General features: G+C 37.5%; 1 protein-coding gene and 1 long non-coding RNA gene across 3 annotated transcripts; one reads left to right on the forward strand and one right to left on the reverse strand.

Moving 5' to 3' along the window:
- Nucleotides 1–16,904: 16,904 nt before the first annotated feature.
- LOC121140868 lies at nt 16,905–42,101 on the reverse strand. Of its 2 annotated transcripts, none has more exons than XR_005877815.1 (5): nt 41,995–42,101; nt 40,664–40,727; nt 28,081–28,328; nt 22,995–23,065; nt 16,905–17,006 (listed from the first exon to the last, which is right to left on the reverse strand). It is a non-coding gene; the product is annotated as an uncharacterized LOC121140868 (long non-coding RNA). The 2 variants fall into 2 exon arrangements; XR_005877816.1 differs by lacking the exon at nt 41,995–42,101 and adding an exon at nt 41,862–41,963.
- On the forward strand, nt 24,245–32,130 carry Csn3 (casein kappa). Its single transcript, XM_040747354.1, has 6 exons — nt 24,245–24,360; nt 26,555–26,616; nt 27,041–27,070; nt 28,615–28,647; nt 29,652–30,138; nt 31,964–32,130. The coding sequence occupies exons 2-5, from the start codon at nt 26,560–26,562 to the stop codon at nt 30,102–30,104; spliced, it is 573 nt and encodes a 190-aa protein (XP_040603288.1). The 5' UTR covers nt 24,245–24,360; nt 26,555–26,559; the 3' UTR covers nt 30,105–30,138; nt 31,964–32,130.
- Nucleotides 42,102–66,145: the final 24,044 nt, after the last annotated feature.

Below are 66,145 nucleotides of genomic sequence, written 5' to 3' on the forward strand. Positions count from 1 at the left end.
TTTGGTTTTTATCTGCTGGCTTCAATGGTTAGATTGTCTGCTTTAAACATTATATTCCTTATTTCTTTCACATATCTCTGCAGAGTTTTGTTTATCTAGTAACCATCCACTGACTTTATAAGTAATGAAACATAGTTTTCAAGCTTCCTAATGCCAAAACTCTTAAATACAGTTACTTATGACCCCCTAACCTAAAATTATTTTCATTGCTACTTCATAACTGTAATTTTCTTACAGTTATTAACCACAATATAAATATCTGATATACAGGACATCTGATATGTGACCCCTGTGAAGGTGTCATTCAACCCCCAAAGGGGTCATGACCCGCATGTTGAGAACAAATGCTCTAGAGTATCACTCTGTGCTGATCTGATAGATTGCAGGTGTGGTATTTATTAGCAGTTATTTCTTTGATGAGGGATGAGATCTACATTCATTTGTAGGTCTAAAGTAAGCAATTTAGAGTGTGGTTAGCACACTGTTTAAGAAAGTGACAATAGTAGGTTCCCCTCTAAAATCCATGGCCCCACTACCTATGAATAATTGGCTAGGTTTATAGCACCAGGCATGATTCCTGTCCTGATAAGTGGGCCTTGAGTTCAATTAGACAGCAATTGGTTACCACCAGGATATGAGGGCCACTAATTCACCTTCAGGGATACTTTGCCATGGTGGTCATTGTTGTGGTTCATAGATATCACAGCTGGATAGTACTATTGATCATTTTCCCATTAGCAGCTTGCGTATCACCTTCTGGTACTACAAGAGCTCCTTCTTAGGGAGTAGGCTTTTGTGTCAGGTACTGCTCAAATACTCCTGTGTGGTCTCTTTAGCAATGGAGATTTATTTTCAACTTCTGGGAGGCAATCAGGGCTATACCAAAAAGATATGTCATTTTTTTTAATCTAACTCCCCTGACCAAGAATTTGAAAGAAAACAGTTTCTCAAACCTAGTACTGGGGGTTTTGCTGGCTTATCTAGGGCTCTTGGAGAGAGTGCTACCATCCCAAGTGGTATGATTTCATATATATGTGTGTATGTATGTGTGTGTATTTGTGTGCAGACTTACATGTAGTGTGTGCAATTTTAGATAAATATAAAATGAAGGTTCCCTATGTCTTTTCCAAGAATTTTTAGTGTTTCTTATCCCTCATCTCATTCTCCTTCTTAATTGACCTTCCTTCAGTGTTTCTCCCTCAGTATCACCTGTATCATGCTATTCTACTCAATAGAGTTCACATCTCCTCTCCCCAGTGCCTTTTCTCTCCCATTTTGCATATATTTACATCAGAATAGTTGGATCTAGGAACCACAGATGAGAGAGCACATAAGGTATTTGTCTGAATCTAGCTAACCTCACTTAATGTCATATTTTCTAGTTCCATTCATTTACTTGCAAAAATACTGATTTCATTTTCCAGACAGTTGAATAATGGTCTATGGTGCATATGTACCACATTTTCATTGTCCAGTCATCAGTTGAAGGGCATTTAGGTTGTTTCCATTCCTTAGTTATTGTGAAAAAGCTCAAATGAACATGGCTGAGCAAGTATTTCTAGAGTAGGATATTCAGTCCTTTGGGAAAACACCAAGGAGTGGTATAGCTGGGTCATATGGTAGATTTACTTTTAACTTTTTGATAATTCTCTACACCAATTTCCAGTTTGCAAGCCTTTCCCCCATATTCCCTCCAGCATTTGCTGTCTGTTGTATTATTGAAGTTCTTTCTGACTGGAGTAGGGTAGATTCTTTTCGTCTTTCAAGTTGTTGCTTACTTGTCTATGTATTCATTTTAGTCTTACCCCTTAGTTCTAATGCAAAACTAAATCCTATCAACATGGTCTTAAATTTGTCAGGTTGCTGATCTGCTGTGTCAATACACGGTGTCTACCAAATGCTCCGGATTAGGTCTCTTAAGTTCTAAGTCTCTCACTAAACCAGAGTTTCCATAGAAATCTCTGACAGTACTTCAACTCTCCAGCTCCAGCTTCCTCTGGGCTCCTAAACCCTGCCTTACTCATACATACGTCAGGATAAACCAAGGATTTAAGTGCATTACACACACCTTGACTCTCACCTCAGACTCTCCCTCACTTACAGAAGTTTCTATAGGGCAGCAGCCTGGAATTTCCACATCTGATGTCTCAGGCTGCTGTGACTGTGACTTCTTCCTAGAGGCTGATTTGTCCCTATCCCTAAACACGAGTAATCCCAATAAATTAAAAGCCAAGCAGTGTAGAACTACCCTTTTTTAAAGTGTTCATTTCTTTGAGTTTTGCCATCACTGATCATTATCTCCTCTCCCAGTAAGAGACTACACACTGTGTAGTCTAGGTTGCTTGTACCTCACTCTGTAGTGTAGGATGGCTTCAGACAGCCAGTAATCCTCCTGCTTCACTGATTGAATGCTTTAATTGTGTGTACAAGCCATCATGCTCAGCTACTATTTTATTTCAAGAATGTGCCACTATCAGAAGAACCATGCTCACATTCCAAATTTTTTCTCATATGCATTTCCTACATTCACTTCACTATCACTTTTTATCCGCAGGTCACCCTTAGGAGAACATATTAGATGTGACCTGTGATGCCATGATCATTCAAAAATGGAAACCAACTATGTCCTACCTGTGCACGAAAACATCTAGTCCCTTCTAGTTGGCCTCTGTTTACTTTTCAGAATTCTTTAGTACGCTCAGAAGGCCCAGGGTTACTTGGTCCTGGTGAAACCTCTGCTTTGCACCCTGACCTTTCCACTCCAGCTGCAAAATTTCTGTGCTCTGTGAATTATGCTATGTGCCACTGATTGCAGCAGCTTCCTGTCAAGAATACTGTTCTTCAGCATTTTCTTTCTGTTTTTTACCTTAACAACTGAAGATATAATCAGTACATATTAATTATAAACAATGTGCTTCATTATATTCTCATCCATGTATATATTTTAATATTTTTATTTTTAATTAAAATATAATTACACATTTTTCCTTTACCTTTCCTCCAAAATGACTTGCATAAGTCTCTGAGACAATGAGGATCAGGGTGTGGAAATGGCCGCAAGTGTAAGCCCAGTTCCTCTGGGGTATTACACTGACAAGCACCTCTGCTGCTACTTCCAGCATCATCCAACCCACAAAGTCCAGTGATCCTGTGACATTCTCACAGTATCCAGGTCCCTCTCTCCTTCCCTCCCCTTCTCCCATGCCCTCCCACCAACCCCTCCCCAATATCCCCTCATTTCCCCAGGGAGGGTGAGGCCCTCCATGGGGGTGTCCATAGTCTGTCATTTCATCCAGGGCAGGGTCTAGACCCTCCCCCTAACCAAGTTTCCATAGTTTTACATTTTTAGCACAGAGGTGAAGCCACCTATACAGTCTGTTGTGACTCTAAAAATGAATCTCTTCAATCAGTAGGTTCCACTTTCTCTAAAAGGTGTATACCTTCACTTAGTGATAAAACAGTGTTTTCCATACTAGGTCTGTGAAGCAAACTTGTTTCTAATTTAAATTTAAAAATAAAAAATGAAAAGCATAAGACATTAGCAAATAACAAGACTTACAGTTAGAGGCAGTAGTAATTGCTGTCATCCTTATGTCTCTTCATGTTATGTTTATCTGCACAAGTAGTGAAAGGCTCTGGGAAGTGTTGCACCACCATTAGCATCATGCACATAACTGAAACAGACCGCATAAACACGGGCAAAGAAACTGAAGCCTGACAATGCACAGTTAGCTACCCATGACCACCCAACAGCATGGCTGGAGAACTTTGCCACCATAACAGAGAATCAACCAACTTAATGGCTCAGCATTAAATCTTCACCAATTGCCAGACGTTTGAGACCAGGATTAGCAGCCCCTAGAAGGGAAAAAGCCTGTTTTTAAATTGTTGATGTGTGTATGTATGGGTATGCATTTTTAAATATATAAACAAAACCTACTTAGTTCATTTGATTATACTTACATGTGTATGATTTCAGGACTGACCACTTGGATTTTAATCATATTTGTCTATCATAACTCTGTTTTTTTCTTTTTTCCTCCTGTTTTCCTTATATTAAAATAGATTCATTAAATATAGATCTTTTCCAGCAAATATATTCTAGTTATGGTTTCCTCTTCTTGAGTTCCTCCAAGATCCACCCCACTTTCCTTCCATTCAAATCCACAATCTTTCTATCACTTCAAACGCCAAAACTAATAATAAGATAAAACAAAGACAAATTTTTGGAATAGGACAAAGCAAACAGGAGAAAAAGCCCAAGGGGGGGGGGGAAACATGTAGACACAAAGACGCACACATTCACACACAGAAATCCTATAAAATCACAAAACCATATGCCATAATATATGTGCAAAAGACCCATGTGGTGAACTCACTAAATAAATAATAAATGTAATTTAAAAAAGTACTAAACGCCATGACACTAAGTGCTTGCCTACTTAGAGGTGCCTTAGCAATTTAGGTCTTTCCCTTTGTGCTTCTCCAGAGTGCTTGCTCTTCTTCCCTCACTTCACGGTGTGGCCTCTCCTTGTCCACATGGCTGTGAGCTCCATGGAGGCAAAGACAATGTTTGCCCTAAATGCTTGTACACCGACCGTCCTGCACAGTTCCTAGCATATCATTAACAACGACTCTTTAACGAGTTTAATAAACACCCAGACCTAGGCTATCTACTAATTCTCCCAAGCAATAAAACATGAACATATACTCTGTTTCATATTAAATTTTATCTAAAATTTTACACATTTCATATGTCAAATAAAAAAATGTGAAAAGTGACAATTTGCCTTCTAAAGTGTCCCATTATGATAAAAATTTATTTTCTTAAAATTTACTGTATTAGACGAAATGTATCTATTATATTTTAAACCCATTTAAAACACTTAAAGTGGAAAGACTGTCTTTAGAATATATTAATATTTTGATCAAATAAATCTGAATGTAACCTTTTAATCTGAAGTAGTTTTAGAAGAACAGATTTGAGTTTCAGAAAGCTTATTATGATTCATTTGGTAGATGATTTCTTAATTCATTTCTTCTTCCTTGTATTATGGCTAGGAATTGCCTAATCTTGACCTCAAGTTACAAAGCTTACTATAATTATAATCTTATAACCTTAATTCTCTAAGCCAAGTTTTTTCTAAAGTCAGGGTATTTTATATTTTATCCCATAGGGCTCTTAAGAATGTATGTGATTGTGAATGAGTGACTATATAATACACTTGTCACTTATAATATTTTATATTGGTCAGTACTTTGTAAGCAAGCATTTAATAAAGTCATCTTAAATATTGTGAGGCTAGCATTTTCTATTTATGAAGAAAACAATAAATTTACTATAATCAAAAGGTTTGTTAAATGTAAAAACGTCTTATGTTTTACAAAGATTTATTTTTATTATTTTTAATTATTTTATTTGTGAATTCTGTGTATGGATATGGGCACATGTGTGCAGGTGCTCTTGCAACCAAAGACATTAGATACCATGACGCTTGAGTAATGGGCACTTGCGAGCCACTTCACATGAATGCCACGACACAAACCTGGGTCCTCTGCAACAACAGTCCATGATCTTCACCACTGAGCCATCTTTCCAAGCCCCAGATGTTGGACTTTTATTTTAACCTCTTATACAATAGAGATGTTCACACAAGTGCCAAAAAGTCCAATTAATGAACTCAATAGGATTCATTAAGGACATATTTGGTTCCAGTGTCAGCCAGGCCCATTCTATTGAGCAATGGTATGAGTACAGGTTGGTCTGGAAGTGGCTCTGACTCTTGCTATATTAAACTCAAATGTAAGAATTCTGCAACATCTTTCTTTACAATTGATTGTAGGCCAAGTATCCAAGGAATGGGTAAATTCACTCACCAACTAGAGCATTAACACACAATTAGTGTGTGTGTCACACTGAATTCACTTATAAGTCAATGTGACTTTAAAGAGAACTCAGGTATGAATTTGTATCCATTCTCTTCAAAAACAGGCAACATACTTTTGTTCTCTTGTTAAGGAAATAAAAGAAATCTTGTTATTGACACGTGTGAGAGGTTAGGTTATTTCTTGGAGGTTTCCAATTCACACAAGATGATGATAATTGTCTAAAATGTATCATTTTTTCCAAGTTCCAAATTCTAAAGACCACAAGATATAGTATAATAAATAATTTCTGTTCTCTTACTGAAATAAGAACCAGTGTGTCTTCCGTGAAGGCCTACCTACCACACTTTGGTTTTCAATGTGAGTTTCCCTAGCACTAATTCTAACCCTCTAATGATTAAAGGGGTTTTACTTACTTGACTGCTAGAATGTAACAATGACTTTTCCTTCTTTGCCACTCAGCATAAGCATTATAGTTGAATCATTTAATTCCATTGGCTATGAAAAAGTGCCTTCAGCATGTAGTCTCCCAGTTGCTTCATATATATCTGCAGAAATGGGTGTACTTAATATTTAAAGTTAGACCTTTGTGAGTATTTTACTGTTAACATATTAATTCTTGCCTCTAACATCTACATCCTCCAGAAAACTTATGGCCTCTTATGTTTGGCAATTTACTCACCTTGCTACATATGAATCCTCTGAAGAATGCTTTCAAGAAAAAATAAAACACACACACATACACACACACTCCACTTCATACTCTAGCGTGTGGGAGTTGTTAAAAAGGCCATGGAGGCCCGCAGAACAATACTAGCTCTTGCCATTCCTCTTGGGTATCCATCAGAACTAACTGATAAAACACAATTGCTGAAGATACTACTATCTTGAATGAAGAAACGGGTGAAGCTGAAACTTAGCTAAAAGCTTGTGAGCTACAGTAATGATCTTCGGGCAAGATGTGTACACTGGTGTAACCAACCACTTTATGATTAGATTTTAGCCCTTCTCCAAAGGACAGAGGTGTACTTAAAACTAGACCTGTTAAACCTAGACCAGTGCCCCTGGATGGGGAGGTAATAGGCACTCAGAGGTAACCTACTAGTATTATTTTGCCAAATAGACACATTGCCAAACTACATTATAAATATCATGTTTTTATCTGTAGATAGTGCTACTCTCAGCATTATTCAGAGAGGTTTCTTATCACACCAGACAGGAGTTAACACAAACACCTATAACTGGTCAAAGAGAGAAGAAACAGTGCTTGTGAAGTGATGGGCCCTAAATGGGACATCTATACACAGCATCCAGGGCTCAGAGAGCATGATGGAAAGAGGCGAAGAAAGAATGTAAGAACCAAATGATGGAGAGTTGTGTAGTAAAAAGATATTGTTTAGATAAGACATAGCCACTCATTAACTCACTGCAGCTGGTGTTACTACACAGACAAGAGAGTCTGGGCCTATTAACATTTCACCGAGGATGGGAAAGAGACACATGAAGCCCCACCACACCCTGAGGAACTACTGGCAATTATTCATGACTGAGGGAACTGATATCATTTTCTTCAATGGGATAGATACTGACACATTTCCCATGTCTCTGATAAATTGCCTGTAAGCAACTCTAAACTAAGTGAGCCACACAAAATTTTGCATTAGCTAACTGCTCCAAGTCACGGGACCTGACCCTCAAGCGTGTTACTCCATTGGAGAAAACTGATCTTCGCTTGATAGCAGTAGGTACAGATGGTAAATAATTTCTTGGTCGGCATGGGACTTTGCATCTACCTCCTCTTCCCTCCATGCTGGTATTTTTTCTCATTTGAACTTGAGCAACTCTTAATCACACTGTCACAGACTTGGTGAGTTTCTATGTGTGTTTTCCTGGAGTCATCCATCACATCAGATTCTTACAATCTTGCCAAATAGTTTGATTTGGTGTAGTCCTCTTTGTCTTGTTAGTTTTTATTTGCCTGTTTTGATTTTATTTATGTTTTTAGAACAACAGAGAAAGAGCATGAATTCTGGTAGTTAGGGAGGTAGGTAGAATCTAGCAGGGGTTTGGTGTAGTCCTCTTTGTCTTGTTAGTTTTTATTTGCCTGTTTTGATTTTATTTATGTTTTTAGAACAATAGAGAAAGAGCACGGATTCTGGTAGTTGGGGAGGTAGGTAGAATCTAGCAGGGGTTTGGTGTAGTCCTCTTTGTCTTGTTAGTTTTTATTTGCCTTTTTTGATTTTATTTATGTTTTTAGAACAATAGAGAAAGAGCACGGATTCTGGTAGTTGGGGAGGTAGGTAGAATCTAGCAGGGGTTTGGTGTAGTCCTCTTTGTCTTGTTAGTTTTTATTTGCCTGTTTTGATTTTATTTATGTTTTTAGAACAATAGAGAAAGAGCACGGATTCTGGTAGTTGGGGAGGTAGGTAGAATCTAGCAGGGGTTTGGTGTAGTCCTCTTTGTCTTGTTAGTTTTTATTTGCCTGTTTTGATTTTATTTATGTTTTTAGAACAATAGAGAAAGAGCACGGATTCTGGTAGTTGGGGAGGTAGGTAGAATCTAGCAGGGGTTTGGTGTAGTCCTCTTTGTCTTGTTAGTTTTTATTTGCCTGTTTTGATTTTATTTATGTTTTTAGAACAATAGAGAAAGAGCACGGATTCTGGTAGTTGGGGAGGTAGGTAGAATCTAGCAGGGGTTTGGTGTAGTCCTCTTTGTCTTGTTAGTTTTTATTTGCCTGTTTTGATTTTATTTATGTTTTTAGAACAATAGAGAAAGAGCACGGATTCTGGTAGTTGGGGAGGTAGGTAGAATCTAGCAGGGGTTTGGTGTAGTCCTCTTTGTCTTGTTAGTTTTTATTTGCCTGTTTTGATTTTATTTATGTTTTTAGAACAATAGAGAAAGAGCACGGATTCTGGTAGTTGGGGAGGTAGGTAGAATCTAGCAGGGGTTTGGTGTAGTCCTCTTTGTCTTGTTAGTTTTTATTTGCCTGTTTTGATTTTATTTATGTTTTTAGAACAATAGAGAAAGAGCACGGATTCTGGTAGTTGGGGAGGTAGGTAGAATCTAACAGGGGTTTGGTGTAGTCCTCCTTGTCTTGTTAGTTTTTATTTGCCTGTTTTGATTTTATTTATGTTTTTAGAACAATAGAGAAAGAGCACGGATTCTGGTAGTTAGGGAGGTAGGTAGAATCTAGCAGGAGTTTGGTGTAGTCCTCTTTGTCTTGTTAGTTTTTATTTGCCTGTTTTGATTTTATTTATGTTTTTAGAACAATAGAGAAAGAGCACGGATTCTGGTAGTTGGGGAGGTAGGTAGAATCTAGCAGGGGTTTGGTGTAGTCCTCTTTGTCTTGTTAGTTTTTATTTGCCTGTTTTGATTTTATTTATGTTTTTAGAACAATAGAGAAAGAGCACGGATTCTGGTAGTTGGGGAGGTAGGTAGAATCTAGCAGGGGTTTGGTGTAGTCCTCTTTGTCTTGTTAGCTTTTATTTGCCTGTTTTGATTTTATTTATGTTTTTAGAACAATAGAGAAAGAGCACGGATTCTGGTAGTTGGGGAGGGAGGTAGAATCTAGCAGGGGTTTGGTGTAGTCCTCTTTGTCTTGTTAGTTTTTATTTGCCTGTTTTGATTTTATTTATGTTTTTAGAACAATAGAGAAAGAGCACGGATTCTGGTAGTTGGGGAGGTAGGTAGAATCTAGCAGGAGTTTGGTGTAGTCCTCTTTGTCTTGTTAGTTTTTATTTGCCTGTTTTGATTTTATTTATGTTTTTAGAACAATAGAGAAAGAGCACGGATTCTGGTAGTTGGGGAGGGAGGTAGAATCTAGCAGGGGTTTGGTGTAGTCCTCTTTGTCTTGTTAGTTTTTATTTGCCTGTTTTGATTTTATTTATGTTTTTAGAACAATAGAGAAAGAGCACGGATTCTGGTAGTTGGGGAGGTAGGTAGAATCTAGCAGGGGTTTGGCAAAGGCAAAGAATGTGATGCAATACATTATATGAAAAGGATTTAATGGTAAAAGAATAAAGGTGCCCATGTGACAAAAAAAGAAGACATAAAACTAGGAAAAGGACTTGTTAAGAAGATGAATTTCAGTGTAAGAGAAGGGATGAAAGCAAATGACAGGGGTGAAATGACTAAAAGTCATTACATGCATAAACTATAAAATAATTAAAAATTAAAAATGTGTTGATCTGCGATTTTTTTGCTTGCATAGATGGATGGTTGGTCAGGAGCACCAGTGGGTTTGAAAAGAAAAATACCAAGTTCACGTTGATAAGGTTGTCTCTGAAATAATGATCAAACACCACAATGATTTATGTAGTAGGATTAAAAAGAGCCTGTGTACCAATAGAGTCCAGATAAACTGTGGCCTAAGACTGCTCAAAATGAAAATCAATATGTGGTGGTATATTGTATCCAGCAGATCACCAGTTCAGTACTCTTTAAACCAATGAAAGAAAGTTAAATGTTGTTACAGATAAATAAACTTTAATATAAAATGCTGCTTACAGATGGGTCTGGGAACCAACTATAGCAGTCAACACAATCTTGTCAGAATTCTAGTTACGGTGTATTAATTTAGCCACTAACCCTCTCAACTCTTCAGGTTCTTGGCCCTCAAAATGGGAAGATTTGATAATAAGTTTTGATCTTGGAGTTTGTTGATTCAGAGATCAAATGGAAAAGTAGACACGAAACACTTATGTCTATAGGGCAATAAGCCTCAAATCCATGAGAGAAAAAATTTAAAGGAAAACCACAAAAGGAATTATTCTGCAATCACTCAGCCATAGTTTTCATGAAACTGCTAATGTTAGTTACTTCTCAGTTTCTATGGATTTTAGTAGTTGACGAGTCAGCTGAATAATAACTGATCCCAGGGAGATTCTTTCCAGCCACAGACTTCTCCATTCCATTGTACTCTGAGTGTATAAAAGACATGTAACATTGAAGGTCCAGTCAACACCACCTCCTATAACAGCACCAGGGAGAAGGAACTGAGCAGAGAGTTTAAGGTAAGAAGGTCTGAACTAGCACTGTAAGCTATGACCATATACCTCTTCTAGGAAACATGTTATATATTCATATTAATTTTTGCAAACCATGAATTATAAACAATCAGAATTGAAACTGTTCAAACTATCATGAGACACTTGCTTGAATTTATAAATAGTAAGTGGGCAATGATTTGGTGTGTTTCTGTTTGTAAATGTTTCTTTAAAAGTAAAAACCACTGTTTTTTATAGTAAGGATCTACATTAAGAATTACCATAAAGGAATCTTGGCAAGGTTGGGACACAGATGCAGAGAAGGTGAATAAGATCAGGTCAGGTTCTTGCTTTTAAATTTTATGCACCAAGTCATCAAAGATTTCAGGAATTCTGTGGGTACAAAGAATTACCACTTTTGACTTTGCCAGGTATGGTAGTGCAAGCCTTTAGTCCTAGAACTTAGGAGGCAGAGGCAGGTGGATGGTTCTGGAGTTTGAGGCCAACTTGATCTACTCAGGGACTCTGGAATAGGCAGAGCTACATAGTTAGATCCTGTGTTGACAAAAATGAATTACAACCTTGTTAGTAGCCTCCTGTTTAATCTTTAAACTATCATCATATTTATTCTCATTCTGTAATATATCATGTTGATTTTAACATAAAATTATTTAAATTATATTTCCTATTGAACTTTGAATGAAATTTATGGTGAAGAAACTAGAATCTGATTCATTCATAACATAAGACTTCTCAACATGGCAATATACTGCTACAGCTTGAGAAATAGAAAAAAGTCATTGGTAATTATGGTGTGTAGTGATTACAAAAGATGATCTGAAGGAGTCTGTGATGTGGCTTATCTCTCTGTTTAATGAAATTTTAAATAATCATTGAAACAATCCCATTATATAAAACCCTCTTCAATTCTATTCTCTTCAAAACTATTTCCCCATTTTGTTTCTTCTATATGGTCTCAACATTTTACAACTTTGTATAGTATATACCACATGTTGCTTTATACCATAAGACATAATTATCTGTCAATTGCTTTTACAATAAAGCTCAGGCTTTATTGTTACATCCTTGAGAGTGCCCAGCACCAGGCTTATCAAAAGAAGGTAAAAGTTTATATGTAGGCATATACACTTTCCTGCCCACCAGTTCCCAAATAACTGACATGGAAACTCGATACTAATTATAAATGATCAGCAAATAGCTCAGGTTTGTTATATTTTTAATAATTTAGAAACAATCTTATTTTACATATCAATTCCAGTTCCCTTTCCCTCCCATCCTTCCATGCCCCCCCCCGCCTACCCCCCATCTCATCCTCCTTCCACTTCCCAGGAAAGGTGAGGCCTCCAAAGTCTGTCACATCATTTGGGGGTGGGCTTGGACTTTTACAATTTAATTAGCCCATACTTATTATCTCTGCTTTGCCATGCGAATTGGTATCTTTTCTCAGTACAGCATGCCCATCTTGCTTCTCTGTGTCTGCTGGCGACTCCCAATTCCACCCTTCTCCTCCCAGCATTCTCAATTTGGCTCTCCCATGTAAACTTGCCCTGTTCAGCTATTGGTCAGTCAACTTGTCTATAAAACCAATCATATATTCACTTGGTTAAGGTCAGGGAGCTGGTAGTTACATGCTGTGTACCAGAACTGTATCTTGTGAATTTCTGTTAAAATTCAGTCTTTCTTCTGGTGTCTAGGATATTCTAAAGATGAAAGCCCTCCTCGTGTTCTCTGTCATCCTGGCAGTAACAGTCTGTCTCCCAGTGAGTACTCATTTAATCTCTACAGAGTATTTATGAATATTTGTTATGATTCCTGATGCCTGATATTATTAGTCTCTCTACACACTTTAGTTTATAAAGACACTGAAAACCTGACCTGTAGCACTGTATTTCAGAAAATCTCACATGCTCTTCGGTGCACAATTATATTCCGTGTAGTTTGTGTTTAGTAAATGTAGATATTAAAAAAATATATACTAAGAATTAGGAGAATCTCTCAGTGCTATAGCACTTACCTGATAGTTGTCTTTGGTGTGATAAAAATCATAACCAAAAGCAACCTGGGGAGGAAGGGATTCTTTGCAGCTTACAACTCTTAGGGCATAATCTCCCACTAAGGGAGGTCAGAGTAGGAGCTAAAGACAGGAGCAGGAGGCTAGCACTGAAGCTGAGGCCGGGGAGAAGTGCTTCTTACCGATTTGCTCCTCCTGATTTACTCCTCATGCTTTCTCATCTCACTTAGGATCACCTGCTCAGGGGGAGTACTGCACATAGTAGTCTGGGCCCTTCCATCAATAACTAAAAAAGACAATGCCCCTAGACTTGCCCAAAGAAATCTGATGGAGACATTCTCAGTTGAGGTCCTTCTTCCCAGATAACTTTGTATTATCTGAAAAGAGGGACCTCAATTGAGAATATGTGTGACGCTGACAAAAACCAACCTAGACACTAGCTAGCTATGAGAAGCCAAAGGGTTGATTGGTGATCCTCAGTACCACAAAAAGTAAAGGCAATAATGATGCATGGTAATGTTTTTCCAGAACTTGGTGTGTACTTCATCCAGATACCCAAGGCCTATGTAGTAATGAATAGCATGAAACAGTATTAGACAATAGCTGAATTATTGCTCATGTGTTTTCTAAGCACAAGTTAAATTAATTTCACTGTTGGCCCTTTAGGTGCCCCAGGACCAGGAACGAGAAAAACGAAGTGTGAGTTGCTTTTCCTTCACATGTCAGGTTTCTGTATGAGACAGTCACAACTGTGGGTAAACACATTAAGTTATCCAAATCTCTCAGCCTATGCAGAAATTCTCAAAAGTCTTCAGGTATTAGCATGAGGCAGATGTATAGAATTTTATTTTTGTAGGGATACCTGAATTCAGTCTAAATTAATTGATTAATATCTTCTCATGTAACATGACACACAGAATTGGTTGTGAATCACTCTGTGGCAAAGAGGACCCAGAGCCCAATTACCTAAAACTCCACACTAGGCTCCACCTCTTAAAGGTACCAACTTCCATTAGCATCAAGATAAAGATCAAGACTTTTTTTTTTCATTTTACATTTAACCATAATTCTACCTCCCACCCCTCCTCCCACCCCTCATTGCCACCCATCTTACCCCCCCTTTCACTCCTCCCAATGGGTAAGGGTCTCCATGAGGAGTTATCAAAGTCAGGCACATTAAGTTGGGGCAGAACCAAGCCCCTACCCCATGCATTAAGGCTGAGCATGGCATCCTAGGGAATGGGCTCCAACAAACCAGCTCATGCACCAGGAATAGATCCTGGTCCTACTGCCACAAGCCCCTCAGATAGTTCAAGCTTCACAACTGTCTCCCATATACAGGGGGCCTTGTTCAGTCCTGTGGAGGCTCCACAGCTGTCAGTCTACAGTTAATGAGTTTCCATGAGCTTGGTTCAGCTGTCTCTGTAGATATCCCCATCATGATCATGACCTCCCTTGCTCATATATGTCCTCCTCCCTCTCTTTGACTGGATTCCTGGAACTTAGCCTAGTGTTTGGCTGTGGATCTCTGCATCTGCTTCAATCAATATCTGGATGAAGACTCTATGATGACAGTTGGGGTATTCACCAATCTGATTACAGGGGAAGGCCAGTTCGGACACCCTCCCTGCTATTGCTAGGAATCTTAGCTGGGGTCATCCTTGTGGATTTTGGGGGAACTTCTCTAGCACCAGGTTTCTCCCTAACCTTATAGTAGCTCTCTCTATGAAGATATCTCTTTCATTCCTCTCCCACTCTGTCCCTCCCGCCCTTGACCATCTCATTCCCTCCTGTTCTCATCCTCCTTCTCCTTCCCTTTGCTGCCTCCTCTCCCCCAGTTTGCCTAGGAGAACTCATCTAACTATCCATCCCAGGGTGATTCATGTGTCCCTGTTAGGATTCTCCTTGTTAAGACCTAATCTTTAACAGATGATCCTCCTAAGAACATTTGATGTCCCATTCCAGATAGTAGTAGGCCAGCCGTGAAGACCAAAATAGGGAAAAATTCAGGGAAACATTATTTTGGTATAAACAGACAAGCAAAAACATTCAAGAAAAAAATTTTAAAGATGCAAAAAGTATATGTATATATGTGTTTGTATGTATATTTATATAACATATATATGTTATATATATATATATATGAAATCTTGTTAACTGAATAGCATGACCCAAAGGGGGTTAGAAATAAAGAATTTGCTTTAATTTGCATGACTTAAGGATTAACCTGGGAATGAAGAAATGACCGATATATATATATATATATATAAATTGATATGAAGTAGGTGATGTGCTCCGATGCATATATCCCAGCAGCAGTCTAGAAACTCAGCACTCTATCATATACATCAAGAACAAAGAGGACATGGTTAGCTAATGTCAGCAGGAGGTTTCTGTGTGGGAACACTCTTGGGTTACAGTCATTCAAGAGAAGGAAGCTCTGCTTGGTAATTTTCTGCACACACTGGTTTCCACTAACCATATGCATTTAATAGGTGGGCTATGGGAAGGCCTAGCAATTCTTCTGAGCCTGACCCTGATTTGCCATTCCCATGAGTCTGAGATATTGGGGTCCTTGACATGACCATAATATAGGATAAAATGAGGGGAAGAGATCCAGAAGGAGAGATGGTTTCCAACATGTGATTTGATGAATGTTCATTTGAGGCAAATATATATATATATATATGTATATATGTATATATATGTGTGTGTGTGTGTGTGTGTGTGTGTGTGTGTGCGCGCGCGCAGGCACCTTCACCTCCCATCATTGTCTTACAATTATTAGAATAATTTACATTGAATCTAAGATTTGGGGATACAGTTATCTCTAATTTTCTAAAAGGAGATAATCAAGTTCTGATAATTCTACAAATAAAAACTATAAGTAATTTAGGCTCTTAAGCTTTCTCCTTAATAAGGAAAACCCACTTGGAAAAGAGCTGCATCAAGCAAGGCCTTTCTTTTTATCAACAGGCCAGTGACAGCGATGAATCATTTTCAGTGATTTATTGTCCCCCAAACTTTTATCCATTTGGCATATCCCGACCATTCCGAAATCAAGGCAATCCACGGGACTTTCCTCCTGTCAATGCCTTCTCTCACTACGCAACTCCGTCTCCTGATTCAAAATATATGAGAGAAAGGTCTAATTTCTAAGATGAAAAAAGTGGTGAGTATTAGTAATACAGTCACTTTGGTTGTTCTACTTTCTATTTGTGGGTGTGAATACATCACTTCATGAAAACAGATATTACACTCTTCCCAGCTATTAGGATCCCATATATTTCAGCACTTTTCTCAGGTAGATATCACTGGTACCAATAATAGAGATACATATTATGACCCCTTAAGATCCAATAACAGCAATTTATTAAGTCCTCATTTGTTTTGACACAATAAGACAAGCCCGTTATCTTATTTTTGTTTGAACATTTTCTATTAATACAAACAATTTTTCACTTGGGACTGAAGCAAAGGACTAGAGAAAGCAAAATCTTAATATAAAGCTCAGACTGGATGAACTTACAGTCTGCATCCCTAGAGGAAGGTTCATCCTACTCCTTAGAAAAATAACAAGGTTTTTAATGCTAAACCACAAAACATTATTCCATGTATAACATTAAAAATGAAACCCACAGTCTTCCACTTAAAATAGATATACTGTCATCTCAACATACCAGAATCGAAATGGTGAGTCTGCAAGTCCTAGATGAATTGGAAAAGTATAGGTTATACTGAAGACTAAACACAGGCCCATAAGATTATTTTAGAGTTCCAAAAGCTTCTCATTGTATAATGTATGTACATATATATATATATGTATATATATATTATAATGTATGTATCTAATGCATGTGTATACACACTTATGGAAAGGCATTTCCTACTCAGCATTCATGGACTGAATGTTTTCCAACTCTTGAACTATATACATTACGCTATATACAGATACGCTAAAAATACAATGTGTAAGTATATGTAAATGTATTTTACAAGTTCCGCAGAGAATGACACATTTGGATTAATAATTATATATATACCATTTATTTCAGGCTACTTTGAAATTGGATGTGAGCCACTTCCTTGAAGGATCAATGTTCCTGTTAAAAGAGAAAAATAAACGCAATTGAAATAGCATATGCTATGGTCTATTTAGGAGTCTTTTTACTAAGTGCAAAAGGGGACTGTATACGTCTCTAACACTTTTACATGACTTTTTAAATTTTCATTTTAATTTGTTACATTAATAAAATGTAACATTTTACTAATTTTTGAGAACTTTATACATGTATGCAATGTATTTTGATCATAGCCATCCTCAACACACTCCTCCTCACTTCTCCCAGATCCCCATCTCCTTCTCATTTTTTAATAACCCACCAAGTTCAATTTGTGTTGTTCATAAACTCTTGGGTATATTACCATCCACTAGAGCCAGACCTTTAAGAAACATTGACTCTCTTTCTCCCAGACACCATCGCCTGTCCATAACATTTTAGTGTGGAGGGAAGACTTTGTGAGCCCCTGCCACTTCATGCTGGAATACTGAGTGACTTGATATTGTACAGGTCTTATGCAGGCAACCAGAGCTGCAATGAGCTCGTGAGTGCAGCAGTCCTGTCAGGTAGAGAAGAAACTGATGGTTCCGGGTTTTCTCAACCTCTGACTCTTGCAATCTTTCTACCATCTCTCCCACTATTTCCACAGAGCCTTGGGTAAGGAATATGATATAGAAGTCCATTTGGGGTTGAGCACTACACAGACACTTATCCTTAGAATTTTGACCAATTTTGAGTTTCTGTACTAACCACCATTCATAACACAAAGAAACTTCTCCAACAAGGTCTGAAAGCTGCAATAACTTATATCTGGGGAAAGAGACATGAATATAAAAAACAGTTTGATACTCTGTTCACTTGTCAAAATAATGTATATATTAAAACAAAATGAAACATGAAACTTAAAATATTTTAATATACACTTGTGTGTATTTGTACCCAGGCAAGTGTCTATGCATGTACACATATACATGTGTAGAAGTCAAGTTCAACCTCAAATGTTGTTCCTTGATGTACCATCCACCTTACTTTTGGACACATGACTTCTCATTGGCCTGGTGCTTGCTAGTTAAACTAGGATGGCTATCCAATAAACCCCATGAATCCATGTGCCTCTACCCTCCCAACATTGAGATTACAAGCACAGGCCACCATGCCTGTTTTGTTTTGTTTTATGTTAGCTCTGGTTATCAAACCCAATGTTCATTAGCTTACATGGTATTTTCTATTGCTATGAAGAAACATCGTGACCATGACAACTTATAAGAGAAAAAGTATTTGATTGGGGGCTTGCTCACGCTTTCAGGACGTGAGTCCATGACCATCCTAGCAGGGAGTGTGGCAGCAGGCATGCAGGTCTGGTGCTGGAAAAGTAGCTAGGAAGTTACATCTAAGTCACAAGCACAGGGCAGAAAGAGAGCAAACTGGGAACAGTATAGACTTTTAAATCTCAAAGACTACCCCCAGTGACACAGATCCACTAACAAGGCCACACTTCCTAATCCTTTCCAAGCAGTTACACCAACTGCAGAATGAGTATTCAAATATATAAAATATGGAGGTCATTTTCTGTCAAAACATAACACATGGAAAGCACTTTGCCTCACAAAGTTGTCTACCAGCCCTTAATATGCAACATACAATCATTACACACTTTTGCCAGTGGACCTGTCAGAGGAGCAGCAGATGGCAATTGAAGTCCAGGGTCAACTCCCAGGAGGTGAGGCCCAATGGATAAATCTCAGACAGGCAAGGTTCTGAGACCACAGATCCCAGAAAGGCCTTTTGCTTCTGCTGTGCATTTGTATGTTTCCTGCTGTCATCTTGCTCTGGTATCTGGCATGGTGTGAATGGGCATAGGGAGATTCTTACTGCCCTTCATGTAATGTGATTATCTCATGGAAATATTTCTTTTTACTGGGCATTTTTTCTGTGGATTATAATGAAGATGATTTACCCATAAGCTGTACTGTTTTGAACTAATGAATTTTTATGGATGCATTTTTAAAATTAATTTTATTTAAATTAAAAACAATCTTATTCTGCATAGAAATTCAAGCTCCCTCTCCCTTCTGTCCTCCCATTACCCCACATTGCCCCATCCCACCTCCCCATCCACTTCTCAAGGAGGGTATAATGATTTTATACAACAATAGTGTTGTATGATTGAATAGGTTGATGATTGAAAATAAGTACAAGGAGTGTCACACAGCTAGGGCCTGAGTTTCACTTAAGGAGCTGCATGGACTGTAGTTTAGGTTAATGACTAATGAAAACAACTGAGACTCTCTGAAGAGGGAGCCATTGAACTGAATTTAGGGAATAAAATTGAGACAGACCTAGAGCAGGAGCAAAGACACACTAGTGAGTTCCAGAAAACAAAACGACATCCAAGCTACTACAAAGAGAGGAAGAGTAACAAAGGGAACTGGGATAAAAATCACTCAGAACCCAGCAGTTATAGGTAAGGTGTGTGTGTGTAGTGGGGGAGCATTCTAAAGTATCACAGAAAGACACTGAAAGATTGCAAACAAGAAAGGTCTCAGATATGTTATATTCAAAACTGCTTTTACATAAATTTGTGAAGAATTACTGAAGGATGATAGTGTAAGTGTAGAAGAGATGGGGTACCACTGGGCTTGTCTAGGCATAAAACACAAGTGGTTGGAACAAAGGGGGAAAGGTGATATTAGAACACAGTTGTAGATCCGGAAGCTGTCACTATTTGAGGCTTAAAGTTCTTCTAATGGAGAGAAGTGTCAAAATTGAAAACCCTGGATTTTACTCTCAAGTCACTTGGGAATATCAAAGTACAGTTTAGTGAAGCAGAAAAGACATCATAAAAGACTAGCTTAGTAGTTAGAAGTGAATGAAGATGACACTACTTTGTTCCTGCAGCCTGGAGTCTATTTCACATCAATGGGGATATTATATGTATATATTATATGTATTTATAGATGCTCGACATCTGACCAGGAGACCAATCAAGTAAGCAGCACTGATAGTAGTTAAGGTAAGAGGAAGCCAGGCGTTGGTGGTGCATGCCTTTAATCCCAGCACTCAGGAGGCAGAGGCAGGTGGATCTCTGTGAGTTCCAGGACAGCCTGGTCTACAGAGCGAGTTCCAGGACAGCCTCCAAAACAATACAAAGAACAGGAAAGCCTCCAAAACAATACAGAGAAACCCTGTCTCAAGAAACCAAAAAAAAAAAAAGAAAAAAGAAAAAGATAAGAGGAAAGAAGGGAGTTAACCAAAATGTCACAAAGGTCAGGGAAAGAAAAAATAGAGCAAGGGTGGGCTCAGAAAGACTCTGTGAAATCTTTCATAAAGTCGAGGAAAATAAAAGAAACTAAGAGAAAATTTGAGAACACCTGGCGATTTATAAGGGAAAGTTGGAATAAAGCATCACAGCAAAAGAAAAACACGGAGTGCCAAGGTGCTAGGAGCTGTGTCAGAAGATCTGGTAACTAGTGTCAGATTTGAATGTACCGTGATCACTGATGTGTGCATTTGAAGTCATTAAAAGAATGGACAGCTATTGAAGTAAGGCCTTGACCATATTAGAAAAGTAATGCATTGTAGAAATTAAAACTTGTCTTACCCCTTCCTTTTTGTCTGTGCCTTTTTGATGACTCCAGAGATCTAGAGCTCTGATCACTAAAGCATCAACTCAGAAGTACATTAACACCAAGGTAACGATCACACTCACTGAACTCCAAGAGACATGAAGTGTGGATTCCTTTAAACCAGGACTGGTAAAAACAAGATGCCACTACAGTGGAGTGTCTGCTCACAGTCTCTAAGACTCTCCTTAGACCAGTGGTTCTCAACCTTCCTAATGCTGACACCTTCCAGTTTCTCATGTTGTAGTGACCACCAACCATAAAAGTATTTCCATTACTATTTCATAACTGTAAATCTACTACTGTTATGAATCATAATGTAAATATCTGATATGTGACCCCTGTCATCCAACCCCCAAAAGGGTCATGACCCACATGTTGAGAACCATTTCTCTATATATTCTCTATAGTCAGATAGTCATTCTATTCTATCCCTTAGTGTCTTCTTTTAATAAGAACTATGTGTGTGCTAACTGTGTAAGAGAATCAACTGCAAGAGAGAAAATTTTATCTTGTACTTCAGTCTTAGAAATTCAATTTCCATGAGAATCTTACCCTTATTTTTTATGATACAATGAAAGTCTCCGAAGCATAAAAATTTTTATACTAAAATGCGAGCCATTCAGATGTAATAAGAATAGAGCCCGGTGGCAGTGGTGGCACACACCTTGAATCCCAGAACTCAGGAGGCAGAAGCAGGCAGATCTCTGTGAGTTCGAGACCAGCCTGGTTTAAAGAGCTAGTCCAAGGACAGCCTCCAAAGCCACAGAGAAATCCTGCCTCGAAAAACCAAAAATAAATAAATAAATAATGTGCAATAGAAATCTGAAAGAGTCCTTTATACTGCAACTGTTGCCTGACACATCGTACTTGGAGAACACAATAGTTTTTAAGATCATTGCTGAGAAGTCAGATTAAAAACAGGAAGTAAAACTACATTCATATGAACATGAATAAAGAAAGAATAATTACAGTAGATATTAAAAGTAAAAAGAAAAGACTAGCTGGGAGCTCAGTGACTCTGAACTGACAGCAGGGAAACCTGCACAGGACAAACTAGGCCCTCTGAATGTGGGTGACAGTTGTTGGCTTGGGAAGTCTGTGGGGTTACTGCAGTGGGACCAGGATTTTTCCCTAGTGCTTGAGGTGGTTATTTGAAGTCCATTCTCTTTGGAAAGATACCTTTCTGAGCCTAGAAAGGAGGGGGTCTGTTGGGCCAGCCTCAAAGAGATGTGTTTGGCTTCCTTGACTCCCCATGGACTCCCCACTCTGAGGAGTGGATAGAGGGAAGATGGGGAGAGTAGGAGCAGAGAGGGAATGGCAAATGGGATTGGTATGTAAAATGAGAAAAGATTGTTTTACAATAAAAATAAAGTGATAAAAAAGAAAACACTAGTAAAGTATTCCAACAAGAGTGCCTGTGAGTAAATAGTTATCTTTCCACTTATTTCAAATTGTTTTTTACTCGAAATATGATCCTCATAGCAGCCTCCTACCCAGGCCCACTGAGTGAACAATTGGATATTCATTATCAGTACCCAGACAGAAGAATGTTAAACGTGGACTAAGAAGCCTCATGGCTATCTTCTCATAATACAAGTTGGTTTTGTATTCCAAATTGGATATCACATGACCAAGAGTGGTGAATTTGTTTCAAACTAATAAATATCTATAATTGGGGACTTACTCAGGAATGTGTAACTGTCCTTGGAGTATTACAGGTGTGAAAGTTTTATATTCTTTTTACTTTTCTTTGCAAAACACTAGAACATCTCTATACATACACATTTGAGTTTATTTAATTCAACTCAAAACCCAGTAGAGATCACTCAAAGTTCCTCAGACCCAGATTGCCTTTGACAGGAATGTCCAATGCCTGAATGCCAATAGCATTTAAAGAAATGTTAGACTTGCACTCCAGAACAGTAGAAGTGACTGGTTTACTCAGTTAACATTTTGTACAAATGCCTGAAACATAACCTGAATAATGCATGTGGATCAGAATATAAGGCCCAGGTTTTCAAGGCCCTTCCTTGGGTGGATTAGCATTTGAAGCTGGTGGTTAATCCACTGCACAAAAGCTCTTCTGTAGAGGTTTTCTTGACACTAAGTCCCCTATTGAAGTGATAATTTTCAAAAAATGTCTGAATCTTTGGTATTTTTGAACCAAATACCAAAACAGCTTAAAACTAATATTATTCTTAATTTATGGCTGAGAAATGACAGAGTAGAATAAGACACCTTCAGAATTTGAGGATTGACAGAATTTGAGACCATAAACATCCACTTTAATCACTCGTCCCTTGATATCCAAAATAAACAGTACATAGACAGCCTGGTAGTATTTCACAGACAACACCCTGAATAACAGAAATCAACTTCTAAGAAATAGAATGTCCAGACTTACTGTGTACAGGCTGCACAAGTATTCTAGGGATCAGAACAATGCTTCCAACTTTCTAGGTCATATGATAGTTCCTTGAAACAGACAGAAATACGTGAAAATTCTACAATGCTGATATTATTTCTTGTTTCCTTTCTGGCAATTCTTCATTGATTCTGGCAAAAGACCTTCATCTGATGAGGTCTTCAGAAAGTGAAGTCACTATTAGCATTACTACCAAAAAAACACAGAAAAAGCAAAATATCCTTTCCTGGATTATTTAGGCAAAATACTTGTCTACCTACATTTTACCAAAATAGTAACAACATTGGCAGCTTTACATCCCAAGCTCCAAATTAGAATGATCTGTCTTTAGAACAGAATGATTATTCCCAGCACGTTAAAAGTCCATAAAACAAGGCTTTTCACATAAAATAATGAATCCAGCAGTGTGCTTCAGGGTTTGAGCCATGAGTATTGTGAGAAATACATGCTGAACCCAAAATGCAAATGATCAGCCTGCATAGTGATAAAAATGTCTTATGCATGAATTTATTCTACAAAAGGCAGCATAGTTAAGATTCTTAATTTTTTATTTTTAAAAGTAAAGAGCTGTAAAATTGGAAGCAAAATAACCAATATGAACCATACTAAATAAAAAGACACTTGAAATCAAAGTTCTCCAAGTAAAACCACTTAAAATGTGAAAAATAATGGTGGCTATTTTAGCAAAAGCTTTCAGTTCAATTAAATGAAATGAGTAGATAAGGAATGCAGTAAGTATATTCTTTTTTCCATTTCATTTAAATTAGAAATAAACTTGTTTTACATGTCAATCCCAGTTTCCTCTCCCTTCCCTCCTCCCCTGTGCCCCACTGACCCCTTATCCCATGCCTTTTCTGCTCCCAGGGAGGGTGAGGCCTTCCATGGGGGATCTTCAAAGTCTGTCATATCTGTGTCTAGGCTGAGAGATTATCTCTCTATGTGGAGTGGGCTCACAAAGTCCATTCATGTATTAGGGATAAATACTGATCCTCTACAGAGACCCCTATATTCTTATACATTTTCCTATAATTTTGTAAAGCACAAAGCATTCATTCTTTAAGGAATTAGTTTTGTTTGTCTTTGTTTTTTTTCTCCATCCTTATGACTAACAGCCCTATTTCCTGCTCTGCAGTGCCCTGACTAGGACTGACCTGTGAATGACCCTGTTGACATAAAATCTTTCCTTTTTTTCATCACCTTATTGGGTGAAAAGTAGGAGGGAAATAGAATATGACTGCTGGTACTAATACCCCATAATTAGTCTCAGTTATTTATCTCGGGTCTTCTCTGCAGCAAAGGGGCCAAGAAAGACCTACTGCCAAGCAAGAGTTGACTCCGGGTGAAGGTAATGGTCCTCAACTGCCCAGGGCACTGATGGAGATACTGGGATGCCACCCAGGTTATTTTGGAATCACACTGTCTTCCTTTAGCCTTGATTACTAAGCTTAAATACACCTAACTATAATTTCAATATTAATTTCTAGATTAGATATCAGATTTTAGATAGTGTTATGAACAAAAATTTTAATCTGTACTTTGTCTTTAAGCTCAGGTTGGGTACCGTCAAATTATACAAGACACTGTGAATTCTAATAAAGATGTTTATAAGACGCCTACTACTCCTGTAGGCAAATAGAGAGGGCTAATTTTGCATGAAACTGAAACTATAATAATTATTCAGATTATTCTAAATCTTACTGCTACTTAAAACTCACAATTCATTTTATTATAGTGTAACTATTACATTTAATTTTGTTATAGTGTATTAAATCATGTCTTTCAAAGCTGAATTAACCCATTAATTTCACAAATGATGTCTCCTTAGCAAGTGATGGAGACAAACCAAAGCACTTACCAGTATGTAGCTGGTACATATGGTTGAGTCTTACCTTTGTACTGAAAGGAGATCTTATGATTTAATGTTAAATACATAAGTCTAATCTCATCTAAGGAATTTTAATAAAGAAATATTATTTTTCAGGTGATAGTATGAAAAGGTAACTTGAAAGCAAGGAATTTAATAAGGAACTCTATCCACTCAAGGAAACATTTTCCTTAGGTTGTCCAAACTTGATTACACATGAGATATTTGCTATTCAGCGATCTCTTAGAGGTGAGGCTAAAGTCAGTTTAGCAAATGACCTTTATAATCCCCTGAGGCTGACTACAGGAGAGGCAAATGGGGTCACATATTCCTTCCTTTTCCCTCCTATGGGGTGGGGCAATCCGAGTCTTGATTCTGTGACTCTTATAAAAGCTTTTCCATAACTCAAGTTTACACAAGTATAGCAAGAATTATAACTTCAGTAAGACACAGTGGATTCCATGCAAAAATACAATATATGGTAACATATTAGAAGTCTGAAGTGTTATTAGCTAAGAACTATTAAAATTAAATGAGCAGACAGGCATTGTGACTCTCTTAGAAAACGACTAACTGATTTCTGTAAATAGCTCAAAGTCATTAAGATTGCCATATCTATATGTCTTATTAAAGCAGTGAAATTGATCATGTCACTTATGTTACTAGAAAAGTAAATTAGATTATGACAAATGCTGTTTCCCAGCAGGTCTACCCCATGTCTGATATATTAATCAATGATCACAAAATGTTAGAAATGACTGTTTTAGCCGGGCATTGGTGACTCACTCCTTTAATCCTAGCACTCAGGAGGCAGAGGCAGGCAGATCTCTGTGAGTTTGAGGCCAGCCTGGTCTACAAGAGCTAGTTCCAGGACAGCCTCCAAAGCAATACAGAGAAACCATGTCTCGAAAAAACAAAAACAAAAACAAAAAAATCCTGTTTTTACAGATAGCAAAGGTAAGGCCTAGAAAGAGGAAATTATATACTCACAGTTACACAGGCAAGGTAGAGCCTAGGTTCAAACTGGGTCCGCTCATCACACTGAACTATTTCCTGTTCACAGAACCATGCCTCATTCTTTAACACAGAGCACTTAAGTCTTTACTTTTAGGTTTTAGACTTTCTAATTTTAGCTTCTGTATCACTTCAGTCAAAATGTCTATGGGTGTTCTCAAAGTTTACCCTTCTTTAAAATGTTTCTCTCTCTAGCAAATACTTTTGAGCAAGTCTTGCCTCACAGACTCTGATGATTATCTGAAATGAAGATTTCTGCTGATAGCAGCCCACCTTTGTGACATTCCCGCTCATTCTGTGGTTTCTGTGTATCATAATTCACTCATCCTTAAGACCCCATGCTGTTCATTGCCAAAGACTACCTCTACTTTCATAATCTCAATGTTTGGCAGAGCACTTATTCTCAGTAGATTTGTATCAAATGAACAGATAATTACATTTTAATGATAACTTCATTAATAATCAAAAATTACCTTGAAACTAATTTTGCTTCAAGTTTGCTGTTTCTCTACTTTTGAGAAAATAGGTTCCCTGCACTGACTAAATGTACCTATAAATTCAGAGGTTTTTTTCTTTTCTCCCCTTAGGAAAGCATTACATACAATCACTTCAAGTTTGTTAGCCAACGAGTCTTAATTTAATTTTTTAAATTTATTTGTAGGTGCAATGATGAGGAATTTTATCATAGTTGTGAATATTCTGGCATTAACTCTGCCCTTTTTGGTAAGCTAACTTCGACTAAATTTTGTGTGTAAGATGTTCAATAAATCTTATATAAGAGTTCCAATGATACGAATATCAAAATAGAGGCATTTCAAGGAGTGTTACAGTTGGTTAATAGTTTTTCTGTGTTTACATGTATCTTAAAAATAAATATTTTTCCAGATATCCATTTGGTTGCCATAATACATACTGCATTGTTCATAGAAAACCTTCCAAGTTCATTTACTATAGTAATCTGTTTTTAAATTAGAAATGCTATAAATATAATTCATAAGCAGTAAGTATACAAATCTTATTCCAGGATCAGAAATCCTTTTGATGAAATTCTGTCCCTCCCATCCTCCAGCCTTCTTAGGATCTAGATGTTTAAAGACTTTAAATACTTAAATTATTTCTCATGATTTCTCTTTCTGTATCTCTTCAGGCTGCTGAGGTGCAAAGCCCAGATCCCACAGTAAGTTATTATTATCTCCATTAGAGACATGAACTCTAAAACTAAATAAACACTTAAATGTTTCAACAAGTTTAAAAGAACTTCAGACATTTTAGAACCCACATTGCTAACTTTGTGTCATTCTTTTTTACTATGTGGCCTAGCCAAGCCCTTCCGAGGTACCCATATCCATAATTAGTTCTATGTCTGGTAGACATGGAATTCTATTTTATGTTTAAAAGTTAACCATGTAAAAGGATCTGTTTCCTTTAACTTTCTAACTAATTTTCACTGTAGTTTAGACTATGTTTATGCTTTGTTTTCACACTCATTTTGCTATTCCAAGAAATGCATCTGCCAGCAGCCAAAGTGGCGGTAGGGGTGGGGCAACCTAGAGAATAGTGTGTGCCTTCTTATTAAGATTATAAAACTTTTAGAGTACAAAGCATTTGATTAAATTACTAAATGTAGACAGTTGTCTGCTTAACAATACTTTTGAGTCAATTCTTGGGGTAAAAATTACCTTTAAAATTTTACCTTGAGTTTAGCATTTAGTTACGTTCATTGACTTGTTGAAATTATGTTATTGTTTTTTTTTGCTGTCAATTGCATGTTAAGAACTTGGGTTTTTCTCTTTGAGTAATAGGAAGTAAGTTTAAGTCATAAGATGAATCCCTTCCTGCTCTATAGCAATTCTTGAATTATTGAGCCTACTTTATAACAAACTCCCCTTCCTAATTTCCTTATTAAGGATTTTAATTAGTAAATATTAACTATACATAATAATGTTCTTCTTTATGACATTGACATACCTATGTGAAATGTACTTGGTCACACTTGACTTCATTTACCCTCTTGTCACTCCTACTGATTTGCTTCCTCTTCTCAAAAAGTCCTTCTTCTACTTCGTATCACTTTTTTAAACTTAACTTTTCTTATTCTTAAAATTTTATACGTGTAAACAAAACATAATTAAGATCACTCACAGAGGTATGTGTAAAAGATCATTTACGTGAGTGTGGGGAACTTACCAGTGGCTATGCCACTGAAGACATGCCTTTCCAAGGAGGTTCAATTGTGTAATGGTTCACACTCTGGACTTCAAAAATGCTACTTCCTCTCCCAGCAACAATTAACTACCAACAGGTCCTCGGGGACAGGGAGTGTTGTGAGCCACCTCCGTGCTCATGATAGAATTTGGACAGGCCGCATCTTGTGCAGGTATTATGTAGACTGTCATAGCTTCTGAGACTTCCAGAGTACAAAAGCCACATCCTGTCTGGAAGATAGATTCGCAAAGGCTTCAGGTCACAAGAACATGAAGAAATAATTCAAATGGAAAGAAGTTTATAGATTTTACCATTCAACTTATGAGCTGTCAAAAGCAAATGAAAATTGCAATGTGATACTTTCTTTTATTTGTCAATTAAATACTTATATCAATATAAAAATCAGTATAATATTCATCTTGTCTCTAATGGAAATGGAAAACAAACTAAAAAAAAGAGTCTCTGCTTTGATTTTTCTCCCTTGTTATTTCTCATTATTTTTCTCTAACTCTTCAGAATGCAGAGGAGCAAGGTCAAGAACAACTGGCTGTAAGTCTGTTTTCAATTATTTATGACTGAAATATAATTTATGTAAATAATAGTCTCTAAAGAGGGATATCTTCTGATTAAAACTCTAATATATTCTGTGTGATCTCCACAGAATCGGCTGGTACCTTTTGATAAGTGAAAACACACTTAAACAAGAGATAATATGAACCAAACTGGATTTTGCCTGGCAGCCTTGGTTTCTTTCACTAGCCCATGTTGGGAGGGCTCAATTGAATGTTCGCTTGGCTTATAAGGCAATTTTCCATGTGGAATACTTAAAGGAAAAAGAACACCAGTAGAACTTATTGTCTGTCTGTCCACTCTGTAAAGTTCAGTTGGAGAAAAGGTCTTGCCTTTAAATCATCCCATTTGCTGGTATTGATGTCTTCATTTGTTGCAAAATGTGGTTGGAGGAATACATTAGCTGTTTCTTTTTATAGGAAAAGTTGCTGTGCAGCAAGACTTTGCTGGTTCATTAATATTGCCATACAAAAATTTTGTAACTGCACATGGTTGGCAGAAATAAATAAAATCAGAAAAGTCCTTAGTGGAGAAAATTAAACAAAAATTTTTAAATCCAAACTTTAAATTGAAAATCCTTCCCATGTTTTTTGTTTTTCTGCTAAAAATATGTTATTTCTAGGGCTGAAAACATTTTTGAACAATTGTCATGTATGAGGTTAGAATACATCCATATGTGTCTGTGAACCTTGTGTGTGTTTGCATCTAATGGGTAAAGTTATCTATGAGACTGTTCTAGGTGCTGCAATTAAACAAACATTATTTTTTTATTGTTACAAGTAATGTTTCACAACATCAAAATCATACATGGAATAGGAAATGTGTATACACAAATCTGATTTAAAAAATAATAATGTAGGATCCCATACTTTCAATACTCTTTTGCTCAACATAAAATCCACAACATTTCAAAATCTGCTAAAGTTTTCTTTGCATTGTGATTTACAATTAGAACTTCTCTGCACAATTTTCCCTTTCTGCAGTGCCACAAAAAGCTTGAAATACTGTATGATCAGAAGAAAGTCCTGCATACACCAGTTCATTATGTGCTGAACAGCAATCCTCATTATGAGCCTAATTACTGCCAATATACGCCATCTGTAGCTGTCACCCCATATGCACATTACCTATGTATTATAAAGCTACTTCTGCTTAGATCACTACCCAAAATCTCCCAATGGGAACCAAGGCCAAATTTCCCCCAGCCCGCTGAGGTACCTCAGCCCATTCCAAGCCCAACCTTTCTTGCCATTCCTACAAATGAAAATGAAGACAGTGTGGCCAACCCAACCATCAATACCATTGCTCCTGTTGAATCTACAATAATTCCTGTCACTGAACAAGTGATAACTACAGTGGCCAATCCAGAAGCACCCACTGTGTCCGTCAATAACCCTGAGACTGCCACAGTCCCAATATCTTCACCTGCAGTGTAAAACCACCAAGGGACCATCAAAGAAGACAATAAACGTAAGTAAACAAAAATAAAACGAACAATTCAGAAAGCAAGCAATGACTTATTTGTACAATCACAAATTCTAAACTAGTGAAAGTGGATAAATTATGTTAAAGGAGAAAGCAAAACAGCTAGCTAGAATTATAATTTGGGATAACTATAGCACTGACAAATTGGTCTTTGCTTCAATAAGAAATGGTAACAGTCTCTTATTACAAAACGAAGAAAACTTGTACTTTTATTAAACATTATCCTGAAAGTTACAATTCTACTTTAATCTGTTAATTTTGTTTCATCCATACTTACATAAACAGTGAAGTGAAATACGTTGTACACTCTCAGTTTGGGGGGTCTAAAGCTACCAAAGTGAAATTTCTCCCATCATGTTGTATACAGGAGCCACAGGTAGTGTTGGGCCTATAATCTCAGATACTAGGGAAATTGAGGCTGCAAGATCACAAGTTCAAGACCAGCCTAGTCTACACAGACAATAGTCAAACCTGAGAAACTTTAGCAAGATCTCGTCTCAAAATTTAAAAACGGAGTAAAAGGACTGAGAATACAATTCATTGTAAAGTTGTTGTATAGCATGTATGAGGCCCTAGGTTCAATTCCCTGTATAGAGAGAAAAATATAAGAAAGTAAGAGGAGAGAGAGAAAGAAAAATAAATCTGTAATAGTACTGTTCTCTCTCTAGCTTTTGTATTAATAGGGCAAAGGAAATTGTGTATTTTTCATGAAGTTCTTTACTTCAGCCCTAACTCCTACAAAGATCTATGAAGTCCAGCCTCACTATTATTTTTTAAATAAACTGTGAAAGAAGCAAAATACCTAACTTTTCAAATACATGCATATTAATTAAATGGATGTTTTCAGAATATTCAACATAAGACAAAATACTATTAATTATTTGGGCAAATAGATAACTAAAGTCTAAAATGATTGGGAAAATCGAAGAAGTTAAATAATGATAGCTATTGGTGGTATTTTTACAAACTCCCAGAGGATGAAATTCTTTGGAGAGAAAAGTATGAATGCTGAGTTTTGTTGCAACAGACTTCTTTATCTATAAAGCTGGGTGTATGTTCTATGGTCTCAGATATCATGCAAGGTTCTGTTATATGAGGGAATGCTACAGGCCAGAAGGAGAATCTGCCTTTTCAGCATAACCTGAGACTGGTTATCATTTTCTCTGGATTTTCATTTTATCATAACTTTGAGCTCACACCTCAGGCAGAAATGTGGGTACACTGTACCAACTGAGAGTCTGCTCAGTTTCAAATCTGGGCCTCTAATACTACACCATGTTTCCATATGGACTAATTTAAAAGAAACAGAATACTCCTGTGACTGCATAGGTATAAATTGTAGTTTTGAGTTGTTATTTAATAATTTGTGCTAAGAAATGGGATGAAACACTAGGGAAATAGTCAACATAGAGAGTTTGGAAAATAAAGTAAGAAACAGGATGTAAATAATTATCATTTAACATGGAATTATATATTTTATTGATCCCACATCATTTCATGGTTATACTTTTAATGAAGTAATCATTGTTCAATAGCATATTTGTTCATAACCAATGATTCTAGAGTCCTGAATTAAAATCACTATGCATCATGTATAAAGAAACTTTGGTAAAGGATAGCGTCTTTGTGTAGAACTTAGATGAGTTGTGAGGCACACTACAAATCAATTTTATATATTTGAATTGAAACACTTAAGTTGATAAATTCCTTGGATATAGGTTAAAGAACTCTTAGGAGCTAAAGAAAACCTCACATCTGAAAACTGTTAGCATTCTATACACAGAATTCCCAAACTATCTATTTTTTACAGGTCCTACAGAAACAAACTTGGAACTCTCCTTCAGACATTTGTCTGCCATCATTCAAGAGAAAATGCAATTTTCACAGATTCAGATCTTTTTTTTCTTTCCTTACATTTTACATTGAGGCTACAGTTTATTTTTTTGATTCATGCAGAATAAAGTCAACGAAATGCAACTAATATCTTTTTAAACATTTTGTGTGTGTGTGTGTGTGTATGTGGTGTGTGTGTGTGTGTGTGTTTTTGTGTGTGTTGCAATTGAATGCCACAGCATGGATGTAGAGAGCAGAAAACAACTTTCAAGCATCAGTGTTCTCATTTCACCATCTAAGGCCCAGGAACTGAACTCAAATGTCAGGCTAGGCAGAATGTGCCTTTACTCACTGAGCCATCTCACCAGTCAATAACTGAATGTCAGAAGTGGAGTCTATTGCAATGCCCCAGGGAGCACTACAGATTTTAGTGTAATTTTTGGATATACAGTTCACCTATGGGCAAAGATCACTGTGGTCCTTGACCTGGCATTAAGAGCTACCACCTAGGGATGCACTGGAATATTTGAAGTATGGTACTGGGACCAGAGAAGATCTAAGTCAGTGTTGCAATCCAGAGAACCACAAAGTGACTCCTGTGACTATTAAATGCCCCAGAGCACAGGCATGCTGCAGGCAAGCACAACTACAAGCACAGCTAATCACAAAATTCCAGGACTTTATGGAGAATCTACTAATGCAAAGCTAGTCTCACACATAATTCATCCAAAAGTTTGTGGTCAAATACACACACACACACACACACACACACACACACACACACACACACATACACTACCAGGAAGCTTTAGGATTTCAGATCTTCTGTCTAAAAATGGTTGGTGCATAATCAGAGATTTAAAATATAACATAGGATTTCCCTTAAACAAATAGTACTAAGCCAATGGCTAGTCAGCAATGTGCTTGCTGTGCAAGCATATGGACCTGAGTTCAATTCCGAAAACCTATGTAAAATGTCAGACAAAGTGGTAGCAACTATTAATCTAAGCACTCGCAGCACAAACAGAAATATCACTGGAACTCACAAGCCAGAATGTTTAGCTTAATTGGTGTTTGTCAGACCACGGGAAACTCTGTCTCAAAAGAGGCAAGTGAAATTCCAAGGAATGATACCTGAGATTATTATACTCAGATTTCTGCACACATATTCACATGAACTATGCATATATACACTTTTTAATTACAAGGAAAATCAGCAGGTCACTTAAATTATTAGTTTATATTTATGACATCATACCAGGGAAACATGAATTGCCTAGGGAAGTAATTACTGGTTACTAACCCAGTCCAAAGCTATAATTTCACAAATGTGGTGTGATCCATGGTGACTTATGAAGGGACCAGTATTCAGCACAAGATACCCCAAGATCAAGTTCTCAGAACAATAAGAGATTTATTTGCCACAGAGGAACAAAGGACAAGGAATAAGAAACAAATACAGGAGATAGGGGACAAGGGAAAAGGGGAAGGGGACAAAGGAAGGGAGGAAGGGGTATTTGTCCCAGAGGGACAAAGAACTGCCTCTGGATAGAGAGGAGAGAGATGTGACACATAGGCAAATGGCCATTTATAAAGGCAAAGAAGGAAACCCTGTGTTAGGATGAGTTGTTTAATTTTAAATGGTCATGATAATTAGATGAGCCAAAGGGGACTTCTGGTTGCTGAGCCTCAATATTTTGATAGCTGGACCTTGGATGTCAACCTCCTGTGGAGGGAGGGAGTGGACAAATAATGGAATAGTGGCTAGCTTTAGTAATGTAATCTAATGGTTTTTAGAAAGACAGAGGGAATGGGGGAGAAGGGCAAGGCCTGCCTGAGCCATGTTATCGAATGATCTATGTCCCTTTAGACTGCCTTTTATTTTGTTGTTAGGAAATAATGGAAATGAAGTTAAATTTCCACAAATAGTTTTGAGATCTGAGTCCATATAATTGCTTGAAGGTCCATATTCCTTAAAAGATGCATAATCCAATGTAACAGAATAAACAAAAAGCAGGGATAAACCTAAACATGTCACATGTCTACTCAGTTTTCAAAAGGGCATCAGGCAGACACCATAGGAAAAGGAGTGCCTCTTCACCTATCTTTCTAGGATGGGTGTAAAGGAATGACACTGAGCATGTATCTCACTTCATTTACCAAAGGCAGCACAGAATGTATAAAAGACTTAAACTGAGACTTAAGTCCACAGCATTTCTGAATTTCCAGAGGCAAAACTCCTTGACATTGTCCTTGGCAACAATTTTTTGGATTTTCTCCAAAGCTCTGTTACTACAGCATGAAACTGAAACTGAAAACTCCAACAGTAAAGTTGTTGTAAAAGCTTACTTTGTAAGAGGTAAACAATGCATGTTTTCTTGATATGATCTCATAAATATGAGCCAATCATGTCAGTCAATCCAAAACGAAAGACAGCTACAGATTGGAGAAAATATCTGCAACCGATGAATCCGATAAGAGGTTGATGTTCAAAACACATAAAGAACTCAGAAAACTCACTATCTGAAAAAATGAATTATCACCCAGTACAAAATGGGAAAATACTGTAAATAGAATTTACTCCAAAGACATAAAAGTGATCAATATCCCTAATCATTGTGGAAATAAAACTCAAGCCACAATAAGAGATAAACTCCCACATGGGGGTTGGCTGTCATAAGACCCACCAAAGCCCATCTAAGTGAACCCATGAGTTTTATTGAGGTTTCTTATAGGAATATGAATGAGAGGTTATTTACAGAAGCAGAAATTAATCAAAGACAGTTGCATCATCAAAGCCTATCCCATCAAGGGTGGAAGTTCTCAAAAGCTGGGAATCAGGAGCGTACTGCACAGCCTTCAGACAGCTCAACAGGTTGAGAGAGTGGGAGGTATGAGCCTGGTCAGGGACTTCCTGAAGCTGTTTTGAGTTGTTTCCTTGCTCTCTTAAGGATATTCCCTGCAGGATAGAATGTTTCAATCTTTCGTACACAACACTTCATGAGTATTTCTTTAGCAAATGTGTGTATGGTGTGTGTGTGTGTACATATACAAATATATTTAGTGTGTGTGTATGTCTGTGGAAGTCAAAACTTGATATTTGGTGTCTTCTTTGATATCCTTGTTATATATTAAGGAAAATGGCCAATTTAATTAGTCTAGGTACCAAGCTCAATAAAGAAATTCCTTATCTCCACCTTCAGAACACTGGGATTACAGTGGGCGATCATATTCATCCATCTTAGACATCTTTCCTATATCTCAAGCCATCACCCTGCCTCTGATACCACTATTGCCAGGAAAGGCACCAGTCATCACTTTTGAGGACAGCACAACTAGTAACTGACATACCTATCATCCAGTACTTGACACCTATTCTATATAGTTAAATTCATGACTAATAGAAATAATGCAACCTCTAAGATACCACCAAAGCTGCTTCCAGAGCCAGCCCCACAGTCACTATCATTAATTTCAGGGTAAATCTGAATTTGCAACCACATAGAAGTTCTCAAAACCATGAGAGTTACTCAAGGGGTGACCACTTCTATTCTAAGTACTAGAACAAATAACATTTTCTGCCCATAATTTCACCACTGCCACTCATACCCCTGTTGATGTTGATCCTGATAATTATATTACTGACATCAAAGAGCATATCTACAACCCTGAATATTATGGCTCTGCCTCTGGATATGAATGTGATGTAAAACTGGAATCATAAACTGTTACTTGCTTATCTCAAGTGCCACTATTCCTAAACAAAATGCTTCAGAATGGGCACTGATAATAGTACTCGGAAATTGCACAATGTACCTGACTGTTTTACCTAATAATCTGGATTCGTATTATGAAATTAATCCCCACTAATAGAGAGGGTTTCTCTTCTCTTAGACACTTGGAGAATATTGTAATATAGGCCCAAAGAATTATAAAAGTTTAGCCATGGATTTCTACCTGCACCATATTGTCATGCATATTTCACAAATTTCTTATAGATTTTGGGAGATTGTTCTTATATATTTCAGGATTCATTAACTGAAAATATTGTTCAATAATATAATATTTACTTGACTTTCAGGCTGATCGAATATACTAAGTTGATACAGTCACTTCAACATTCATTGTGAGCATCTGTGATATTTGTGAGAGTTGCTATATTATTTGTGACACAAAAGACAGTATACAGATAATTTTTATGGCCTAATGGAGTTCACAAAGAAGGGAAAACACATCTTATTATCCCTGGAACTAATGAATCAACACAAAAACGTTTTATAGACTGAGAAGCCAGGTCAATATTTAGCAGGGAAAGTATTGTGAAAGGGTAGTGTTTGAAGAAAAAGTAGAATTTTCACTTTCTACACTTCCTGATTTGAAGCATACAGTTAGTTACTTAATTTGCATTCCACTTTACTAACTTAATAGTTTTTGTTTCCCATGAGACAGTCCTAAGTCCAAGAGCTCCCTCTTTAGGCAATTTTGAGCATAAAGATGGATGCCTGGTTCTGAGGTTCCAATTGCTGTGAAGGTTTCAGGCCGCCCTGATTGACAAATCAACCCATGATAATGCAGTTACTTTAACACAGAAAATCAGAGTGACATTATAAATAATACATGATGATCATGATAAGGTAACAAGTAAGAAAATAGAACACTCATAGAGAAGGGCTTTAACACAATTAATGAGAAATTAGAACCTATAATAACTAAAAAATAGGTAGGAGCCTGTCATTTAAATTATGTTTTATAAAGTAAAGGTGCAACATAAGTTATATAAGCTTATATAAAATTTTAGGTGTGAAAGACATCTATAATCATAACTAAAGTAAATGTAGCCAGTTAACATATTCCACTTTAAGGAAATATCAAGTTTATATACACAATTGATAGTTTTACAAATTTTAGTACTTTTTTGTTTTCTAAGTTTTCTCTATCATGATCATGAAGTTCTATGCAAAGCAGGTGAGCCAACATGTAAAACATATATACTTAATAAAATCTATCATGTGTAAATAGCTAGAAATAGGCCCTCAAGTGAGTTTTAAAATTTTTTATTAAAATTTAAATTTAAAACAATCTTATTTTGCATGCCAATCCCAGTTTCCTCTCCCCCCAACTCTCCTACTCCCCCTACCATCTCCCTATTCCATGCCCTATCCACTATTCAGAGAGGGTTAGGCTTCCCATGGGGGATCATCAAAGTCTGTCACATCATTTGGGGCAGGACCAAGTCCCTCCCCCATGTATCGAGGCCAAGAGAGTATCCCTCCGTAGTGAATGGACTCCAAAAATCCAGTTCATACACTAGAGTTAAATACTTGTTCCACTGCCAGTGGCCCCATAGACAGCTCAAGCGCCCCAACTGACACCCAGGTTCAGTAGGCCTGGCTCAATCTTCTGCAGATTCCCCAGGTGTCAGTCTGGAGTCTGTGAGCTCCCACTTGCTCAAGTCAGCTATTTCTATGGGGTTCCCCAACATGCCATGTTTGGGAAATTCTATTAATTTTAATGATGATTTTTAATATGTTCTACCTATTACAATAACAGCCATGTTCACTAACAGTCAGTTAAGTTAGTTAAGTTACTTCAACAAAGTATGTAAACCAGGCTGAGTCCAATAAGTCACAGCATTCCTTGAAAACATGTTATGGCCCTTTGGTTGGTCTCTGCCCTATCAATCCTCATACCAAGGATATGATGTGATTTTAAGTCCAACTACTTCATGACCTACATTTTCTAGTCTCCCTTTATGATTTAGATAGATAGAGATATGTAATCATATAATAATATAATTATATATAATTATCTATATACACATATATATTATGTATATATTTGAGAATGAGTCAAATTTCCCCAAAAAATAACACTATCATTCACATTTTCAATAAAGAGGTCAGCACCAATGAACCTAAAACTAAAGCCAGAATAAATAGACAAGTTCAGTAGGTATGAATGCTCTACCAGAGGCCCAAGTCAGTTCACAGCACCAACGCTGGGTGGCTCACAGCTGCAAGTAACTCTGGCTCCCGAGTATCCAAGACCCTATTCTATCTTCAATGGGCACCCCCACACACATGCTGGTACCCCTGGACACAAACACACACAAGTACACAAAATTAAAAGAAAATAACACCAAACCTATTTTTAAGTAAGGTGACCATAGAATTTTTTTGAGAAATTCAGTTAACTGGATATAAGTAAAGGATAACACTGCCAATGAATAAAGAGAAAAATGGGATTTGTGATAAGGTAGGCAAGATAGAAAATTATAGAGAGTCTAGAAATAGCAGTCCTTTTCTAAAATTTTGAGTATAAATTATTAACTAGCAAAGGAGGCAGTCTAAAAGCTTGGAGATATTGACAACAATCTTCAAAATAAATGGTTCTATTTTCCATATTATCTGAAAATTGAGAATTGGGCTTAGAAATTAAATTGACTAGTAATAGTCGTGTGATTTTAAGATAAACAAACCTAATTACTTATTAGAAATACTATATTTCTAAAATTTTAGAAGTCACAAGAAGGCTATTACTGGAAAAATCATAAAGGGAGAGTGTCAAATGTAGGAAATGAAGTGATTGACACCCTTTTATGAGGTTTGGTACAGAAGAGAATAGCAAGGGCCATTAAAATAGTCCATGTGAAGGATGACAGTTTGCATGAGAAAGTTGTAAAAGAGGATACTGGAGGTTTTTAAAAGACTTCCCTGTTTATCAACTGAGTATAAAGGGTGGGAGTCAGAATGATTAAAGATTTTAGACAAAGAAAAACCTACTGGGAAAAGCTGCAGCTAGTGATTTTAGGGAAAGGAATATCAAGAGTTCCATTTAAGAATATTGTATTTTTGAGATGCTTATTCGGTAACTTAACAGAAAGGTCAAGCAAACAGTGGAGGGTGTAGGACTGGACAAAGCCAGTAACTGTAGATGTAACCCTTGGTAAGATGACTTTCAAGCCCACTAACCACCTTTCAGTGAGGGTCAAATATCAAGCTCTGGGCACCCTACATTTTAGAAGCTTCTCAATAAAACCTTATCTGTCATTTTAGCAATTTGAACCAAATTTTCTCTTTAGTTAAAAGAGAATGTTGGTGTTCACATTAGGGAAGAGTTAAAGGGGTAAGAAAACACACTAACATGTGGCCCCTGTTTCCCTCAAACATTATCAGTCATTCAGATTCCAAGAGGAAGATTCAGTACGTAGAGAAAGGCAAAACCAAAGAACAAGATGCTTCTCTCAGAAGGCTATTAAACTGAACACTATTTTTTTCTGATGTCATAGAACAAGGAACCATTCATCCCTTCTTGGCTATGTCCCCTTATCTAAAAAAGCAATGATTTTAAATGTCACAGCAGGGCATGTAGAGATCATTGTGCTTAAGCAAATGGAAAACTTCTGGGAAGAAAACAAATCACTGTGCAAGCCGGATCAATGTGACACTCTGTAGTGCACGTGGCCTTTCTGGTTTGAACCTGATGACCTCAAACCTCATGAAGAGGTAGCATTGTGTATTGTTGTGTTACTGGCATGTCGATCATATCACTGACAATCCAACGTAAGCCAGTAATAAAGTTCATAATTGAAATATGAATGTGCTTAAGGGAGTCCAGAAAAAACAAGGTCACTCCCTGCCATTCGGTTTTCTATTAGCATGGTTATTAAGTGATATATTGTTAGTGCTAAGACCAGAACCCAAAATTATTGCTAAATATCTTTAGTAAGCAGGAAAATGGAATTTACAAATTCTGGAAATATAAAATGTAAAGTTACATGAACATCTTCCATACAAATCAATAGGTAAGCAGTTAATGCCTTTCAATACTTAAATTAGCCTTTAAGTTGTTAACCACTTTTACAAACTACTTAGCAATACATTGCACGTATTAATAAGGCTTTCTCACTTAAACCCAATAATATCCTAATTCTGAATTGAGACACTGTTAACGAATTTTTAAATATAAAATTAAATGAAGTCAAAGAGCTGCCAAGGGGCAGGATTTAAACAAAGATTTAATTCCCAGGAAAATAGTCTCCCATTTTACAATCTCTTACTGTGATAAAAATTCAAAAACAATGATAAATGCCTACACCATCACTTCCTCAGCGCACAATGTTCATCATCTGTCCTGGCTAGTGACTAAAGATATGTTTACACGTCAAAGTGGTAAATGATGTTGAATGTAATTTCAGTCATACAAAGGAAGCTTTATATAGTTAAGAATTGTATGCCCAAATCTCTAAAGCAAGAGCAAATAATTCTGATATTCAATTTCAAATAAGAGCAAGAACAACTAAATTTCTTGAATTAAAGCTATTGTAAATATATTTAAAGACTAGACAAGTTTTTATTTTAATATTTTGATGGTCTCATACAATGAGTATCAATTCTATGAAAATAATAAGAAAGTGTATTAAAGCAGAAATAGATATCATTAACATGTTAAAACCATTGAATATGTTATAACAATTGCTTTTCAATAAGTATGGTTGCAAAATGATACTTTTCACTGATAAGGTTTTTCAAAAAAAAAGAGCAAAGACATACAAATTACAGAATAAATTTTAACAACAGCAGTAAATTTTCACATTCTACTATGGACAAGTAAAGATTTACAAGAAGAATAACTGCAAAGGGAAATTCTTTTCTTCAAGAAATATCTATTTACTTACCCTGTTGCTACCTTTGCCAGGTCAACCTGGAGCAATCCCATCCACACACTTGTTTTCTTCCAACCTAGGTTTTATCCAACCATAGAAAAATGAAATACATAGGAGTTAAATTAACTTATTAAGTTGAGGAATCACACACTCACTCACACACACACACACACACACACACACACACACACACAGCATCTAGAAACGTGGGCAAACTATTCCATGGTAGACAACAAAGAAATGTCCCCTAATCTAATGTCAAACTACTATTGTCAAATTCTGCTGCTAGGAATTGTGTGGGTCAAGATAGAAATTGGTATCACTACATTTAGCTCATTGTTACCATTATTAAGAGCAATAAATAGATTTCCACTCAGTCCATAAGGATGCAAACAAATTATTCAAATAGTTTCCAGAACCAGATTATTTGCTTTGCTGAAACTGGACCCTCACGTTTAAGCACTATATTTTATATTTTAATATCTTTGAGAGACTCATTAAATAATTTTCTTTGGGTTTTCATCTTAATTATGCGTAACTCACTAGCGTTATTTGTTTTTTGAGACACAGTCCCTCTGCGGGCAGCCATGGCTATCTTATAGCTCACTGTGTAAACTAGGCTGGTCAAAATACACAGATATCTACCTGTCTCTACCTCCTGAGTGCTGGAATTAAAATCTATAGATTCAACTATCCTTCAACAATATACACCTCAACAATATGCAACAATGTCATTGAGACGTCCTACTCTTATATTTTTTCTCTTCTTCCTTATTTCATAGAAAATTTATTTTCACATTTTAGAGCTAGTATCAGACTTTTACTGAATAGAATGAAATATTTTCTTTAAAAAATTAATTATTCACAATTTATTTCTAATGAAGTTACTTTTGATTACATTAGACTATGGGCAAAATATTACCTTTCATATCCACAGACCCAAGTGTCTTGTTATAATAGCCTCATTGCTACTTTGTTTACTGTTACTCAGAATGTAAACACCTTTACTCAATTCACAAGGCAAACAGTAATAAGTAACTAAAAGTTTCATATACAGTAGCAAAACTTCAGTCTGATTTTGAAAATAGATCCAAGTTTAATTTCTCCAAGTCCAATTTTGTTTTATACATGTAATAAAACTATTAAATTATCAGTACAAATTGTCTTGTAACCTAATAGTCTAATTTTTCTATTTAATTGCAAAACTTACAAAATTTCCTTAAAAGTTCTTTTTCCCCAAATGTTAATGCGTTCATTACACAGAACATACATCCACATGAGGAGGCCAGGTTCTCCCAGTTTTTAAAGATTCTGAGGAAGAAAGCAAATTTACAGATACATACAAAGCACACTGTGGAGTTCAAGGGACAGCAATAGTCTAAGGTGGCAGGCGGGAACAGCCAGAACGGGAAGATCTGTCCTATGCAACCTGGATGCCTCTCTAAGAGCCTCTGTGTCTACAGTGACTCGGCTTGCTCACTTTCCCCAAGGACTGAGAGTCAAGACCTTCCTGCGTTGGGCACACGCACATTCTATGCACACTCAGCTCACCTCTCTTCCTGCTGTCCACCCTCCAGTGAAGCAATGTAAGTGGAGGCCGCTCCCTGAAAACCCATGTGCATGTCTGCATCGGGTGTTCAAAATGTGGGAATACACATTGAGATCATTTTCCCATTTTAAAATGTTTATTATTTTCAACCCTCCAAAGCCCACTTCTATCTTACAGCCTCCACAGAATTAGATGGCAAGTTGGCCTGGTGGTTACTGATACCCAATACAGAAGAGAAGCACACCCACAAGAGACAAGCTTATTCTGATAGCTTCCCATGATAGAGAGTTTAGAGAGGGACATCTTAAAAGTTCTTTTAATCCTGGTTCATTATCAAAATCTTATTTATCCGAAGATGGTGATAGCCAGAATAATAACAGATGTCATCTTACATAAATCTTAAAAATATGTGACATGATAATTATGCTGGATCTTTACTCAATGACAACTTTCTTCAGAGTTTAGTGGCAGCAGCCATATCAGACTGCATAAGACAGCAGGAAAGACAACCATCAGATGACCAGGCCAATATTGCATCAGTACTAAAAGTTCCCTCTATCCTCGCAGCTCAATGGAAGTCCTATTTGCCCCATCACTCTAAGTGTCAACAAAAGGCTCTCTTCTCTTCACTTGTTAGTGTCCAACACCATGTCACTATCAAAAAAACAACTACTCACCTGCAAAGTATAACCAAGAGATGAAATTAATGTTTTCAGTTATCCCACAGCCAACATCTACAATCCAGACAAAGAAAGGCTACAGCGTCATTGGCACCATACTTACCCATTCCTATTGACACATAGCAGTCCCTCAAGTATGCAGGGTTCTACAAATCACACTCACAGAAAACAAAACTTCTGACAAGGCCCACAAGCATCCATCCAGTGCCACAATCTGTAAGTCCCACCATTCTTGGCTCTACTAAGTATTGTCAGCAGTGCTGTGTCCAATGTAAATTTCCTGGCATTTGCCACAACTAAATCAAAGGCTACTGCAGCTCAAGCTTCTAATACTAATGCCAAGACACCAGAAACACTGTCACTAATAATTTCCAGCACAATCCTAGCAACATAGGCCACTAAATCAGCAGTAAAAGCTATATCCTCAATGCCTGTTTCTTCTGCACCCACCACACATCCATACTAGCCTCAGTGCTACCCGCAGTAGAATCCATGCACCAAGGAACTGCTCCTTCAGTCCACTACATGCTCAAATGCAGGGACTAGCTCACCATGCTCCTGGACTCTGCTTCTATCACTGCATTTGATTTTAACACAAGGGACTTAGAAACTGGTACAATCACAAAACATAACACCACCCATTTGGCCACAGATTACCTCACCACTCAAACTGACCCTGTAAACATATTTCATTAGAGCTACAGAGATTTGTTGTTGTAAATGGCCAATATTTGAGGTCTGATATTACATTTATTACTGACTATGATGGCTGTTCCTTCCCATCAAGTTGGCCAGGTTAAGCATCACCTTTCTTTGTGAAGTACAACTCTGAGCATGGCTGTGAGTCTCTGTCAATGATTTAATCATTGGGACTCTAATCATTGATGGATTTATGTAATACATCTGGAAAGTAGTGAAAGGTAGGAGAGGTAGAGCCAAATTAGAGATAGGAAATCACCTGGGGTAAGCCGTTGGGAGCTATCTTTTCCCTGGCTTCCTTCTGTATTCCTGCCTTTCTGCTTCATGGCCACATAATGTGAACTACTTTGTTCCACCACAGGCTTCCTTCCATGATAGGCTGATATCTGAATCTGTGAGCTAACCTGCTTAGGCTGTTTCATATACTCAGTCTCGGAGACAAGAAAAGTTACTGACACAGAAAACTTGTACCAAAGACCCAGGTCTCACTGTCACTAAATTCAACTTACTACATAAGTTTTAGGCCTTTGGAACAGGTCTGCAAGAAATATTTGGAAATATGGAGAAGTAGGAAGCAAAGGTTCGTGGTGACTTGGAGCATTTAGAAAAGCAGAAATATAGACAGTGAAGACCAGAGCCAAGAGGCTTCAGATGAGAATAGGGACCACACTGAAGACTGAACTAGAACCCATGCCTGCTACATTCTAACAATAGTGAATGAGGCAGGAAGGCTTCTCTCTACAAAGTGTGTCTACATTTCTTCACCAGTCTTAAGAATTTGTGGGAGCATTTCTGGGAACCTACTTTAAAGGTGACAAGCTAATTTAGGGAAGGACATCTCAAAGCAAGAAAGCACCAGATCGGTTGCCACTGGCTGGCTTTCCATGAGAATCCCCAACATAGAGCAGAGAGAAAAGTTTGAAAACCATGCAGTTTCTCTCAAAAAGAAGCACATGTAAAGTTACAGGCAAAGAAAGCACAATAGTTAGAAAGATAAGTGGTATAAAACAAGCTGGAATTGGTATGTCAAAAAAACTGCTTTAAAAAAATAAATAAAAATAAAAGGCCATTCTACCAGGAAAAAAATAGAAGCTGAGTACCTTACATTGGGAATAGACAATATAAAAGATGTCTTAAAGATACCTTGAGAATTTACCACCCACCAAAGATTTTAGGGTATGTAGTAAACTCATTTTAAACACTTTCCCTGGAAAAGAGAGCTCCTCATACAGGGCCACACCAAGAAGTATTTTCGAAGGTTCATTCATCCAGACATCCAGAGCCATGGTCTGCCTAACTGTAAGAACTGGCTGGTGGTTCCGGCATTGCTCACAAAACGTTGTTTTTTTCAGAAAACAGTAAAGGACACAATATTGGAATATGAAGGATGCTGTTTGTCTCCTAAACTTTCTGGGAAAGCAAAATATTGTAGTCTTCACTCTTCACTAAGAGAACTTCTCTTTGCTACACAGACCACTGCAGGGAACAGCAATCGATCAAAATGCAGGCTTGTATAGTTCAGTCGCCCCCCCCCCCGGTAAACTACACAAAACACACCCTTATCTCAGGCTCAGGAACACTGTGGAAGAAGGGGTAGAAAGATTTTAAGAACCAAAGGACCAAGGAGTTGGCTGTGAGGTTTTGTCTCCTACTAATGTCAGAAGTCACACCTAGCCTCACCAATGTCTGCCCAAACTTGAATTAAACAGGGAAACAACAATGAGTAGAAAGGGCCTCAGGTAGCCTCAACCTAAGCAGAGAACTACAGTAGACTAAGGAATGCTGAGAGCAGGGAAGCACATAACAATTGATCATCCAATGCCAAATGAAAATATACATACAAGTAACATTATACAAACTAAGCAGTTTATATTTAGGAGTATGTAAGTATATATATATATACATATATATATATATGAATGCAATAACAATTAATGAATTAAAAGGCCATGAATTTTAAGTACTTTTTTAGACATGGTATTTGGGGACAGATGGGCAAGTTGTTCTGAGATTTTCTTTTCTGGTTATCAGATAAGAATCAGGCTGGTGGAGGGACAAAGGAGGAGGGGTGGGAGAGGGGGCTTGGATTGACATGTGAAACATTCATGTTTCTAATTTAAATTTAAAAATTACAAAAAAGAATCATATATTAGCAATTTGCCTATTTTTCAAAGCAATCTGATAGAAATAAATTAATGACATGTCAAATTATACAACCATTTAAAGGGAATATTTGAAGTTTAATTTTCAGATGGTTTTAGATTCAAGTTGGTATTTTCCCAAAGTCCTTAGCTTCCAACCTCCTTCCTCCTAGTCCAATGTTCAATTAAAATAAGAACCATAAACCTAAAACAATACTGATTTTCTAAAAGATATTGTCCTGATAAGTGTAAGAGAGGAAAGAGGTAAATTTCATTACAAGTTAAATCAGTGGAACAGTTATAATTATATGTATTTTGTTTCACTTTAAAGTGATTACTTCAATTCTCAAAAAACAATACAGCATATTGTTTATAACACACGCTTTATTATGATATTGATTATCAAGCACATACCTAGTGATTCAAGGGCAACCAAGCTCTGTATTCCAAACTACATGGTACTTAGAAGAAAATAATAGAAGGAGAAATTTTATTCAAGAGAAATAGCTGAAGGGAAGCATGCACACTTGCTATGTAAATGAATTTGGGTTATATAATAGTAGCCCAATAGGTGTCAAGGTCAAGCCAAGGCTTTCTGACTCTGATATTAGAGTTCTTTTTATTAATTAATCTTTAAAAGTCATTACACTATTTCTCAGTTACAGGTGAAAATCATCTCTACTTACCATACAAATGTAAATAGCAACTGAACAATGATTCAGAAAGCAGATTGGCAACTACTTAATGTATATTCTTAAAGTTTGGGAGAACTGTAAGTCCTAAGAGTATAAGAAAATGGTTGGGGGTACAATGGGATAGACAAATTTTGTAAATTTCTCTAACATAGACACCTTGAATTTAAAAGCTTAAGAGTATTTTTGTTCCAAAGGAGAAAAGAACTCATACTCTTAGGATGTGGTTTCCAACACTGATCTCTTTATTTACATTCACTTCAGAAAATGGAAAAATATGTATAAATGTAGTTGATAAGACTTCAAAACATTTGGAACCTTTAACCACATATAAATTTTCTAAAACAACAAGAAATTAAACTACAGTTTTCAAAAATGAGTGATGAATATAAAAGCCTTTGTGATAATTTGCGATGGTTGTTAATTCTTATTACTCCCAACAAAAACATAGATAAGAAAGTTTGTAGTGTTTCTAGAATAAGAAAGAACAACTGCTTCAGGATTAAACAGCAATAATCGACAAACACATTATTTTTTGTAGACTCTCCTCCGAACCACAACCAATAGAGGGAAGGTAGGAGGGACATAGAGAAGGCAGGCTTGCTTTATTAGAGGAACACTCCACTAGTTAGTTCTTTATCATCAGACATCCCATCTTAGAGGCACTGAGTGAAGCAAACCACGGAGGTGCTGCACCAAGGTAATGATATGGACAGTTCTAGTTCTTCTAGAACACCATCAACACAGGATAAACTTTCCATGGTTAGTATCTGTTCTTAATCCAGATAAAACTGAGAACATTAATTATCTCAACTCAGACAGTCTTAATTAAAGGTAAAATGGCATAACCAAATGTCCACAAAAGTGTTGGACAAAGAAATCATGGTCAATTAGAAGCTGTTTAAAAATGTCCCCATGAGTTCAGGCTAGAATATTGTCATAGACAACACTCCCCAGAACTCTAATAAGAAGAGAAGTAAAACTCATGAAATAAACTAAGGAATTTAAAAATATATGAAGCCAGGGTGAGGAATAGACCACTGCTGCTAAACACTAGAGAAAATATCATCCTTTTGTAATTGTCTTTGACAGCAAACATAATTAGCTTACTTGATTCGATCTGTTCCAATATGTAGGTAAAGCCTTATTGACATGATCACGATAAAAAGTCTAAAAAAGTTAGAGGAAGAAAATATCACAAAGACGCACATGTAGAGAGGCATACAGGAGAGAAGGAGAGAGCAAGAGCTGTAAAATGAATATTAGCAGTTAAGATTACAAAATGTTTTGCAAGCCATTTGTAGATTTTTTTTACTTTTATTTTTTGTCTATAGGATAAATATCAATGGGAAGCAACAAAAAGTTTTAACTAGAAAACTAGAATAATCAGGTCTGTATTATCTATTACATTATATGTATTAATTGCACAAAATAGTAGGTTTCTCCATGACATTTTCATACATTTATGTATATATGATGTACTTTGATCACATTCCTTGCCTCCACGACAGTCTCTTGTTACTTTCTGCCCCTACCAGTCCTCTTCCTATTCCCAAACAATTTCTCGTATATTTTCTTGTCATTTGTTTCTATCCAAATTTCACACATGAGTGAAAACTTCTTATTTGTCTTTCTGAATCTGACTTGCTTCATGTGATAATCTCTAATTCCACCATTTCCTACTAATGAAATAAGTTCATTCTTCTTTGTTATTGTTTTTTTGGTTATTTTTAAAGAGAAAAAGAGCACAAGGTTATGTGCATAGGGAGGTGGGGGATCAGGGAAGAAATGGGGAAGGAGAAAAAGTTGATCAAAATCTATTTCATGAAAAAATATTTCTACAAAAGAAACCTATATGTGTTTAAATTTCACAACTGCATTTGTAACTCAACCCCAGGAGAAAATATCACTTTGTTCTTAAATTGTCTTTTTTTTAAATCAATAGGCAGTTGGCTTAAAGTCACCCTCTTATTGTCAAGCACCTATCAGATGCATTTTCTGGTTTCCTTCACGAAGGTGACAGAAGAACATGACGAAGACTTTTATCCTACGAGGACTTATTTTGGCCTTTGTCATTTGCTTCCAGGTAAGCTCCCAGGCTCTTGAAAAGTCACAAAAACTGCCTAAAAACAAAGGCTATGTAAAATTGGGATTGGGTTAGACGTGGGATTAGGGAATTGTGCTTTGAAGCCAAGATAGACAGACACAAAATATAAAAGGAACAAAATGTATTTTTCTTCCAACATTCATGGGACTAAGTTTATTTGACTCACCCGATTGCATCCACCTGCAATCCAAGGCAGTGAGAGAATTACAAGTTTGAGGATAGCCTGGGCTATCAAGTGTGACCCTGTCCCAGAATGCCTGAATAAATAAATAAACCATTACCTGAAATTTGGAGGAGCCAAATAAAAGGAGTTGTAGAAAGAAATTAAGAGCGATAGAAAAGCAGATTATTATGTGAGAATAATAAGGTATGAGGAAAAACTCCAAATAAACATAGGGGATATGCAAATACATTTACAAAATAATAGTAAGAAGGCTCCCTTTTCCCTAATGCCCACCCCTATCCCTGAGTGAGCAGGCCCTGCTACTTAGTGGTCATAGCCACCGGTCATCTCCTGATGAAGAAAGTTCCCTTCTGAAGTGAAAAATCAGAGGTGAGGTTTCCCAGCTCCAACCTGAGCGCAGTATCGGAACCTGTTGTTTGTATCCTTGTGATCAAAAGCAACAAAAGACTTTCCCATTTAAGATAAAGTGATTTAAGACAAGTAAGACAGTCCCTTCAAACAATGTCTACACTTGACCCTCGACAAGAAGCAACGACGATTAAAGTCTAAACAATTATAAAATCACACCTTTGTTGGAATCATCTGGAACATGGGTTGTAAAACTAGATTTTGATAAGCTTTCTGAGTGAAACTGTTATTTCAATTTTGACTTTTTGTTTATCTCTTGTTCTTTCATGCAGTTAAAAGAAAACTTTCTGTACCGCTGGTTTAATTATGAAATAATCATTTGATCCTTATGTTTCCCTTTGGTCAGAAGATGTATTTCCACCATTTTTAGAATTATAGTTGATCTTTACAAGTTGTCATTTTGCTCAACTAGAATTTCCTCTTTTTTGCCACCATGTTAATGTCTTCATATATTGTTTTCCATAGCAACAAATACCCCAAATAAATATGTTATGGGAAACAGAACTTGACAGGATATTTGTGTTTGGGTTTTTTCTTTTTAAGTATTTTTTCTCATATAGTGTACTCTGATTAAAGTTTCCCCTCTGTCTATTCCTCCTAACAGGCCATTATGAGATAAGAACCTGAAAGATGACATCAAGTTCCTTCTTTATTTGTAGGAATGCAGTCTACTCCTAAAAGCAGTTTATTTCCCCGGTCAGAATTCCTTGGAGAAAATTCAGTTTTTGTTTGCAAGTCGTTATCAACTGGAGACAGCTTATGGCTTGGGGATAAGGGTCTGTGTCTTCTTTCAGCTCTAGGACCATGCTGGTGCAGATTCATGCTGGCCCCCTGCTCATGCTGCCTCAGTCTCTGTGAGTTCATATATATGTCAATCCTTTTGTGTAGAGAGGGCCTTGTTTCCTTGATTTCCTCCATCTACTCTGTCTTTCATACTCTTTTCACCTCCTCGTCTGCAGGAATCACTGAGCCCTGAGAGGAGGGAGTTGATGGAAACATCCTGTTTAAGGCTGATTGACCCAAAGTCTGTCACTCTCTGCATAGCATCTGTCTGTGGGCCCCTGTATTTGTTCCCATCTGCTGCCTGAGGAAGCTTCTTTGATGATGGGTGAGCAAGGAACTGATCTATGAATATAGAATAAAGTTACCAGAAATAATTTTACTGCTATGATCTTTTAGACAAACAGTAGTATTTGGATTTTCTCTAGTTCCCTGGGCCATGTAGTCTCAGATTTTTGATTACCCCAGCAGTGTTGTGTATGGATTCCATCTCATAAGGAGTGGGCCTGAAGTCAAATCAGTTATTGGTTGGTTGCTCCCACAATCTTTGTACCAGCATCATGCTAACATATCATGCTGGGAAGACACCATTATAGACTGGAAACATTTGGTTCTGGCTTGGTGTTTCTGTTTCTCACTTGGTACCATGTGGAATATCTTTCTGTACCAATGATAATAGATCATAGGGGTGAAGGCTCTGTGTAGGCACCTGCTCATCTTCCCCATGGCCAATGAGTTGTGTAGCTGTTGTCTTTATCAAAGAGGCTTTACCAGCTGTTTGTGGAGAACGACACTGGGGTTACCACATTACTATATTTGTCTTTCTGGATCTGGTATACCTCACTCAGGATGATTTTGTTCAACTCCATCCACTTACTTATGAATTTCATGATCTCATTTTTTAATGGCTAAGTTAGACCTCACTGTGTAAACATACTTCAGCTGCTTTACAGATTCTTCTGTTGAGGGACATCTAGGTTGTTTCTAACTTCTGGCAATTATTAATAGAACATCAGTGAACACGGTCTTTGTGGGAGGATGAAGCACCCTTTGGGAATATGCCCAAAAGTGGTTTAGCTTGCTGTTGAAGTAGATCAATTGCCATCTTCTTGAGGAATTGCCACATTGATTTCCATAGTGACTGTACAAGTTTTGAGTCTCACCAGCAATGGAGCAATGTTCCCTTTACTCCATATCCTCCTCAACATGAGCTGTCATTTGTTTTATTGGTCTTAGCTATTCCTATGTGTGTAAGATGAAAGCTCAAAGTTATTTGATTTGCATTTCCCTGATGGCTAAGGAAGTTGAACATTTAAGTATTTATTAACCATTTTTTGTTTTCTCTTTTGAAAATTCTCTTTTTAAATCTGTACCTAATTTTTCAATTGAGTTATTTGCTTTCTTGATATCTAGGGTATTTTGTTGTTGCTATGTATATATTTTGTGTACTAGCTTTTATAGGTTGTGTAGTTGATAAAGCCATTTTCCCATTCTGTAGATTGATGCTTTGCCTTATCAACCATGTCCTTTGCTGCACGGAAGCTTTTCTGTTTCACAAGATCCCATTTATTAATTGTTGGTCATAGTGCCTGTGCCAACTGTTCTGTTCAGAAAGTATTTTCTTGTGTCAAGAATTATAGGCTATTCCTCATCTTTTTTTCTATTACAGTCAGCATATTTGGTTTATGTTGAGATCTTTGATATATTTAGAGTTGAATTTTGTGCAGGGTGTGAAGTATGGATCTATTTGTATTATTCTACATGCAGCCATCCAGTTTGACCAGTATCATTTGTTAAAGGCACTGTCTTTTTTCCAGTATGTATTTCTGGCTTTTTTGCCAAAGCTCAGGTGTCTATATGTCTGTGGGTTTGTCTGGGGATTCAGTTTGACTCCATTGATCACCATGTCTGTTTTTGTGCCAATACCATGTGGTTTTTATTACTATAGCACTGTAGTAAAATTTCAGGTCAGGCATAGTGATACCTCCAGTAGCCCTTTTATTGTTCCGTCTACCTGCCTTACTGACTTAACTTGTGTCTCTGGCAAGTTTGCCTTGAAGGTTCCAGGTAATGCCTGGTGGAACTGGAAGATGAGAGAATGCAATGAGAGTGGAGAAGGAAGTGTGGAGATCTGTGTGGACCAGTCAGATGTAGGTGGAGAGAAAGCAGAAGCTACAGGGTGTGTCTGCTACAGAGTTGGAGAAGGGACTGGGGGAGGTTGATTTGGAAGAAAGGAATGAGACATGAAGATCTGCGGTTATCCTACCTGCTTCCCAGGAAAAAGTGTTCATGTTTCTTTCTAGTGTGTGAATACATGCATCTGCTTATTAGGGCAGAAGAATGAAGAGCTTTGGTCATTTTGACCTCCTGGGTTAAAGATATCTACCCCTTATTTTCTGTACCATATGTAAAGGCAGGAACCTCCCTGCACAGGCCAGGTCTTGAGGTCAAGAAGGCAGCTTTACAGGCTGAATAGTTGTCTGTGAACTCATGTCACATTTAAATTCCCATCATGTTTCTGAGAGCAGCCAGCTTAGCTTAGCAGGTATGCAGTTGAATGGTATCTACTCAGACACAATAGCTGGAGAGAAAACAGAATACTAACAGATAATTTCTTGTGTTGTGACCTGCATACATTGATCATGGAAACCTGACTGAGACAATGTGGTCATGAAGAAATTACAAACACTTAAGACACGACAGAAAACGTACAGGAAAGCTGTTTTTGCGTGGACTGATGCTCCCTCTGAGAGAAAGCACCTACTATACAACCTAGAGACTTAGCAAGTTTTTTATATACAGCATAAGAGGAAGGGTTAGCTGATCTCTGTGACAGACTATAGAGGAGCAGTTTTAACCTGTAAAAATTCTGAAGGAGCAATCTGTGGTTGATAGTTACTGGACCAGAGGAAGAGTTTGCCATTTCCATAGATATGAATTATTGTGAGATTTGACACAATTTTACCCATGTCAACAATTCAAATTCTTTCCAGGCTTCATCTGCTCCTCATAGGACTGTATACTGAGTTCCACCTTGCTTCTGCTTCTACCTTACTAAAGATTCTAGCAGTAGCATTTCTGCCAAAGTTCTCTATAAGGTGAGGCTAGAGCAAGTTTCATGAAAAGTGTCAGGAACAACACGGAATTGGCTAACCACCACCAATTCATTTTTATTCACTGTGTAGAAACTAGTATCCAAGGAAAATCTTTGTTTAGTACTGTGGCAACATAGGGAAGGATAAAAACTGAGATCATTATTCTAACACTTCTAATTTCAAGTTTGTTCATTTCTGTGAATCACTCAAATGTGTCTAGCTTGTCTTGGAAGTTTTAATAAAGATTTTCTGTGCTATTGGTATCTGCTGTTTGAACTTTACAAGAAGACTGGGTGAGCAGTAAAGCCTGGCATGCCCTGTTCTATCATGTTGCTTCATGTGTAGCATTCATTATATTTCAGATCATTCCAAAGTTAAGAAGCCATAGTTCCTCCTAAACATAAGAATAGAACAATTCCAAGAATTAAAATACAGAAATAATTGACTCATTGTCTTATTTGATAATGTCTTCTCTTTGCCTATAGTTCAGTGAGAGTAAGAAGTCATGGCAGCAGATACTAGAAAAGACAATCAACCTTGGATCCGAGGTAGAAAAGGAAATCAACAGTCAATTGGCCCAAAGCTCCACCTCCAAGACTTCACAAAGCAGATTACCAGCTACACGGTTCCGTAAACAACGTTCATCATTTGCTCATGACTCTGCCTCACCTACCAACAGATTTTCCCATAAGGCTTCATCACCACTCTTCAATGCTCAAAACTCAAACACCGCCTTTTCTAAGGTTGGTACATTGATTAACAAAGGAGTCAATGAGTTGTCTTCAAGCTTTAGGGATTTAAGTATAAAGAAAGGATCTGGCCAGTCTAGAGCTGCTAACAGACAGTTTTATCAACCTATGTTTAGATCAGCTACTCAAATATCTGTACCTGGAAAGAAACCTTTAGAAACCTTGAAAAGAACCTTGTCTAAGCCACCCAAAAATCAGCCATCTGAGCCCCAACAGAAAAGATCAAAACTAAAGGAAAAATTTGCACATGCTAGAAAGGGTATTAAAAAACATCCCACAAAAAATAAATCTGTAATATCACCTAAAAGAAGGCAGATTCTATCTCCAGCGCAACAGAGATCTGAGTCCAGAAAGGAAAAACTAAAGCAAAACAAAAGGCAGAGAGCTGCTATCAGGGATATGAAAAGATATCTTACGAAGATTCAATCTAAACTGTCACTTCTAAAAAGGCAAATTTCATTTACAATAAATAACAGGTTAGGCAAATCCAAAACCAGATACACCAAACACATGAAAAACCAACTCAAAACCCTTGAAGAAACAAAAAGACTACTTTCCTTAGCAGAGAAAATGCTCAATATATCTATATGGGGACAACCAACACCTGCTAAAAAATGGTTAACATCACCTGCACCAAAGACTTCTAGAACCAGTGCAAGTGCCACTCCCACAGAGAGAACAAACACAACCCCAGTGATTGCCACTACCTCCTTAATGTCATCAGCCACTAACTCAATTGTCTCTAGTCTCGCAACTTCCGTGGCCACAGTAGCCAAGACCACAAACCATTCAGCCTCTGCCCCCACCAGTGCATATGATTCTACCACAGAGGACATGGACACTGAAGCAAGCACCAAAGACAATGCCACCATCAGTACCATTCAGTCTGCCTCTACAACTCCAACAAGCGCAAGCCCCACATCACTAGTCACCACTGCCTCCACAGCTACAATCACCACCTCTGTACTTACTAGAGCCAAAACTGAAGTGCATGCTTCTGTCACTACAGAAATACCTGTAACTTCTACCTCTATATCTGTTGGTTCTGCCACAACTGCATCACAAGGCACAACTGTATCAAGTTCTAATAGTAGTGCATCCATCACTGGTACAACTGTTTCAAATGCTACTCTCGCATCAGTGGCTACAGCTGTCGCTCAAACAGAAAATAACAAAAACAAAGAAGCTACAACCCAGGTGGGTGTGAGAAACACTGGATCAGCAACTGGTACAACTCCTGTAGCTCTCACCATGATGCCAGTCAGTGGTGTTACAACTACGAATGATTCCACAATCGCAAAGGCAAATTCCACATCCATGGTTACTACCACAGCTGCCAGACCCACAACCACAACACCTCTGAGAACTGTTGTTACAACCAACGTGACTGTCACTTCTCAGAGAGACACAAGAACTGCTGCTGGTACACCCCTTGCAGGTGCTGCCACTTCAGGCTCTGTGACTCCCTCATCCACTGTTGTACATAGTACCTTGACCACCATGGGTAAAAATTCTACCCAGGCTTCTGGAGCTGTAACTCCACAGGAGGTGTCCCTGGAAACCAGAAGAGAATGAGATTTTTGTATATGTCATGCTTCCAGCCAAAGATGCCATAGCTTCACTCACTGATGCCCCAACTTCTCCAGCTGATTCTACGATCTTAGAAATAGGCATCACATCCATGACTATCAACAAAACAGTGTAACTACTAGGCACTATACCTGTGGCTACTTAATTTACAACCGCAATCCTGAAAGCAGCCACCACTGCTCCTGCAGCCTCCACATCTTTGGTCAAGATGTCACAGTTACTGTCAGAGCCAGTGTGCCCGTTTCCCCACCACAAGTCCAGTTACTCCATTACTGAAATGATTCTTCACCTGCTGAAACCACATCTCCAAGGGAATGAACAGAAACTCTAGTCATTGCAAACACAACCTCAGCTTAAAAACTCAGCTACTAACAGCATAGCCCACCTCTGCTACTGAAACTACAGATAAAAATTCTACAAGGGGCATTAAACCTGCCTCATGGTAAAACCAATGCAGATGCTTTTCTCTAACTTCTCAGCAAGTGTAAGTTGTCTCATGCAAAGAGAATAGATGAAGAAATTCAGTAATGTTCTATGTGTCCCCAAGCACCTTGAATAGATCACTTCCAGTTACCTCTAATCAGATAACATTTTGACTTTGTGTCTGATAAAGATTGATTTCTCTGATTTCATATATCAAGATGTAGAGGTATAGGGTATGCTTGATTGCAGAACATGTGGTGATAAAACAAAGACTAGAATTCACAAGACTTAACACTTAAGTCAACTTTCAGGATTTAAGAAAGATGCTCCCAGAAATGGCTAAATAGATTGTTAAAATATAAATCACTTGGTTTCTTATCAAAATAATGACTACTGAGCTCTAGCTACCATTTCGGGAATTAAACTTTGAGGGCTGAGGAGATGGATCTGCAAAGGAAAACATTGAAAAGATAAAAACAAACAAACAAACAAAAACTATTAGCAGATCTAAGGCTAGTTCAAAAGAATATTGAAGTAAGATATATTTGCAAGTTTTATTTAAGGCTTTGTAGTTGTTATTACTATATGGATGAAGGCATTCAAGATAGCAGTCATAATGGGCATGGCTTTTGGTGTAGTGAAATGGAGGTGACATGCTTTATTCTAAATATAAAACATGATACAGAATGATTTACTCTAACAGAATTATCTGCTTCCAGGAAGACAGGGGTTTCTGGGGAGTACACAGAAGAGAAAAGATAATTAATAGAGGAAATATAAAATAGCAATTCTGAAACACATAATGGTTATGGTACTATGAACAAATCTGATCATTTTAATGTCCTGATATTTCTCTGTATTAAACTCTCACGCTAATATTTGTCAATATTGCTTCAAGACCTCTTGCCAACTCTCTCCAGAAGTGAAACCATTCTAGAAATCATGCTCCCTTCATTCTCTTACTTCCTAAATGTGTTCACTTCAACGTCTTCAGCTTTTGTTCAATAAATCATTGAAAAATGTTTCTTTGATTACATTAACGTGTGTTGTGTGTATGTGTGTAGGAGAGAGAAAGAGAGAGACAGAGTGTGTGTACACTAGTATACCCCACAATACAGGAATACAGGAGAGGTCAAAAGGTTAGAGGACCCTTTTTACCATGTAAGACTTCTTCGTAAGCCTTTCACCTGTAGCTTTCTTCCAACTCCCAACTCCCCTGACAATTCAGAAGCTTTAGCAAATAGATACTCCAGCTTCATAGGACACCTCCCTTTCCTTATCCTTTTGTTGTCCAAGATAGAGAAGCCACACTTCCCTACACAGGAGGCAAGCAAGGGACACAGTGGACTTCATGTATCCAGTAACTAAGGATCACTGTGCCCAGGTTAATAATTGCTTTTCATGGCTCATGTCCTTTCCTCCTTAGACATCTTTAATAATAACAGACCAAGTACAAGGCTCTGCAATTAGCAAGGAGAGTTCACCCAAGGCTCCTGGGACATGGACTAGAGTCTTCCCCTGCAAAGCACTGAGTTACAAACACTGATTAACAAGGGCAGGGGTGAGAACTGAGAGAATGTATGGAAGGGTAGGGCCTTAGAGGACCTTGATGAACAATTTCAGACAGCACCAATCTCAAATGTCACTGCCACATTCATCATAATGGGCATAGAATCCCAGAGAGAACAAACACAGAAGCAATATGAGGTAGTGAAGCAGGGTGTGGGAAGTTGAGTACCCTGTAGAGCTACTGTTGTTTTGAGAGAAAGTGTGGGACTCTTTAGTACTGGTGTCAAATCTCACATCTCAAGCTCTGAACTTCCAGAGTAGCTGAGTCTTGGGAATATGTATTTGACCCACTGACCCCTAAATCTTTGATGGTCTGACTTTGAGAATGGTGGAAAAAGCCATTGTCTCCTAGGGAGGAAGTATTTCCTAGCCTCTTGCCTCACCAAATAGCCTTCTATAAGAGGATGGGGACCAGGGAGGGAGCCCATCTGCACCATGCAATGCCAGAGCACCTGGGCCATCTGACATCCACTCAGCTCCAATTACTTCAAATCTCAGAGCTTTCCCCAAATCATCATCTTTATCCTTATTTTATTTTGTTGCTTCTCTTTCAATTATTTCATTTTGACTTTAATATTATTTCCTTTTTTAAAAAATATTTTTCTTTTCACCAAGCATCATGTTATAGTGATTTTAAAAATTTCAAGATTAATATAATTATAGCATTCCCCCTTTGCTTTCTTCCCTAAATTCTATATATGTCTCCTTGTTTTCATTAAAATTTATCATTTCTTTTTTCACTAATTGTTATTGTATGCATATACATATATATACATACAAACAAGTATATATACATACATATTTCTAAATATAACTTGCTCAGTCCTTATAACGTTACTTGTATATTTTCGGGGCTCATCATTTGGCACTGAACAACCAACTAGTGTGTGCTCTTCCCTGGGGAGACCCATCTCTCCCACTCCCATCTTTCCTCAGTTACTTGTAGTTCTTTGTGCAGGGTTGAGGCCTCAAGGGATTTTCTCCATCCAGTTTGGCATTTCCATTGGTGTCTTACTTGTTCAGCTTGTGTTTGGGTAGGCATGCTGAAGTTATGGATATAGCTCCTGCCATTACTTGGAGACAAACTCTTAAAGAAAACTTCTGAATCCTCTTGCCCTTACTATCTCTCTTACTCCTCCCCCACAATGTTCCCTGACTACTGAAGAGATTAAAAATTGTCCAAGCCAATTTAGGCAATTATATGCATATATTTGCATGCATAACATATGTAGCCCTCCATAATCATGGAGGTTCTAATTAGGCAGTCAGCTTCATATAATCTTTAACAGGGGCATAACTATTTTTATGGAAATTGATTTCACACTATTAACAATTGTTTGCTCAGTCTTTGTCAAAGGCACTAGTGGAAATACAATAGGAGAAAATGTAAAACTCATTTTCAAAGAACTGACAGTTTATTATGGGAGCAAAGGAATACATATGTGTCAGTATTCCCTCATTTATTCAAGCATTAATTGAGGGTTCAATGATTTTTCACCTCCAGGAGTAGAGTAATGAAGCTGGGAGAAAAATGGGCAGAATCTAAGCATTACATTAAACAGTCAAAAGTTTCAGCAAAGGATATAAATCACTTACTGGAAATGTTCTTGGATAAGTTTTAAGAGTTAAGTTAAGGAGAACTTTCCAGCTATAATAAAGGGAATGAAAAATTTCATAAATATACAATTTTAAGATGCTATTGAGGCAATGCCTGATTCTACATTTTCCCCTAGCATCTTTATCTTCAGACTGAGAGTGAGACTGGCAGAAAGCTTGAAAAAGCCCCAGGCACTCTAGCTCAAATAAAATTTCTCCTTTCAATGTCGCTATAGTCACAATAGAGTCTAAGACACGTAGACAAGACACTGTTATTAGGTCTTGACATATGAGGTGCATCCAGGTACTAAGATTTCCACCTAATCCTACCCCCAAACTCAACATCAGTATCTCACTAACTTCCACCAACCTAACAGCTAAGGATCCACCAAACAGCATCTGAGAACACAGGAAAAAAATGCTCCCACTTTTCTCAATCCTACCTACGTGATGATCCCACCACTATCTCTAAAATTGCCTTGACTTAATATGTTATTTTTGTTCTACAGCTGTAAAAAATAAATTCATGAAACTGCTGCATTGTTAAAGCATGATCTTTGGGGCAGCCTGAATCTGCATTTCGAGGCTGTGGTCATTGCTGTTTGCATCCAGAATAAACTATCTCTTATGTGAAAGTTGTACTTCCCTCACCCATAATAGGCATTTTCACCCATGAAATGTATACTGTCGACAAGTTTAGAGTTTTATTACATTTGGTGAAAATCCCTTTGAGTTAAAAAAGACCGTCCTGCTCGGTTTCCTAATGTATACCTCCTCTTTCAACATAATCCTTTGATGAAAGGGTGAAAATGTGCTTGTAATCTCCACAGACAAAAGGGAAAACAAATTCTGGAAACTGAGTATTATTATCAACTGAAAAAAAATAAGTGAACTATTCACCTTGATGACGAACACAATGCATTAAGACTTCTTAGACTACTAAAAAAGACAGAGAGAAAGAAAGAGAATTTCACCACGAAGTTTCTTGCTATACAAAGCTTTGGTTTCATTGTCCCAGATTCAAATTTTAAAACCAATAGGCGGCAATCTTAGCTGTGTTAGATCTTAAAAGACAAGTGGTGCCAGCTAAAGATTCTGCATCTGAGGCTATCGGCTTTTTGAAATGAAAAACCTGTACATATAATCTCTAAATCAGTTTTCCATCCTACGACATTTTACTACCCACTGAACTTCCAAACAATTGCCTTAAGTCCCTTGAAGAGCAATACTGATGTCACTGCAATGGGACCTTCAAACTCTGTCTCATTTGTCCTACTCAGGGTATGTTGCCTTTGACTGAAAGTTAATTATAATGTTCACAGATCCTTTGTACACCAATACTTTGTCTGATTAAAAATGCAATCCAGTCTTGAACATAACTGTGGGGATTTGGTACCTGTTCAAATGTGTAATAAAAACATAGGGAACCTTGAGAAAACTTCCCCCAAAAGATTGGTAAGGAGGTCAAATTTGCTTGTTTTTCTATAAGACCTTTCTGACATCATCAATATGGGATTTTATTAGCGAATTATATGAATATATATGTGAGTAAAAAATGTATGATTGCAGATATGGAAATTTCAGGATGCCCAAAATGGGAAAAGATGTGACCACCCAGAAAATTCAGGCCTAAGAGCTATCTTGTCTGGTAACATACTGTTATAGCCAATCCCCTGAAGAAAAGTAGCTGAAATTCAATAGATGTTTGGATTCAGGTTTTAACTGAGGTTTTATAACACATATCAATAAGTTTGATGTTTGAGATTGTTATGTTATTTACATACTAAAAGAGAAAAGGTATGCTGCTATAAGGTATTTTTAAAATTTCATCCTTATATTTTAACCATATTTTTTCAGATATTGAGCCAATTACAATCCTGCCTTTAAGATACCCACAGCTAAACACAGAACTGAACTCCTGGAATCCAGTGACAGAGAGGGAGGACTGATGAGCAAAGGGGTCAAGACTGGACTTGTTTAACCCCCAGAAACTGCTGACCTGAACAAGAGGGAGCTCTTGAACTCCAGACTGATCCAGACCCCCTGAATGTGGGTGTCAGTGAGGAGACGTAGGCAATCTATGGGACCTTGGGTAGTAGATCAGAATTTATCCCTGACATAGGAAAGGACTTTGGGATCCCATTCCACAATGAGGGATGCTCTCTTAGCCTAGACCCTTGGGGGAAGGCCTAGGCCCTGCCCTGAAGGAAATGACAGAATCTGGATATCCCCCATGGAGGGTCTCGCCCTCCCTGAGGAACAGAGTGGGAATTGGGTGAGGGCTAGGGGGGTCGTGGGAGGGGGCATGGAAGGATGGGAGGGAGAGGGAGTTGGGATTGACATATGAAGCAACTTTGTTTCTAATATAAATAAATCTAAAAAATCCTGCCTTTAAGAAAATAAGTCTATTAAAGCATGTAAACTAGTAAATTATAGTATTCCTAAAATGCGTATTACATTTTTTTCAAGTCTCCATGGTCTTTAAGAAATGAGTTTTGCCTCTTTAAATTTGGAAATAAGCTTCAATCTGTGTCTGAAAATACAACTGGAAAGCCAGAAGACACTCCCTCTTCTTTCTTTGGTCTTGCAATTACCTCAGAATACCCTCATCTACCCACCCCTCACTCCCCACCCCTGCTGCCCAATAATAAAGGAGGAGGATTAGGAGCCTCTGTTTCTTCCTCAGATATATTATTTCTCAGTCTAGATTCATCTTCATGAGTTGATAAGAGCTAAAGCCAGAAGGCAGCAGAGGAAAAAAGGAGCCCTTTTAAGGTAAGTCCTGAATCAATCAGAACTCTTAGAGGAATTGTTTCTTCAAACATCCAATTTTTCTGATAATCCTTTCTTATTGACCTTAAGTCTGACTGAATATAGATTCCTTAATTAAGAAAATGCAATAAATAGATAAAAAATTGACATGAAAACAGAGGTAAATTTACAAAGTGAGATCCTTACTGGAGTATTCTGGGGAAAAGGTGTTTGTAAGCAGCATGAACGATTCCTTGCTATTTCTGTCTATAAGACATAGAAAGAGACAAAGGTCTTTTTGTTCTGTCTGGTTAAGGGCTCTTAATGTTATCAGGGAGAGCACTTTATTCACACATTATCATTTCTAACAATGAACCAAAATAGCTAGGTATTTTCTGTTATTAGTTAAACAGATATCTTACCTAAATGTCAATACTAGTAGAACATACATAAATTATTTCCAATACTAGCAGAATGTAAATTATTTCTGGGGTGTTTGGGGGGGTTGTTTTGTTTTATTGGTTTTGGTTAGTTAGCTATGTTTTTTTCTTTTTTCTTGCTTTCTTTCTTTATTTTATTTTTTGGTGTTGTTTGGATTTTTCTAAACAGTGTTTCTCTGTGTAGCCCTGGTTGTCCTGGAAGTCATTACATATATTAGGCTGCCTCTCCCTCCTGAGTGCCGGGGTTAAAGTTGTGTGCTACCACCTCCTGGCATATTTCTGGTATTTTGTAAGTTCCCATTGAGAGAACAACTCAATGGGCAACTAACAGAGAGCAATTCTGTATCTTGCTTGCAGGGAATTTCTACAAGACAAGATGAAAATCTTCATCCTGGCTGTTACTACCTTGAATTTTGTGGTTTACTTTCCTGTAAGTATTTTTTCAGTATTTAAAATAACATTATTTCTAAATGTATTTTAAAAATTTTTTAAAACAATACTTTCTCATTTTATATACCAATCCCAGTTCCCACTCCCACCCCCCCACCTCCCCCCCCTCCACCCCTAATTCTCTCCTCAGGGAGGGTAAACACCACATGGGGAGTCAATGGAGTATGATACATCACTTTGAGGCAGAACCAAGGCTCTCCCCTACCCCATATCTAGGATGAGCGAGGTATCCCTCCAAAAACAATGGACTCCAAAAAGCCAGTACAAGCACTAGGGATAAATCCTTCCCCCCACCCCCTGTCAGTGCTCCCACCGACTGTCGAAGACACACTACTGTCATCCGCATTCAAAGGGCCTAGTTTGATCCTATGTTGGTTCCCCCACTGTCAGTCCAGAGTCAGTGAGCTCCCACTAACTCAGGTCAGCTGTTTTTGTGGGTATCCCCATCATGGTCTTGACCTCGACCTCTTTGCTCATACTATTGCTCTTCCCTCTCTTCTTCTGAACTCTGGGGAGCTCAGCCTAGTGCTTAGCTGTGGAACTCTGCTGAAAAATGTGTAAGAGGGTATAACAAAATGTAAAAGATGGAAAGTGGTTAGGAATGCATTAAGATAGCAAAGAAGCAAGGATGGAAGGACAAAAGGCAGCAAGGACATATAATCAGTAATCTAATTTTTATTTGCACAGGCATGGATATTCACTTATATACATTAGATTTTTGAAAAGAATTACTGCTAAAAGAGGCCATAAAAGTACAAGAAAACAAACATGCATCATTACATTGTCATACGTGGGGACTCTTTATTGCAGAGTTAATTTATGTAAACAAAAAAGAATTATATTTAGCACCAAAAGAGTTCTTTGCATTGGGAAGTATACTTCTCCCACTCTCAGCATCCCTGAGTTTCTTCTCTGTCTTTTTGGAGTGCAGAGGCCTCCTTCAGTTTTCCACATTTATTTTGAACATCTATTGTCAGATTTATAAGCTATTGTTTATGCTATCTCATTTATACTATCATACATGTAAATTTTTACCAGAGTGCAGAGAACATGCAGAGGTAAATGGGTGGTTCTTGAGATCACAAAGCAAAGTGAGAATAATGATCATATTCTAATCTCAAAAATAAAACAGTAAACATTTTTAGTAAGACTTTAACTCCATGAGCAGAGGCCAGAATAGCAAGGATATTTAGTGTTTTTAGAGAACATCAGATATAAGTTGTGTAGCTGCCTCATTAGAGGAAAAGATATCAAATGTGAATATCTGTCTACTGTAAGACGTGGGTTAAAACCTGTAGGGTTCTTGGGCACATTAGTGGCTAGGCCTCCACCCCTGAGCACCTCCAACTTCCAGGTGCCATGCCCAGAACACTCTAACTGTCCAAAAGGTAGCACTAAGCTCCCATCTTACCCCTGCCTTACTGAGTACAAAGCCAAAACTCATGAATAGAAACCCTACCAAGCCATACCATGAAAAGCTGTACCCTGAAAAGTTCCAACACTCTCAAAGATACTCTACACAAACCCTTCATTCTTTTTATTTCCCTGATGTATCTTGTCCACCAGACTCAGTTATACTCCTGGTTTTATCTCTCCCAATAAATCATGTGTGGAAAAAAAATATAGCACAATTTTTAAAGAACTAAAAATTGAGGAGGGAAAATAAAGTTAGATTATAAGTTATCTTAAGACACAACAGTTTTTACATAAGATAGCATTGCATTTCATATTCTATCTATAGAATAGAAATACAGATTTAGATGAATTAGCAAAAATTGCTGGATCTCCCTCAGAAGGAAATTGCTTAGATATGCTTTGAGCTGACTTACATAACTTCCTTCCATCTGGTAATGATCTGGCTTTGCTTACACCAAAAAGCAAGGCTTCTACCTTCTCTAATATACATTTATTTCTGTTAAAATCACTTATTAAGCTAGGCCTGGTGGTACATACAGGCATCACAGCTACTCAGGATGCTAAGGCCTGAAAACCACAAGTTCAAGGCCAGCCTGGGCTACAGAGTGAGTTTAAGGCCACCTTAGGCACCTCAACAAGATCCTACCTCAAATACTAAAACTAAGAAAAGGACTAGGGATGCAATCAGGGATAGTTGTCTTGCCTAGCACATGTGAGGTCTTGGATTTGATCCCTAGTGTCACAATTAATTCTTTAATTATAAAGTTGAACAGACCACTCCTGGCAATAGGCATTTTGAAAGGTTCTCTGTATCCTTTTTTACACTGTAATAGACTGGTTACTTCCACCATGGAGGGTACTTAATTCTAACACCAGCTTCTCCTCATGATGATATTGTGCATTTCTAACCTAATTAACATGAAGTTGATTAAGACAAAAGCAAAGACCTTTAGAATGTTGTTCAATTTAATAGATTTGGTGCTATGTATTGACATGTGGTTTGTTTTAGTAAAATATCTACAAGGGACATGTCACATGAAAGAATTGTACTTCTTTCCCTTTAGTTTAATAGGAGTCAGGAAATACACAGTCAAAAAAAGCAACGTTTTTCTGCCAACCCACCTTTATACAACCATACAGCAAGTAACCCCTCATCTGCCCTGGAAACAGAAGAAAATTCACCCACAGAAGATTCAAATAGCTATTCTGCACCTTTAGATGGGATAGCAAAGATTATTGGATCTCCCTCAGAAGGAAACCACTTACAGATGCTTCAAGCTGACTTGTATAACTTCCCTGCGTCTGGTAATGATGGGCTGCATAGCTTATTCACTAATCGAGAATCAGTTGGCTTTGCTTATGCCAAAAGGACAGTAGACAATCCCACTGAGGAAGACCCTCCAAAGAGGAAGGCTTCACCTTCCTCTGACACTATTCAGGAAGAATTTGCTGATTCCAGCTTTGCAGATTGTTTGCAAATAAAACAGAGAAGGAGAAGAGTGCCTCTGATCCACTATGGGTCCAACTTGGAGTTGTTTGACACTCCTGTCATAGATAGAGACTCAGAAATATCTCCAAGTCATGAACACTTCCCATCTATTAGCAAGACTGAAGCTTTGTTTGCCTCTGATCCTGCTACATACATGCAAAATTTTAGGGAGAAGTTCACTTCCTTGGAAGATGAGGGTACCGCTGACACATCAAATGAAAACATTTTTCTTGGAACTGGCACCACTACTACTGAGGAAGCAGAACAAGGAGGTGTATTCTTTATGGACTCTAGAGGCCCTATAGAAAAAGGTACAGTTACTCCAAGAAAACACTTTGGAAGTTTGATAGACAGGGAAATGTCCAGTGAAGAAGAATCAACATTCTATACAAAAGTGGACTCTGAACCAGAGGAAGATGTTTTTCAGGAAACAGAAGACATTCCATCTTCTCATAATTTCAAGCACTTTGATTTAGAAAATGGTGGCTTTGAAATGGATGGATTTCTAGATAGCAACACTGAAAACTATCTTTCCCTATATATGATTTTAACTTCTACTGAAATAACAATAACTGACATAGACCTTATAGTTCCTGAGGAAGAAAATGTTTATGATCTATTTGTCACTAGCCCTTCAAACAAGAAAATACACTTTAAGCCAATGGCCCCCAAACCAAAAATTAATA

This window comes from Mesocricetus auratus, unplaced genomic scaffold (genome assembly GCF_017639785.1).
Source record: "Mesocricetus auratus isolate SY011 unplaced genomic scaffold, BCM_Maur_2.0 Super-Scaffold_100006, whole genome shotgun sequence".
NCBI classification, from domain to species: Eukaryota; Metazoa; Chordata; class Mammalia; order Rodentia; family Cricetidae; genus Mesocricetus; species Mesocricetus auratus.

Bases quoted from the DNA above. Each gene is read 5' to 3' on its own strand.
- Csn3 (XM_040747354.1), top strand. From the start codon at position 26,560: ATGATGAGGAATTTTATCATAGTTGTGAATATTCTGGCATTAACTCTG. The intron at 26,617-27,040 runs GTAAGCTAACTT...GTATCTCTTCAG, and splicing joins CATTAACTCTGCCCTTTTTG to GCTGCTGAGGTGCAAAGCCC. The intron at 28,648-29,651 runs GTAAGTCTGTTT...CCCTTTCTGCAG, and splicing joins AAGGTCAAGAACAACTGGCT to TGCCACAAAAAGCTTGAAAT.